At 36.4% G+C, this 72,089-nt stretch overlaps 1 protein-coding gene and 1 non-coding gene across 2 annotated transcripts; both read left to right on the top strand.

Annotated features, from left to right (window-relative positions):
- The first annotated feature begins 27,270 nt into the window (after positions 1 to 27,270).
- Positions 27,271 to 65,485, top strand: Fbxo33 (F-box protein 33). Its single transcript, XM_047538629.1, has 4 exons — positions 27,271 to 28,106; positions 59,488 to 59,598; positions 60,122 to 60,807; positions 62,270 to 65,485. Exons 1-4 carry the CDS (start codon positions 27,493 to 27,495, stop codon positions 62,539 to 62,541), a joined length of 1,683 nt encoding a protein of 560 aa, XP_047394585.1. The 5' UTR covers positions 27,271 to 27,492; the 3' UTR covers positions 62,542 to 65,485.
- A 2,453-nt stretch (positions 65,486 to 67,938) lies between these two features.
- Positions 67,939 to 68,013, top strand: Trnav-uac (transfer RNA valine (anticodon UAC)). The gene has a single exon. It is a non-coding gene; the product is annotated as a tRNA-Val (tRNA).
- The last annotated feature ends 4,076 nt before the right edge of the window (positions 68,014 to 72,089 follow it).

Below are 72,089 nucleotides of genomic sequence, written 5' to 3'. Positions count from 1 at the left end.
GCATGAGCCAGCTCCCAGCACAGATAAATAAGTAAGAGGAGAAATTAAAGCAGATGGAAAAACGATTAACCCAACAATAAACCTGCTTTCTTTGGTGTAACTGCAGATCATAGAAGAGAAATATTCAGCTCACAGTCCTAGATTCAGAACTGTAACTTAAAGTCAAGAAGCACAGACTTAGGAGATTTTTTCCTACAGGGAGATAATTGAAACTGAAAAAGGTGAGATTTCTAAGCAAAAGACTAATGGAGGAAACCATGAGAAATGGGTGAATTTACAAGTCAAGGGAAGGAAGAGAGGTGCAAATGAACGTGACAGAGAAAACAACGTAGGAGGAAAGAAAGAAAATCAGGACACTTCAAAATATATATATATGTAAAGCAATAAAAATTTTATCCAGTTTCTTAAAAATAAAAAGCTACCATCCACTTTCATGGGTACTTAAAGTCTCAGACAAAAATCAAAGCGATATTTTAGCTCAATCTTTATTTAAAATTATGAGGCTAGAGTAGTTATTTTCCTGGTAACCTCTGAAACAAAAATACAGCTTAAGTACTTTTACACATTTAATTGGAGTTTGGATGAAAGATAAAGAATATGACGTATCAGACTCTGTCACCCAGGAAACCAACCCATACCACGGGAAGTTGTGCAGCCTTCCTCATAAATGTAATTCAGCCCTGCTCAACCTCTGGGCCAGTCCCATACATGAGGAGTATGCACTGTATATATTCGCAACAAATAGGGTAAGAAAATGCAGAAACAGGTAAATTAAAAATAATTAATTCAGAAGAGGGGGGGAAGTTATTGTTTAATATGTACAAACTTTCAAAACAGATGAGAAGATTCTGGATAGGAAGTGGTAACAGCAGTACAACAATGGAAATCACAATGCACTGAACTGTGCATTTAAAATAGATAAAATGGTAAAATGTATGTATATTTTACCACAATAAAAATAATAATTAATTTCAACTCATATTGTGTGCTATAAGCTAAATGCTAATTCTCCAGGAACAATGGTTATATCAACTTTTTAAAATCCCAGGTCTCTAAATTCATGACTGAAATTCAGTAATGAGGAGGAAAACCTTTGACTCAAGAAGATATTGACAAAGGGAAACAAAACAAGATAAAAACAGGCTTTTTACCTTGAAACTCTACCCAGGGTAATTGGGCAAAAGAAAGAAATTAAAGGGATACAAATAGGAAAAGAAGAGTTCAAACTATCCCTATTTGTCAATGACATGAACCTGCATTTAGAAGACCCAAAAATAAACTCAATCAGAACCCTTCCAGAATGAATTTAGCAAAGTAGCAAATTAACCCCCTTAAATCACTTGTGTTTCTATGCACCGATGATGAATCAGCTGAAAGAAATTAGGAGAACCATCCCATTCACAATAGCCTAAAAAAAAAAAAAAAAAAAAAAAAAAAAAAACCAAAATACTTGGGAATCAATCTAACAAAAGAGGTAAAAGACCTCTACAATGAAAACTACACAACAATAAAGAAAGAAATTGAAGAAGACCTTAGAAGATGGAAAGATCTCCCATGTTCTTTGACAGGCAAAATTAACTCTGCCAAAATGGCCATACTACCAAAAGTGTTACACAGATTTAATGGTATTCCTATTAAAATTACAATAATGTTCTTCATAGACTAGAAAAAGCAGTCATGAAATTCATTTGGAAAAATAGAAGGCCCACAATAGCCAAAGCAATCCTTGGCAAGAAAAGTAAGAAGGAGACATCACAATACCAGACCTTAAATTATATACAGAGCTATAGTAACAAAAATGGTATGGTATTGGCACCAAAACAGACATAAGGACTAATGGTACACAATAGAAGACACAGAGACAAATCCACGTAAATGCAGTTATCTCATACTAGACAAACACACCATAAACATACATTGGAGAAAAAATAGCCTCTTCAACAAATGGTGCTGGGAAAACTGGAAATCTATACGTAGCAAAATGAAATTAAACCCCCATCTTTCACCCTGCACAAAACTCAATTCAAAGTGGATTAAGGACCTAGGCATTAAACCAGAGACCCTGCACCTACTAGAAGAAAAAGTAGACCCAACTCTCCATCATGTGAGCTTAGGAACCAAATTCCTCAAGACTCCTAAAGCACAAGAAGCAAAATCAAGAATGAAGAAATGGGCTGGTTTCAAACTAAAAAGCTTCTTCACAGCAAAGGAAATACTTAGAACATGAAGAGAGAACCTACAGACTGGGAGAAAATCTTTGCCACCTACTTCTCAGATAGAGCATTAATTTCCAGAGTATACAAGGAACTCAAAAAACTTAACACCGAAAAAGCAAATAACCCAATCAATAAACAGGCAAAGGAACTGAACAGGCACCTCACAGAAAAAAAAAAAAAACACAATCAATCAACAAATACATGAAAAAATGTTCAACATCACTAGCAATTAAAGAACTACAAATCAACTACACTGAAATTTCATCTCGCTCCATCAGAATGGCAATTACCAAGAATATAAATAAAATAAATGTTGGCAAGGATGTGGGGGAAATAGGTACAATCATACATTGCTGGTGGGACTGCAAGTTTGTACAACCACTATGGAAAGCAGTATGGAGATTCCTCAGAAAACTTGGAATGGAGCCACCATTTGACGCAGTTACCCTGTTCCTCACTATATACTCAAAGAACTTAAAATCAGCTTACTACAGCGATGCAGCCACATCAATGTTTATAGCACGTCAATTCACAATAGCTAAACTATGGAACCAACCTAGGTGCCCTTCAATGATGAATGGAAAAAGAAAATATGGTATAAATACACAATGGAATATTACTCAACCATAAAGAAAAATGACTGTATGACTTTTTTTTGCCTTACTTTAAATTTGTTCTTTTTAGATATACATGATAGTACAGTGTACTTTGATGTATTATAGGTAGATGTATTATGACTTATTCTAATTAGGATCCCATTCTTTTTTTAAATTTTTTTTTACAGACTGCATTTAGATTCATTAAACACAAATGGGGTACCTAATTTCATTTCTATGGTTGTACATGATGTAGATTTGTACCATTCATGTAATCATACGTGTACATAGGGTAATGATGTTTGTCTCATTCCACAATTTTTCATACCCCCCCTCCCTCTCATATGACTTTTGCCAGTAAATGGATGGATCTGGAGACTATCATGCTAAGTGAAATAAGCTAATCCCCAAAAACCAAAGGCCAAATGTTTTCTCTGATATGTGGATGCTAACACACAATAAGGGAGTGGGGAGAGAAGAACAGAAGTTCATTGTATTAGACAAAGGGGAATGAAGGGGAGGGAGTGGGAATAGGAATAGGAAAGACAGTAGAATGAATTGGACATAACTTTCCTATGTTCATATGAATACACCATCAGTGAATCTCCACACTGTGTACAAACACAAGAATGGGGTCCTAATTAAAATAAGTTAAACTCCATGTATGTTCAATATGTCAAAATGGGGGCGATCCAAGATGGCGGCCTAGAGGGAGACTGCACCTCCAGTCGCTCCACAACCCAGGAGATAAGAAGGGGAGGCATTGAGAGACTCGGACTGAAGTGGAGCCACGGGTGAGTCTGCCCACTGGGTAAAGCTCAGCCCGGGTGGCAGGCCCAGATAGAGGTGGCTTATCGGAGCCGGGCAGGGCAGCTAGAGTCATCCACAGGCAGTCCTGCGCACTCCGGCGGTGGGCCCCGCCCACACAGCCAGCTTCTCCAGGTTCTCGGAACGGAACTGGCCCGCTAGTGAGAGCCTGTCTGAACAGAGCAGGCTCCGAGTCCCGGAGCCGCTGCAGTGCAGTGTACTCCTGCAAAGAACCAGCGGAGAGCCTTGATCTGCAATCAGCCTCAGGGATAAGGGCAGGGCAGCCGGAGACCTCTTCAGGCGGCTCTGCCCACTCCGGCTGCGGGCTCTCTTCACGGGGCGATCCAAGATGGCGGCCTAGAGGGAGACTGCACCCCCAGTCGCTCCAGAACCCAGGAGTTAAGAAGGGGAGGCATTGAGAGACTCGGACTGAAGTGGAGCCACGGGTGAGTCTGCCCACTGGGTAAAGCTCGGCCCGGGTGGCAGGCCCAGATAGAGGTGGCTTATCGGAGCCGGGCAGGGCAGCTAGAGTCATCCACAGGCAGTCCTGCGCACTCCGGCGGTGGGCCCCGCCCACACAGCCAGCTTCTCCAGGTTCTCGGAACGGAACTGGCCCGCTAGTGAGAGCCTGTCTGAACAGAGCAGGCTCCGAGTCCCGGAGCCGCTGCAGTGCAGTGTACTCCTGCAAAGAACCAGCGGAGAGCCTCGATCTGCAATCAGCCTCAGGGATAAGGGCAGGGCAGCCGGAGACCTCTTCAGGCGGCTCTGCCCACTCCGGCTGCGGGCTCTCTTCACGGGGCGATCCAAGATGGCAGCCTAGAGGGAGACTGCACCCCCGGTCGCTCCACAACCCAGGAGTTAAGAAGGGGAGGCATTGAGAGACTCGGACTGAAGTGGAGCCACGGGTGAGTCTGCCCACTGGGTAAAGCTCAGCCCGGGTGGCAGGCCCAGATAGAGGTGGCTTAGCAGAGCCGGGCAGGGCAGCTTGAGTCTTCCCAAGGTAGTCTTCCACACTCTGGCAGTGGGCTCTTCCCACACGGCCAGCTGCACGGTGCAGGCCCACAGTGAGAGCATTTCCGCACAGAGCCAGTTCCAAAACGTGGAACCAGTAGGGGGCTAGGGGCAGTATTCTTCGAATGAGCTGCTTTATCAGATTCCTCCAAGACATCAGGCTACTGAAGGCTGGGAGGTGATACACTGGAAATCTACTGGGACACTATAAGCCAATAGTGGAAAACTGCAATATCTCAGGGTCCCACTGACAACTGACCATTATGAGAAAACAAAGGAAGAAAATGTCCCAAACAAACCTAGATACTACATCAATAAAACCCAATGACAGCACAGCAGAAGAAATGTCAGAAAGGGAGTTCAGAATGTACGTAATTAAAACGATCAGAGAAGCTAATGAGGAGATGAAAGAGCAAATGCAGGCATTGAAGGAGGAGATGAAAGAGCAAATGCAGGCATTAAATGATCGCACCAATCAACAGTTAAAAGACCAAATACGGGAAGCAAGAGATCATTTCAATAAAGAGTTAGAGATACTGAAAAAAAACCAAACTGAAATCCTTGAAATGAAGGAAACAATAAACCAAGTTAAAAACTCCATAGAAAGCATAACCAATAGGATAGAACACCTGGAAGACAGAACCTCAGACATTGAAGACAAAATATTTAACCTTGAAAACAAAGTTGAACAAACAGAGAAGATGGTAAGAAATCATGAACAGAATCTCCAAGAACTATGGGATATCATGAAAAGGCCAAATTTGAGAATTATTGGGATTGAGGAAGGCTTAGAGAAACAAACCAAAGGAATGAACAATCTATTCAATGAAATAATAACAGAAAATTTCCCAAATCTGAAGAACGAAATGGAAAACCAAGTACAAGAGGCTTATAGAACTCCAAACATACAAAATTACAACAGACCCACACCAAGGCACATTATTATGAAAATACCTAACATACAAAATAAAGACAGAATTTTAAAGGCCGCAAGAGAAAAGAATCAAATTACATTCAGAGGGAAACCAATAAGAATATCAGCAGATTTTTCAATCCAGACCCTAAAAGCTAGAAGGGCCTGGAACAACATATACCAAGCCCTGAAAGAAAATGGATGCCAACCAAGAATCTTATACCCAGCAAAACTTACCTTCAAATTTGACGATGAAATAAGATCCTTCCATGATAAACAAAAGCTAAAGGAATTTACAAAAAGAAAGCCAGCATTACAGAACATTCTCAGCAAAATATTCCATGAGGAAGAGATGAAAAACAACGATGCAAATCAGCAACAGGAGGCGCTAGCCTAAAGGAATAGCCAAATAAAGGAGAAACCAAATCATGTCAAAAACAAATATGAGTCAATTGACTGGGAATACAAATCATATCACAATAATAACCCTGAATGTTAATGGCCTGAATTCATCAATCAAAAGACACAGACTGGCAGATTGGATTAAAAAGAAAAATCCAACAATATGCTGCCTGCAAGAGACTCATCTCATAGAAAGAGACACCCATAGACTAAAGGTGAAAGGATGGGGACAAACATACCATGCACACGGACACAGCAAAAAAGCTGGAGTATCCATCCTCATCTCAGATAATGTGGACTTCAAACCAAAACTAGTCAGAAGGGATAAAGAAGGACATTACATGCTGCTTAAGGGAAGCATAAATCAGCAAGACATAACAATCATAAATATCTATGCCCCGAACATAGGCTCATCCACGTACGTCAAACAAATCCTTCTCAATTCCAGAAATCAAATAGACCACAACACAATAATACTAGGCGATTTTAACACACCTCTCTCACCACTGGATAGATCGTCCAAACAAAAATTGAATAAAGAAACTATAGATCTCAACAACACAATCAGCAATTTAGACTTAACGGACATATATAGAATATACCATCCAACAAAGAATGAATACACTTTCTTCTCAGCAGCACATGGATCCTTCTCTAAAATAGACCATATTTTATGCCACAAAGCTACTGTTAGTAAATACAAGACGATAGAGATACTACCTTGTACTCTATCAGATCATAATGGATTGAAATTAGAAATAAATGACAGAATAAAAAACAGAAACTTCTCCAATACCTGGAGACTAAATAATACACTATTATATGATGAATGGATAACAGAAGACATCAGGAGGGAAATAAAAAAATTCTTAGAAGTAAACGAGAACAAAGACACATCATATCAAAATCTCTGGGACACTATGAAAGCAGTACTTAGAGGAAGATTTATTTCATGGGGTGCATTCAAAAAAAGAAGTAGAAATCAACAAATAAACGAGTTAACACTACAGCTCAAAGCACTAGAAAAAGAAGAGCAGACCAATACCAAAAGTAGTAGAAGACAGGAAATAGTTAAAATCAGAGCCGAAATCAACGAAATCGAAACAAAAGAAACAATCGGAAAAATTAATAAAATAAATAGTTGGTTCTTTGAAAAAATAAATAAAATTGATAAACCCTTAGCCACACTAACAAAGAGAAAGAGGGAGAAAACTCAAATTACTAAAATTCGGAATGAACAAGGAAACATCACAACAGACACGAGTGAAATACAAAACATAATTAGAAGCTATTTCAAAAATCTATACTCCAACAAAACAGAAAACCTCGAAGACATCAACAAATTTCTAGAGACATATGAACTACCTAAACTGAACGAGGAGGACATACACAACTTAAATAAACCAATTTCAAGCAATGAAATAGAAGAGGTCATCAAAAGCCTACCAACAAAGAAAAGTCCAGGACCAGATGGGTTCTCAGCCGAGTTCTACAAAACCTTTAAAGAAGAGCTCATTCCAATACTCCTCAAACTATTCCATGAAATAGAAGAGGAGGGAACCCTCCCAAACTCGTTCTATGAAGCCAATATCACCCTGATACCTAAACCAGACAGAGACACATCAAGGAAAGAAAATTTCAGACCAATATCCTTAATGAACATCGATGCAAAAATTCTCAACAAAATTTTAGCAAATCGCATACAAATATATATTAAAAAGATAGTGCACCACGATCAAGTGGGTTTTATCCCAGGGATGCAAGGTTGGTTCAACATTCGGAAATCAATAAATGTCATTCACCATATCAACAGACTTAAAGTTAAGAATCACATGATTATTTCAATAGATGCAGAAAAAGCATTTGATAAAATACAGCATCCCTTCATGCTCAAAACACTAGAAAAAATTGGGGTAGTGGGAACATTCCTAAACATTATAAAGGCCATCTACGCTAAGCCCATGGCTAATATCATTCTAAATGGTGAAAAACTGAAAGCGTTCCCCCTAAAAACTGGAACAAGGCAGGGATGCCCTCTTTCACCGCTTCTATTCAACATCGTCCTTGAGACTCTAGCCAGAGCAATCAGACAAACCAAAGAAATTAAAGGGATACGAATAGGAAAAGAAGAACTCAAACTATCCCTGTTCGCTGATGACATGATTATATATTTAGAGGAACCTGGAAATTCCACCAGAAAACTTTTAGAACTCATAAGTGAATTCAGTAAAGTAGCAGGTTACAAGATCAATGCTCATAAATCCAATGCATTTTTATACATAAGTGATGAATCTTCAGAAAGAGAAATTAGGAAAACTACCCCATTCACAATAGCATCGAAAAAAATAAAATACTTGGGAATCAATCTCACAAAAGAGGTGAAAGACCTCTACAATGAGAACTACAGAACACTAAAGAAAGAAATTCAAGAAAACCTTAGAAGATGGAAAGATCTCCCATGTTCCTGGATAGGCAGAATTAATATCGTCAAAATGGCTATACTACCTAAAGTTCTATACAGATTCAATGCAATTCCAATTAAAATCCCAATGATGTACCTCGCAGAAATAGAGCAAGCAATTATGAAATTCATCTGGAAGAATAAAAAACCTAGAATAGCTAAAGCAATCCTCAGTAGCAAGAGCGAAGCAGGGGGTATTGCAATACCAGATCTTCAACTCTACTACAAAGCAATAGTAACAAAAACGGCATGGTATTGGTACCAAAATAGACAGGTAGATCAATGGTACAGAATAGAGGACATGGACACAAACCCAAATAAATACAATTTTCTCATACTAGACAAAGGTTCCAACAATATGCAATGGAGAAAAGATAGCCTCTTCAACAAATGGTGCTGGGAAAACTGGAAAACTATATGCAATAGAATGAAACTAAACCCCTATCTCTCACCCTACACAAAACTCAACTCAAAATGGATCAAGGACCTCGGAATCAGACCAGAGACCCTGCATCTTATAGAAGAAAAAGTAGGTCCAAATCTTCAACTTGTTGGCTCAGGATCAGATTTCCTTAACAGGACTCCCATAGCACAAGAAATAAAAGCAAGAATAAACAACTGGGATAGATTCAAACTAAAAAGCTTTCTCTCAGCAAAGGAAACTATCAGAAATGTGAAGAGAGAGCCTACAGAGTGGGAGAATATCTTTGCCAACCATACCTCAGATAGAGCGCTAATTTCCAGAATCTATAAAGAACTCAAAAAACTCTACACGAAGAATACAAATAATCCAATCAACAAATGGGCTAAGGAAATGAACAGACACTTCACAGAAGAAGATGTACAAGTAATCACCAGATATATGAAAAAATGTTCAACATCCCTAGTAATAAGGGAAATGCAAATCAAAACCACCCTAAGATTTCATCTCACCCCAATTAGAATGGCGATTATCAAGAATACAAGCAACAATAGGTGTTGGCGAGGATGTGGTGAAAAAGGAACACTCATACATTGCTGGTGGGGTTGCAAATTAGTGCAACCACTCTGGAAAGCAGTGTGGAGATTCCTCAGAAAGCTTGGAATGGAAACACCATTTGACCCAGCTATCCCACTCCTTGGCCTATACCCAAAGGACTTAAAATCAGCATACTACAGAAATACAGCCACATCAATGTTCATTGCTGCTCAATTCACCATAGCCAGATTGTGGAACCAACCTAGATGCCCTTCAGTTGATGAATGGATAAAGAAACTGTGGCATATTTATACAATGGAATATTACTCCGCAATGAAGAATGATAAAATTATGGCATTTGTAGGCAAATGGTCGAAATTGGAGAATATCATGCTAAGTGAGATAAGCCAATCTCAAAAAACTAAAGGACGAATGATCTCGCTGATAAGCGGATGAGGACATATAATGGGGGGTGGGACGGGCTAGCATTAGGTTTAGTGTTAGGTTTAGAGTTAGGCTAAGGAGAGCAGTAAGAATGAAGGAAAGAAGGACTGTGTAGAGGGAAAAGAGGGGTGGGAGGGGTGGGAGGGGTGGGAGGGGTGGGGGGGAGGGGAAAAATATAATAAACATCATTACCCTATGTAAACGTAAAAATAAATAAATAAATAAATAAATAAAAAATGTCAAAATGTACTCTACTGTCACATATATCTAAACAGAACACATTTTAAAGACTTTTTAATTTAAAATAATTTTTATCAGTTATTCTTTACTACATTTATAATATTTAGGTTCATATTAAAGTTGGAATAAATCCAGCAATGCCATACTAATTAACCAACCATCTAATTTTTTAAAGGCTATGTTAAAAAGAAATGTTTCAAACACAAGAAGTTTAAAATGTATTCACTACTACTAGTCCACCAAAAAGTCAGCCATAAACAAATGGAAAATGAAAAGTTTTCATCCTGCCGTAGCTCAAGCAGTAAGAAATAAGTAGGAAATGTTCAGGTTACCTGTCATCTGGCCAGCTCTCTGCTGACATGATTTGTAACTGCCAGGACTTTTTTCCTTCCCGATCACCACAGAACATAGTAGAGCTCTCTGTCATGAGATCATCTACTAGCTCTGAACAGACTGATCATCAATAAATTCTCATATCCCTCATAATCTCCACTAGTACTTCTCAAACTAACTGTGATGAGATGCCATTTTTTAAATTTTTCTAATTCATTGTGGACTCCCACTTATATAAAATGAAATTAAAATTATCAAAAACTTTATAATATGCTAAAAAGTAACCACGTATTTTTAAATTACACATTTCAATGGACATAAAATTACTTTTTTGAGTTGCTATAAAAGTTTCTAAATCTTATGTTCAGTTTCTGTACTTACATTACAGCAAAGCAGTTACAAATAGTTCATGGACCAGCATCAGTCTACAAACCATACTCTGAGTGGTACCAAACAATTCAGGGCTTGAGCCAGAAAACATTTATTTTGTACTCAGTACAAACTCTTCACTATATTAGACACTGTAGGGCAATCAAAACGGTATATATCATAGGCTTTTCCTTTAGGGAGTCCATAATTTGTGCGGAAAAAAATACTAACAAGTGAGAAATAACAATAAATATCAGATAATAAGCTTTGTTGCTGACCAGAGGTAAAAGATAAGTGAAGTCTAGAATAGTCACAATGGTCACTCAAGGGGGAGGGAAATCTGAATTCAGTATTTATGTTTAAGTAGGACTCAGATATGAAAAGAATGGTAACTCTGAAGAGTAAGGAAACAGGTGAGAAAGGACGTGTCCTGTTGATGTAATGAACCACATTGCTTCCAGCACATGGACAGGTATTGACAGGCAGAGTTGACAAAGGAAAGTATGAGCAAGGGGAAATCATCAGAAGTTTCTAAAGAAATGTGACACAATCAATATTATAGAAAGATTAAGACAGTAGTGGCAGCAATGTTGAAATAGAGTAGGGATTTATTTGTTGCAGGGATTATATGATATATCTTTTCATGTATCTTCCAGAACCCAGAGAAGACCTTTCCCTATGGGTAGGAAAAACATCTTGTTCAAGCAGCACATATTTTTAAAAATTATAATTCTGTTGGGGTACTAATCAAAGATGTTTTAGATTCACTTCACCTAACTCCTGACACTTAAAATAAAAAACAATGTAGAGATACTTAAGACAGCAATAGTGAAGAGAACTTAGCTAGGAAAAGAGATGGTCATTGGCTATCCAGAGATTTCAAAAAAATCTCTGAAGGGAAATAGTAGACAGGAGAGTATGGACACATAAACAAAACATAACATACCAGGAGACGCTGAAACTGGGATGAAAGTCAACCTGCCCTCTGGAATCCTAGAAAGATCTGGGCTCAGACACACCCAGGAACTGTCTCTAGTAGAAATGAGGGAAGAGGTGGGAAGGAAGGCTAAGAACAGAGATCAACTAAAGATCTGAATATAGAAAGACCACACTACTCACATATTCCACCTTCTTCCATCTTCACCCTGAGCCAATATACAGAGCCTAGTACGCGCCACTAGACAAAAATTATAACAAAAAGAGAAACTTCCTCTGTGGCAAAGATAGCCAACCATCACCCAAAATTCTGACACCCTCTCCCATAGTATAGAGTGACTCTAGGGTCAATGGACAGGTCACCTGCTCCCTATCAATCTACATCTCCTTCAAGTTGGTGTCCACCTTAAAAAATTACATGTGGTTGTGCACATTTATAATCCCAACAAACTCAGGAGGCTGAGGCAGGAGAATTACAAGTTCAAGGACAGCCTCAGGAACTTAGCAAGGACATAAGCAACTTAATGAGAACCTGTCTTTAAATAAAATATAAAAAAAAGGGTTGGGGATGTAGCTCAGTGATTGAATGCCCCTGGATTTAATCCTTGGTGCTAAAAAAAAATAAAAAATTACTTTAAAAGGTTTCTTTAATAATAAACAGAATCCAAAAGCTGCCTATATTTTTTCAATGACTGGAGATAATATGAAGATGTAAAACTATAAAAGCAGCCATTTCTTCAGATGGCTCAGAGGCAGAACCATGAAGTTTCTATGAGTTTAAGAATGCTATAGGAATCAACAAAAAAGGGCCATAAATGTAACATATACATATAAAATCATTATATTAATTATATAACATATAATCCATGCAACTAATATAATAATATATGTATTTTATATGTACAAAATATGCATTAATTTCCTCCCCCAAACTGCTTTATTATAAACATGAGACAAATAAAAGAAAAAGTGCAGGTACAAGTTAAGCAGTTAAAAATATTAGTTGAAAACCTTAAAGAAAGCTATTGTAAATGAATGTTAACAGTGATAAATTTTATAATACAGCCTACATATGAATAGGAAAAATATTGTCAGGTGCTTATAAAGTAATCTCAATACAAAGGAACATTATGACATTCTGCTGCATGAACTTTAAAGAGTTACTGTTTTAAGACACTGTTTAGTTAAAAACTAAAGTGTGTTCAACCTGATTATAGACCATGACATGGTACCTCATTAATATGTACAACTTTTTACTTAAAAACATCATTTCTTTTTTTTTTTTTTTCCTTCCAGTACTGGGGATTGAACCCCAGAACACTCAACAATTGAGCAACATCCCCAGCCCTTTTTTTTTATTTTGTTAATTTTGAGTCAGGGTCTCCCTAATTCACTTAGGACCTCACTAATAAAAACTTCATTTCTTAAACCCGCTTGCATCTAGACAGGACCACATGTCTTGTTTTAGTCAATGGAATGTAAGCATAAGTAACATGTCACTTCCTGGCCAAGGCAGTTAAGTGCCTATCTCCATTCTCTCCCGCTTCCACTGTAAGGAGACAAAGAATCACAAAGCAGTTTTCCTTAAGAACAACAGAACCATAAGACAGAAGGTATCAGGTCACTAAATCATCATGTAAGGGAAAGCTGCCTTCTGAGAAGAACAACTTTATTGAATTGTCACAGGAGTAAAAAAAATAAATAATTTGCTATTTTGTTAGGTCGTTGAAAATTTCAGGCTTACTTGTTACAGCAATTAGTATTCTTATTAGTGTCATTCTCTTGAAAGGAATAGAGGGAGGGGAAAAAAATCACCAATATTTCTGGGTTTTAGTGACCCAGAAATAAGCCTTCCTTTGTGCCGTTTGGGAGACCAACAGCCTGACAGTCAGCTTCCTGTCCATCACACTAAAGAAAAGCCTGACAGCTGGCATGTTCTTCCATAAATATTCATATTAAGATGAAGAACTAAGGCAGGAGAATCAAATGTTCAAAGCCAGCCTCAATAACTTAGCAAGGTCCTAAGAAACTTAGTGAGACCTGTCTCAAAATAATAAAAATAAAAAGGGCTGTGGATGTTGCTCAGTGGTTAAGCACTCCTGGGTCCAATCCCCAGTACCAAAAAGAAAGAATGAAGAAGAGGAAAAAGAGGAAGAGGAAGAAGGGGGGAGAAAGAAAAGGAAGGGGGAGGAGGAGGAAGAGGAGGAGGAGGAGCAGGAAAAGAACAACTAAGTAATGGAATAAAAGGGATGTGTATAATTATGACCAAGAGATCAGATGGGTTAGTCTGAGCTATTCATGTAGTACCTTATCATGAGCAGCTAGTAGTACTAAGCTTATGCTTCAACATTCTGCCTGGAAATGGTTTCCTTGCCTGGTATTAGTTTCATTACTTATACTTTCTGTCTTTCATGTTACCTCAGACAATAGTCTTATAAAATGACTGGTTATGAAACAACACAGCTCACCATTTTTTCCAGCCTCCAGGAAGTTTTCTTGGTGACCACCATCTAGTACTGAAGTCAATACCATGTTTTAGGTTTTCCTTTTATCAGCACCCCACTTGTTGGTACCCACTCAGATGGTGGGCAGCAGATGCCTGGACATGTTTTGTTCATACAGTGATTAGAATCTCCCAAAGGTACAAGTGGAAACATTTGAGACTTCTTAAGGCCCAAGCTCAAAATTGATGTACTATGACTTCTGTCCATGTTCTTTAGGTCAAAGCAACTCAGAAGTACAAGCCCAGCATCAATTATTAAGGGAGAAATCTACCCTTTCATGGAGGTGGAAAAGAAGGAAGAACTGAATATTTTCTGAACAGTTATCTAACCTCTCTAATCTACTTTCTTATAGACAAAAGATTATGATTACTATGTGGCATAAGCTGGTTAGTATAAGAACATACTAAAAATTAAAATTAATTATCAAATGTTGATAAAATGTGGGAAAGGGGAGAAAAGTAATTGAAATAAAATTTTTATCTTTTCAAAAATGGAGTAAACAGATGATGTCTAAAGTTAATTAATCAAAAAGTATGGATAAAATCATATAAAGTTACCAAAGAACCAAATACTCATATGATTTAAAATGTTTCTGGGAGTAGGCCTGATAATAGAAGTAAGGGAGGAGAAACAGATGATTTTAATCGGGGGTACTTTTGTACTATATCTTTTGGTTATCATATTCATGTATTACTCTGATTAAGAAAATGAAGTAGTACATGAAAAAATGTTCAACATCACTAATCATCAAGGAAATGCAAACCAAAACCACAAGGAGCTATTACCTGACCCCAATAAGAGTGGCTGTTACCAAAAAGACTTAAAATAACAAGTGCCACTTCAATAAAGAGATAGAGATTCTGAAATGAAATCAAGCAGAAATCCTCAGAATGAAAGAATCGATATAATGGAAAGCATCACCAACACACTAGACCACTTAGAAGACAGAGTTTCAGGCAATGAAGTCAAAATATGTAATCTTGAAAGTAAAGTTGACCATGGAGAAAAGATGTTAAGAGATCAGGAAGAGGACTTCCAAGAAATATGGGATAACCTGAAAATACCAAATTTAAGATTTATTGGGATAGAAGAAGACTTGGAAATACAAATCAAAGGAATGCCTTTTCAATGACAGAATATCAGAAAATTACCCAAACCTAAAGAATGAAATGGAAAATCAGACACAAGAGGCTTATAGGACCCAAATATACAAAATTACAACAGACTCATACCAAGTCATATTATTATGAAAATATTTAATATACAGAATAAGGATAGAGTTTTAAAGGCTGCCAGAGAAAATAAGAAGTTACATTTAGATGGAAACCTATCTAGATCACAGTTGATTTCTCAACCCAGACCCTCAAAGCTAGGAGGTCTTGGAATAATATATACCAGGCTCTGAAAGAAAATGGATACCAGTCAAGATACAAAACCCAACAAAATTGAATTTCAGCATTGATGATGAAATAGAAACCTTCCATGATAAACAAAAGTTAAAAGAATTCACAACTAGAAAGCCTGCACTACAACATTCTCAATAAAATATTTCACAAAGAAGAAACAAAAAATAAAAGTGAAAACCAGCAAAGGGAGGAACTACACTAGAAGAATAGTCAGGAGAAACTAATTCAAAGTAAAAACCAGAAACAAACAAAAGTGACAGGGAATAAAAATCATTTCTTAATAATAACATTGAATAAATGGCCTAAACTTTTATCAATCAAAAGACCCAGACTGGCAGATTGGATTAAAAAACAGGACCCAACAATATGCTTCTTCAAGAAACTCACTTCATAGGCAAAGACATCCACAGACAGAAGGTAAAAAAATGGGGGAAAACATGTATCATTCACACAGAGCTCATAAACAAGCAGGGGTTTCTGTCCTCATAACAGATAAAGTAGACTTTAAGCCAAAATTAAACACCAGGGTCAAAGGACATTTCACACTGCTTAAGGAACTATATGTCAACAAGACATAATAATTATAAATATTTATGCCCCAAACGATGAAGCATCAAACAAACCCTTCTCAATTTCAAGAATCAAATAGACCACAACACAGTAATACTGGGAGACTTTAACGTGCCTCTGTCACCACTGGATAAATACTCCAAAAACTAAATAAAGAAGTTATTAAACTAAAAAATATAACTGATGACTTAAACTTAACAGATGTAGAATATTTCATCCATCAATGACTGAATACACTTTCTTCTCAACAGTATAGATCCTTCTCTAAAATAGATCATGTTATATAAGCTATTACATATGTTAGCCCATGGTTGTAATATTACCTTAATATATTTTTAGCCTCTGTAGGGTTGTTTTGATACTGCCCTTTCTATTAATATTTATTTTTGTGTTCTTGTTTTTTCTTGATTAGACTTGTTAGATTTTTTTTTATCAACTTTTAGCTGTACTATTTCAGATATTTCTGCTCCTACTCTTATTTTTCCCTTCCTACTAATTTTTTATTAAATTTGCATTTTATTGGTTCTAATTAGCTATATATGAGAGTAGAATGCATTTTAACACATCATCCATATATGGGGTATAATTTTTCATTCTTCTGGTTGTACATGATGTAGAATCACACAGGTCATGTAGACATGTATGTACACAGGATAACAATGTCAGATTCATTCTACTATTCTCCCTACCCTCATATTCCTCACCTCCCTTCACTGCCCTCTACCTAATACAAAGTAACTCTATTCTTTCCTAGGCACCCCTGCATTGTGAATTAGAATTTCATATCAGAGAAAACTGTCAGTCCTTGGAATTTTGGGGATTGGTTTATTTCACTTAGCATGATATTCTCCAGCTCCATCCATTTACGGCAAATGCCATAATTTCATTCTTCTTTAAGGCTGAGTAATATTCCATTTATGTATGTATACCACATATTCTTTATCCATTCATCAGTTGACAGACACCTAGGTTGGTTCCACAGTTTAGCTATTGTGAGTTGAGCTGCTATAAACATTGATGTGGCTGCAATGCGATAGTTGATTTTAAGTCCTTTGGGTATATCGTAAGGAGTGGGATAGCTGGGTCAAATGGTGGTTCCATTCTAAGTTTTCTGAGGAATCTCCATATCACTTTCCAGAGTAGTTGCACCAATATGCAGTCCCACCAGATATGTATGAGTGTACCTTTTCCCCCCACATCCTCACCAACATTTATTTTACTTATATTCTTGATAACTGCCATTCTGACTGAAGTGAGATAAAATCTTAGAGTAGTTTTGATTTCCATTTCTCTGATTGCTAGTGATGTTGAACATTTTTTCATGTATTTGTTTATTGATTGTATTTCTTCCGTGAAGTGTCTGTTCAGTTCCTTAGCCTATTTATTGATTGGGTTTTTTGTTTGTTTGTTTGTTTGTTTGTTTGTTTGTTTTTGGTGCTAAGTTTTTTGAGTTATGTTTTAGTCAACTTTTTCACTGCTGTGACTGACAAGCACAACTGTAAAGGAGGAAGGGTTTATTTGAGGGTTCATGGTTTCAGAGTTCTTAATCCATAGAAGGCTGGCTCCATTCCTCAGGGCATGAGGTGAGGCTGAACGTCATTTCAGAAGAATGTGGCAGAGGGGAGCAGCTTACATCATCAGGAAGCAGAGAGAGACTCGACTCTCCAGATACAAAATTCCAATCTCCTCCAGCCACACTCTACCACTTCAACTAATCCCATCAGGAATTAATTCACTGATTGGGTTAAGATTCTTAAAACCCAATCATTTCTCCTCTGAACCTTCCTGCATTGTCTCATGTGAGCTTATGGGGGACACCTCACATTCAAGCCATAACAAGTTCTTTATATATCCTGGAGCTCAGCAATCTATCTGAGGTGCATGTGGTGAAGATTTTCTCCCATTCTGTAGGCTTTCTCTTCACATTATTGAAAAATTAAAATTAGAGCTGGAATTCATGAAATTTAAACAAAAGAAACAATTGAAAAATTGACAAAACAGTTGGTTCTTTGAAAAAATAAATAAGCTTGATAAATTCCTAGTCATGCTACCAAGAGTATTATACAGATTTAATGCAATTCCTATGAAAATCCCAATGACATTCTTCATAGAACTAGAAAAAGTAATCATGAAATTCATTTGGAGAAATGAAAAACAGAATAGCCAAAGCAATCCTAACAAGAAAAGTGAAGCAGGAGGCATCACAATACCAGACCTTAAACTATACTACCAAGCTATAGTAACAAAAATGGCATGGTATTGGCACCAACACAGACACATAGATCAATGGTACAGAACAGAAGACACAGAGACAAACCCACATAAATACAGTTATCTCATACTAGACAAACATGCCATAAACATACAATGGAGAAAAGATAGCCTCTTCAACAAATGGTGCTGAGAAAACTGAAAATCCACATGTAACAAAATGAAATTAAACCTCTATCTCTCGCCCTGCACAAAACTCAACTCAAAGTGGATCAAAGACTTAGGCACTAGACCAGAGAACAGGCACTAGAACACTTGCTCCTGATACAATAAAAAGTAGACTCAAATCTTCACCACATCATCCTAGGATCTGACTTCCTTAACAAGACTTATAAAGTATGAGAAGTAAAATAAAGAATCAATAAATGGGATGGATTCAAACTAAAAAACTTATTCTACTACTTAATTTGAAAATACTTTGTTAATCTAGCTTCTTTCCGATACACGTAGCTTAAGTTATAAGTGTTCATCCGAGTACCATTTCATCCCAGAGATTCTGATACTTTAAGCATTTATTATCACTTAGTTAAGAAAAAACTTTTTATATTTACTTTTCTTGTACTTCCTTCTTTGACCTGTGAGTTATTTATAAGTGTGTTATTTAATTTTAAGTAGTTGAGACATGGGGGTGGGGTTCAATTTATATGTTAGTCAGCTTTTTGTTGCTGTGACCAAAATACACTCCCCAAAAGAAAATAACTTAGCAGAGAAAAAGTTTATTTTTTGGCTCACAGTTACAGAGGTGGTCCAGCTTCTTTGCTCTGGGCCCAAAGAGAGGCAGACCATAATGATGGAAGCATGTGGTAGAGGAGTGCTACTCCATTCATGGAAGCCAGGAAGTAAAGAGAATGAGGGGAAGGAGTTGCATGGACATGAACCCAGTGATCCACCTCCTTCAACCAGGCCCCAACTACCTACACTTAACACCCAGTTAGTCCATTTGAACTAGGATGAACTAATTGGATTATAGTTCTCATCATCTAATCATTTACCTATGAATATTCCTGTATTGATATAGGTGTTGGGGGGGACACCTCATATCTAAAGCATAACACTCTCTTAACCCTAATCCATATATCCATCTGTCCAAAGCATTGAGCACATTACCCCAACCCTCTAAATTCATTTGAATGGTCCAGGTCAGGAACACTTGGCCTTAAAGCAACCGACCAACAGAAATGTCATCAACTCATAATTTGCAGCCTACTTTCCAAAGGTAATTCAATCATATTCCCTCCAGAATTTTAACTGAAGCAGAACAATATGAAATTGGAAATTGTAGCTAGAACATCCTTTAAACTGAGTTAGTATATCATGGACTTAGACTGCTTTTGCTAAAAATGGTGACTCTTCTTTTATGAATGCAAATGCTCAATGAGTAACTGAAAGTAGGACAAAGCTTGGCATCTCTACCTTAATTTTGTATAGGTCTGCTTTATTACCTTAAACTTTGGGTAAGGTCCCAATCAGCTCTGCACATATGCATGTTAATGACTTAAGAAGTCATTAATGTAGGAAGTTATTAGCTCTAAATATACCTAACCTAACTCATTCCTCTTGAGACTGAGGACACTGAGTTAAGAAAAGATATTTTCAATTGCTAGAACCTGGAGTGACACTGAGAAGTCTCCAGTCACTGCCCTAAACCTATAGTCACCTAGGATTCCAGGAACAGCAGAACCTTACAGAGAGATCACCCCACGATGTGACTACAACCCTAAGTGGTAGCAATGGGAGCAATTACTCCAAGACATGAACTGAGACTGCCCCCATATGCAGGAAAAATCAATTCATGGAAACCAGATTACCCCTTTAAGCAATAGGGACTTCTCCAGAGCCACTTCACAGAATCAGCCCCAAGATAATGATCGACAAGATCATGGCCTAACCCAGGATAACTTGCTCTATTAGTTATGCAAAGCCCCTAGCCATACAAGCCCCCAACTCTCGTCTTTGCTGCCTTTTACAATAAAACTCAAATTTCTGTCAGTCCACTAAAGACTGATTTTTAGTTACTGTACCCTATAGTTGTTCTTCCCAGCATGGCCACACTGATTAAAAGCTCCTTTCCTGTCCTTCACCACTGTTTCTTGCTTTAATTGGCATATTGGGATAGGTAGCTTAGCCAGGTCTGTTGAGATTGCCAGGGCCTTCATCCAAATTCTCCAATAATATTAGGACCAGCAGTTTAGGGTCCTATACCAAATGAATAAGCAAAGGAAGCCTGTTAACAGAGGAAAGACAGACTATGGTGCCCTGAGAAATAACGAGAACAACCTTAGATTTCACTCAGGTCCCTATGAGGTTCAAGTAAGCTTTGATGCTTAAATGTGAATGTCCTCAAAACTCCCAACTGTATCTGAAAAAAAGAAAGGAGGGAAGGAAGAAAAGAGAGAAACAAAGAAAATGTCCTTATTGCTTAAGCTAGCTAAGCAAAAGAACCCAAGTAAAATGATTAGACTGACTCTTAAGTAATAGTCCTTTGAGGTAGGATACCGTCTATAATACAAGCTGTACCCTTATACTGCTTTTTAACTAGAAGTCAAGAAACCCTATTGGTTGAATCAACTGCATTCAAGATAGCAACATTTGGTTTTACCATAATTTTTAAGCAACAAAAGATTCTTCTAAAAATATCTACTCTCTTGAATAAAAGGAAAAAATAAGTAATGCTATAAAAGAGTTATCCAAGTTAAACCTTATTTTTTTTAATTTTTCCTTAATTCTGAAAGAAAGGTATAAAAAATTGTTCTGGAGGTAGACTTAAAATGTAGGCAAAGCTAGCAGGAAAAAAAAGTGGCCCCTACTCACAGATTTAAGAGCTCTAGTAAGAATTTGTAATTCATTCCCGAAGACTAAATCGGGTTCTGTTTTGCTCATATAATACATTAAAAGTAAATAAGGTGGTAATAAGGGGGTTTTATCTTTTCCCTTGAAGAACAAGGAAATGTAAAAACACAGAGTTCACCTTCCCACTGGTGAGGAAGCATCCTCTGGTTAAGTCACAGCCTTCCCTACTATCATATTACAAACTTGCACGACCAACTTGAGTGTTAGGTATGGTAAGTTCTGATAATATATAAGCAACCTGTTGCACCTAGGCCAAAACAGCCAATGAAGGACATTACCTTTGTCTTGCATTCAGCTCACCAATGTAGACTCAGCAAATCCCTCATTTCTTTCTTTCTATTTTGTTTCATTGTGTTTTGTTTTCAGTACTGGGGATTGAACCCAGAGACTATTTACCACTGTGCTATAACCTCAGCCCCTTTTTATTTTGAGACAGGGTCTCAGTCACCCAAGTTGACCTTGAACTTGCAATCCTCCTGTCTCAGCATCCTGAGTCCCTGGGACAATCCCTTGTTTCTTTTTCCTGTAATATGATCCTATAAGGAACCACTCCAATCTATCAGATTGGAGTGAAAAATTCCCAAATCTATTCTCCCCTAAGAAAATTTATGTATACATATTAACAGATAATTCAAAGGAATTCATGTAATCTCTACCTGCCAACATTCAAATCATAGGACTTCCTTAGGGGGAAAAAAGCAAAACACCACTTTTTCCAGAAATATTTAAATTTGAACAATTTTCATGTTTACTGGTAGCCCTAAGCAACATTTCATAATGTAGCTAAAATAAAATGTCACTGATAATTTTTTTCTTATAAAATGACAAGTGATTCAGTATAATGAAAGTTATATTTAGCCCACAAGTAGTTGCCACATTTAATCATAACAGGGAGAGAGCTATGTAAGATATATTTAATATCCTAATTACCTAATTGGAAAAAGCACTAAACTTAGCATGTTTTAAAAGGAGGAATATGAGAATATTGAACACCTAATATCTCTACCAGAAATAATACATTTATAAGAGTATATCTCTATAAAAGTATTAATCATATATATAAAGAAAAAAACAGAACCACTGACTATTAACAGGTAGGCATAATCAATTCATGAGAACAAATATCTACCTTGATGTTTTAGTCCTATCCACCACTGGTTGCCTGGGTTTCAAATCCAAATATGCATGATGGTTGCTATAGTGACAATATGCCACTTTTGGAACCTGGAGCTTAGTAGTACTAGGTACTTATGAGCTTCATAAAACCGCCAGAACTTCTTCCCACACTCTGAATCACAGCTCAGACTTTATAACTTCATAAAATGTGTTTTTATGCTGTTCTTTGCAATTCAATTTTGTTACTTTATCAGCATAGAGTATGTATTGTGTGTATGTATATAAAGTCAAAAGAAATAATGTAACTTACTTAGCATGTTAAATATACACAATCAATGAACACTTAATTAGTATTAAAGATAGGTTGATAAGACATATTTTGCTCACCCTTTACATTTTTATTATTATAAATGGGCAAGAACTTATCTTAAAAATTCATCTCTTAGTTAATGGTTACTAATATGATAGTCCTATAATCCATCATTTAATAGGAAAACATAAAATTCAAAAATACACTAAGAAGCAGAATCTTATTTTAATATGGAAGGTTGATATATTTTTGTTTCTTTTATGAATAATTCCTAAAAATTAAAGGCTAATTATTAATGGTGCCCCAGAAAAAGGCAGCTCATTGCTAGCAAAATGCTAAGGAAAAATATATCATTGTACATATCAATATACCAGGGTAGATTTCTAGATGGTCAAAAAGTCAGGGAACTAGAACCCTTCATTTATTGTTAGTGGGAATGGAAAATGGTACAGCTACTTCTGAACAATTTGGCAATTTCTCATAAAGTTACACATACAACCTATCACTCACTCCTAGTTATCTCAAGAGAAATTGAAATATATGTACAGGGGCTGGAGACGTGGCTCAGTGGTAGAGCACTTGCCCAGCACACATGAAGTCTTGATACCCAGTTCTGCAAATAAATAAATAAACAAATACTCAACAGAAAGACTTACACATGAATGTTCATTGCAGCATTACTCTTAGTACAACCTCGAACTGAAAATAAATGTTCATTAACAGGGGAATGAGTAGACCACAAAACAAAAACAAAATCTCACGCAGTGGAATGCTATTCAGCAACATAAAGGGATGAATTACTGACATATGCTGTCATGCATGAAACCTGGAAACATTATGGTAAGTGTAAGAAGATAGAAGAGGACACTCCACGGTGGCCTCTCATAGGCCAGACTCTGCTTGATCACTCATCTTGCTCTGCTGACTCAGCAACCAGGTCCAACAAATCCCATATGGCTGAAGAGGAGCAATTCAGTAACTTAAAATCAAAGAGCAAAATGCAAGAAAAATCTTCAGACTCTCAAAGAAACATTTGAACAGGAGAAGCAAGCAGACAACTGTAAAGAAGCATCCATGGCCAATATGCACTATACACTCCAAGTAGTACCTTTTTATTTTACTTTCTTTAGCAGTTTACTTTGTAAGATACAAACAGGTTGAATCAAGTTTAAATGACCATGCTACCCTTTTTATGTTGAGAACTATTGGCAACGAAACCCAGCTCTTGCCTCTCCCATCTGCAGGTCCAGTAAGCAGGGAAGGAAAGAACTTGCACACTGACAAAGGAAGTGTTGGGTGGGAACATGGTGAAATCTAGAGTAGACTCTAAGCTAACCCAAGGTGTCCTGCAGACTATAAAGTGCAGTTTAATAGGAGTCATTTTCTTGTCATTGCCAAAGAATTTTAATTATTATAACCCATGATTTTTACTAAAAATAATAAACAATTATTTTTTAAAAGGGAAAGAGATCATATATTGCATGATTTCATTTATTTGAAATTCCAGAAAAGGCAAACATATAGAGACAGAATGTATATAAGTAGTTGCTGGGAGGCAGGAGATTAGCTATAGATGGGCATGAGGAATATTGAAGGATGAAAATGTTCTAAAACTGATTTACGGTGATGGTTGCACCACTTGATAAAATTACTAAAAATCATCATCTACTTGAGTGAATTTTATGACATGCAAAATTTATCTCAATTTAATAGTGGGACTTTGTTAAGAGCCAGAGGACAACAGAGCTGCAAGGATCGCTACCAAAACTCTACTTCTATAGATGAAGAAAGTAAAGACCAAGGAGGGTATAAGCAACTTGTTTAAAGATCACAGCAAAACCAAAACAGAAAAAAAAAAAAAAATCAAAATCTAGCCTCACTCTTCCACCCATTGTGTTACATCTACTAAAACTACTCAAGGAATTTTTTTAAAACTGTAATAATTATACACAAAGAATTGAGAGGTGTTATAGAAGCATCAAGATTTGAGAGTCAATAACTATGACTGCTTAAACCTACAAAACATTAATAAATATATTATTGTTCAGAAAGAGCAATAACTAAGAAAATTTACTTGTCACCCTCTGAAGCTATCAAAACTTGCTTTCAAAATGGTTGACAAAAACCCCTAATTATGCATTTTTTTTTCAGCTTTTCCAATGGGAACTATATTTTGGGGTAATTAAATGTTCCTAGTTCAGCAAAGAAAACGTCTACAGAACAAAAACTAATAAATGTAGATGGAAAAAAGAAGATATTGTCATTTTATAGCCCCTAATAAAAATGTTTGGGTAAGAATTATGAATTGCTATCAAACCTATTCAGTGAATGGTCAATGGGAGAGTTGAACATTTGCAGCAAAAATAACACTACACAGTTCAGTCCATTTTAAGGAAGACAATAATACAACAGAACTTTATATGGTTGATCAAGATATCATCAACTTAATCCAGAAGTCATTTTAAAGCTACTTAAGGTTGTTCAAATAAATATTGTAATATCATGTAAAGTTCTCAACATCACATAAAGGCTAAAGTCTTTTAACTTTAGCCTAATCAATCCTTTCCCATTAATTTGCACGTTTTAAGAAATCAGGAACTAGAGGTCAAAGATGAACACCAAGAGAAAGTAGTCAAGTACAGAAGGTGAGATACTCTATCTTTGGCAGTTTGCCTAGTCTCTTTCAAAACTCATTTTAAAAAACAAACTGTGGGAATGGAGACCATTTCCAGATTAAAGGACTAAGGCCAGCGTAGTGTTAAAGGCTTGTAATCCCAGCTGCTGGGGAGGCTGAGGCAGGAGCATCCAGAGTTCAAAGTAGCCTCAACAATTTAGGGAGTTTGCTAAGCAACTCAGAGAAGCCCTGTCTCCAAATAAAATACAAAAAAGGGCTGGAGATGTGCCTCAGTGGTTAAGTGCCCCTGAGTTCTGAATTTGCTAAGCAACTCAGTGAGGCCCTGTCTCCAAATAAAATACAAAAAAGGGCTGGAGATGTGCAGCAGTGGTTAAGGGCCCCCGAGTTCTGAGTTCAATCCCCGACATAAAAAAATTAAAAAAAAAAAAACCTAATCTTTTAATTTTTACATTAAAAGAAACGATATATACAACCAAAGACAAATGTGTTCCTTAATTGGATCCTGGTTGGGAGAAGCAGTTGTAACAGACTATTGGGAAGTAACTCTAAATCTGTATATGGAATATTAGATAACATTGAAAATTATTTTGCTAGGTGTGATGTTATTTTTGTCATACAGGAATACGTGTCATAGACATACAATGAAGTTACTAAAAGATCTAGATGTCTAGGGGTCACTTCTAAATTCTTCAAAGAATTTATTAAAAATTAAAATCCAAGTCTTAACTTCCTAATTCACTGCTGTTACCACTAAATGCTTGTTAAATATTCATAAAATATAATTACACAGAACTCTTTTGCACACAAAGGTTGAAAAGTGACCTAAAGAATTCCTTCAAAAAAAAAGTACAGTGCTGAAGAAAACTGAGGTAACAACATAATACTGTTGACAACCTAAGGAGTCACGAACAGAGAATCATGTACAGAGAGCTTTGCCCACAAAGGACTAAACACATCTAGCTTCCTCGGCTCATAGGTGAACAGAGGTTTTGAGGCGGATGCGGTTGTTCTAAAGTCTTAGGTAACGCTCTGAAGCGGCAGCCCCCAAGAGCAATCCTCAATTACTACATGAAATCACTTAATCCTTTCTGACTTCACTGCCCCTTACAACCAGTCATGTACTTGGCAAGTTGTGAAGTTAAGGGACAGTATTTCAAAAATTCCTCTCGTTAGGGGTGCCAGCTGAAGAAAGTCACTATCCCCCTAGCTTTTCAATGAGCAACTTCAAATCTTAGTAGCAGGTACTGGGGCCCTTCCTCAAGTCCTGGAGAACAGGCTGGTAATCAGCAGATCTAAGATTCATTTGTCACTTTTTCTCCCCCTCTAAATCCAAAGGGTGGCGCTATCCTCGCTACCTCCCCACACTGGGGGGCGCGCGGAAGTCCACCTGCGCAATCCGAGCGAGGGAGGTCCTACAAGCCTCGTGGCCGCCGAGCCCCGCCTGGCCCTGGCTGGCCCTGGCTGGCCCTGCCTTGCCCCGCCGCGTCCCGCGCCTTTCTACTCCGAATGGGTTAGCCGGAAAAGTCCGCCTGCTCAGCAATGCAATCTCAGAAATTCTTAATACTCTGAACAGTGGACCACTGAGAGAGACCATAAGAGTTCGCACCCAGCAAGAAAAAAAACGTGCAAAAAGAAGTGTCAAGAACTCCCGCACTCCTCCAGGACCAAGAACCTAAGTCTTCTGATTTCCAGAGCCCAGTGAGGGCCCGCCCCCTCACCCCGCACCCCGCCGCCCCGCCCCTGACTTGCGTGCGTCAGGGGTCACGTGCCGCGCCTCCCTTTCCCTACCGGCAACCAGGCGCTTCCTTGTTCCGGAAGTCGCGCTCATCCGCGCCGGACTCCTCCCACCACGGGTGACGTCAAACTCAGCTCCTACCACTGCCCAGCCTCCGCCTCCAAGCGCGGGGAGGGCTGTCGTTTCCTTGCAATAAGCCCTGCTACTTCCGGGCCCATAGACAGTATAAGCGAGGGTTTTGAAGTTACGGACTGGGCAGGCCTTGGACAAGCGTGAGTACGTTTGAAAGGCCTACAACTGGCTATTTGCAGGCCACCCACGCAGGGGCCTTTCCCCCTCTCCGCAACTTGTGCTCCACTTGGTTCCGCCGAGACCCACGACGGTTCCGCCCCCTTCTTCCTTGTCATTGATGTTGTTGTTCTTGTCAGTGCCGCAGCCCCGACCGCCGGGAGCTCGAACCCGAGCCGGGACCGCCCGAGTGGCGCGGTGGCGGCGGCGGCGGCAGCGGCTGCGGCTGCAGCAGCTGCGACGGCTGCGGGGGCTGCTCCGGGGATTGCGGGGGCGGCCGGGAACCGGCAGCCGACGGCGGGGCCGAATGGCTCTGTGCGGGCAGGCAGCGGGCGCCGCGTCGCTGCCCAGCGAGCTAATCGTGCATATCTTCTCCTTCTTACCCGCGCCCGACCGGCTGCGGGCCTCGGCCTCCTGCTCGCACTGGCGCGAGTGCCTCTTCTACCCGGCTCTGTGGCCTCAGCTCCGCATCTGCCTCCGCGTCTCGCCCGCGGAGCAGCCCCGGCTCGAATTCCTCATGCGCAAGTGCGGCTGGTTCGTGCGAGAGTTGCGCGTTGAGTTCGCCGCGGAGAATTACCTGAGCGGAGGCGGCGGCCCAGGCGACGGAGGTGGCGCGGACACCGGGAATGGAGGGGAAGAAGTCGAGGGCCTGCAGCTCTCCACCCGTTGGCTGGAAGTGCTGCGCACCTACTTGGAGCTGGTGTTGTGCGTGCTGGTCAGCATCCGGAACAACAGGTAGGTTTGTGGTGGGCCCTTCCCCTGCTCCCGCCTGGCGACGGCCCTCTTCCCCTTTCCCCGAAATAGATTCTGTGGGACGCACCGAGCCGGCTTCTGTCTTGTTTGCTTCAGTGAGGATGTCGGTTCAAACCGGGCGATTTCCTTAAGGCAAGAGGGCATAATAGGACATGTCTTGGTACTTTACAGCGATGGACTCTGTTTTTCAAACACCACTTCAGGCACTCTTCATTCATCCTCTCGGTGGAGGTGGGATGGAGCTGACAGGCGCTATCATTCTTCGTTTCATACACGGGAGAGGTCAGGCTTGGAGGGTGAGGCCTGTGGGAGAAACAAGATATAACCCGGTTTTCAAACGCTGAACTTGACCATTAGAAATAGGTAATTCGTGGTAGGGGAAGGAGTGCTACTAGTGTTCCATAGTTACAGAGTCCTCCTAAAAGAAATCCTTAACAGCCATTTTTTTTTTTTTTTTAACCTGGAATTGTTCTAATAGGCTGGACCAGATCCAAAGAGTAGGAGGAGTGTTCGTTAAAGGTATTGGGGGAGAGATCGATTGTCAGAGTTGGAAGTCTCTCCCCCCATGCATCTCTAGACTGAACTTGTCCCCAGTGATTAAACTAAAATTAACACAGTATAGCTTTTGATTGGGGGTGGATAAACATGAAACTGTGCTGGGTTTGCATCAGGACTTCACTGTAATTCTGGAACTAACTCCCCATTTCTAATTCAGTATCCTAATCATCATTTTCTTTCTCTTTCACCCCTTCCAAATTCCTATTAATTTATATTTTTTATACTTGAATATTTTGTTCTTAAAACTCTTAAGTTGGAAGAAAGTTCAAAAGTTCAGGGAAACAAAGAAAACCTTACATAGTAATAATGGTTTAGTACTTTCAAATACTTTCATATTCATTTCCTATTTGAATCTCTCAGTACTCCTGTGAGTCAGGGTTTGTTATCCCATTTTATAGAAAGGAAACTGGTGCTTTACAGAGTCAAGTCATATACATATTTTCATGCAGTGTTACTTTTTTTCCAAGAATTGTAACCTTCCTTTTGCAATGCACACACTACCAGCATTGTGCTAAACATGGTTGAGAGCAGGCCTTGGTTAATGTGAGGTCATGTATATGTATATATTATAGGTACATAGGTAGATATTTCCATAATTTTGTGTCCAGATCAGAAGTCAAAAGATAAGCATTATAACACCAAGTTGTATCTGGAGCATGGCTGTATTATTCCAGTGACCTGTGTATTTCCACAGCTTTTCACATCAAGACATTCCATTTTCTTACTTTGCTTTTATTTTGCAAAAGAGGCTATTAAGGCTAAAAATTGGTATTGATTTGGTTGGAGATTCTTTCTCTGAATCGAATGTGTAGCTAGAAGACCAACTGACCCAGAAGTTGGAAAGACTTAAACTCACTGATGAAACCAAAATTGGAGTTGAAGTCAGTGAGTACCAGATAGATGTTTCTTTTCTGAAATCAGGTAGCCCTTCTGTGCAACTATCCTAAAATGCATGCCTTTGGTCCAAGTAAGAACTTAGATTTTAAGTGCCTACTTTCTTTTTGGCATTGTAATAACTGTTTGGATGTGTAGATGGGTAAATAACATTATGTAGGCAAATAGTGGTATATCACATCTTCCCTTTGTTGTTTAATTTTCCTCTCCTCCTCCTCACCTCTACCACTTTGTTAGTATGCCAGTCTACCTGTCTATAAAGCCACCTATGCCTGCCCTTCTGTGTCAGCTATCACCTTTATACAAATACAGAAGACTGTCATCCTGATTTTAAAATTTTTCTTGTCATCTACTATAGGAATGGAGCTACATGTGATGCTGCTTTGGTAGCATATTATATTCATTGAATATGTTTGAAATTAAACTAGTATAATTGTGTGTATTATTTGTACTAAGGATATTTCAAAGAGTTTTTTATTGCATTATAATTATGTTTAATAGTGGGATTCATTGTGATATATTCATAACATGCAAATAACAATTTGGTCAAATTTTTGAAAAATAAGTTTATGTGTTTGGTATAAAGTAATCTCACCTTTATCTTTGAAAATGTCTTGAGTTGTTCTGGTAATACTGGAATTATTAATATAACTGTCAAAAATATAGACATAACTAGTTTCCTTTAAGTTTTAACGAATTTGAAGATGTTTAAATCAAATTGTTTATTTTGTAACTCTGGAAAAGCCCAATATTTCTTTCTGTAATCAAACTACAGACATCAGATCAGGTTCAGTTAGACCTGAAGCACAGTGTATAACAACATTATTTAGTGGCATTTTGTTTTCCAAACCATAAAATTTAATAACTAATGATAAGAATGAATATTTAATAATGTTCTTTTTAAATTTATAGTGGTTTTGCTTTATAATTTCTGAATTTCTACAAGTAGGAAAAGAGTGTCTGAATTATACCAGAGCATAAATATTGTGCTTCTAGCCTTTGTGCTAAATTGCTTTATACAGTTCATATAATCCAGACTGTTACTTTGTTTTATTCCAGATATTTTCATGTACTTCAAGAAAAGAACAAAAACTGTAACCTTAAATTGTGGGAAATTTCAAGGGTACTGATCTTCAGAGAGGATAATTGACATTTTGTTTTGCTTGATTTCTGGGTTACATGTTCATGTGCATTGTCAGAAGGATTGCCACAGTGATACCTTAGGTGTTAGGAACAAGAAGTGAGGTGAAATGTAGAACTGCCTTTTGAAGGTAAAACAGTCCTTCAGGTTTCATTAATCCCTTTACAAGGGGCTAGGATACCTGTCATCTTGATATGTAGAACAGAAATATAGTAACAACTCAATCAATTGTATTATAGGTTCAATTGGCTGAATTTTTTTCACAGTTCTCCAAGAAATTGGACTATAAAACAACAAATTCAGAAATTTATTTTATTAGCAGTTTTTAATTTGGTTGTCACATTGAATATCAACTTGAAATGCTGTATTTCAGACCAAGAAAAATGAGCGTTCATGATTCACAGGATTTACGTTAATAGACAATAGACTCACTCACTAAAAACACATTCTTATAAAGTAGGCATGGACACATTTTCATCTAGTTTATATTTTTCTGGACTGTATAAAATATTTTACATAAGCTTTTTTTTTTAAATGAAATGCTCAATTGGGGCATTTAAAAGAAAATATTATAAGGGGTCAGAAAGATATGAGTTGATTTCTCATTAAAATTATAGATTATACCTCTAATTACATGTATGTAAATTGACCATATCATGATTATATCTGCTTCTATACCTTCTGTGTTAGTCAGCTTTCCATTACTACAACAAATACCTAAGATAAATCAACCTATAAAGATAAATGGTTTATTTCAACTCACAGGTTTGGATGTTTCATTCCCTAGTCAGTTGAACCTCTTGCTTTTCAGCCTGTAGCAAGGCAGTAGATCATGACAAGGAGCATGCTATAGAGCAATAAAAACACTCATCTCATGTCTGGGATGTGGAGAAAGAAAGGAAGAAACTATAGAGTCCAACAGTCCCTTCAAGTGCATATACCCAGGACCTAAAATTTCCCATGAGGCCAAACCTCTTGAAGTTTCCACCATTTCAAAATAGTGCCACAGGTTAAGGACCAAGATTTTAACACATAGACCTTCGGAGAACATTTCAGATCCAAACTATTCCACCTTCTTACAGAAGAGTCTACTAACAATTCAATTTTTTTTTCTTATTGATTTGACATATACAGGAAGAAAAGTCTTAGCTTTGTATTATTTCCTCAATATCAGTCTATCAAAACATAGTAACAAGACCTCTTAATAATACATCTATAAATAGTTAAAAATTCTTTGGACATTTTAGTTTACTGTCTAAGATGGTAGGAAATACCTTGAAGGCTATCTACAACAGCCTTATTTTTCTTGAAATATTTTTTCCCATTAGAGGTAATGGGTAAGTTGTATATGGAAAATAGCATTTCACTTTTGGGAGTTGACTTTTTTATTATTATTCTTTGTTTTAAAAAGCCCATTTACAGAATAAATAAATCTGTTGTAATCTTTCCAGTCTGTATGACCCAAGTAGTAATTACGTGTAGAGAAGTGAAGTGAGACTATGCAAACCCACAGACTCCTTACCTTAAAACTGACATATTATGGCTAGGGATAGCCTCAAGGTCATTGAGAAGAGAGTCTAGAGAAACTAATTTCCTGGGAGGGCTACTAAGAAAGGAACTAGAGCGCTCTCTTGGTACTTTTGTTTTCTTTTGCTTTTTGTTTTGTTTTTGTTTTTGACATTACTAGGGATTGAACCCAGGGTTTTGGGTATACTAGAAAATTGCTCTACTGTTGAACTACATCCCTAGCTCCATAGGTGCTTTCTTACGATCACCGAGAAACTGATAGAGGATAAAATGTAAAGAAAAAAAAGTAAAAATATCATTTTTGTCTGTTAAATGAAGCTGTTGAGCAGCTTTCAAGTGAAGTAATAAAACTTTTTCTAATTTTTTTTTTTTTTTTTTTTTTTGTACTGGGGATTAACCCAGGGCACTCATCCACTGAGTTGCATCCCCAACCCTATTTTGCGTTTTTTTAGAGACAGGGTATCACTGAGTTGCTTAGCAGCTTGCTTTCGTTGAGACTGGCTTTGAACTCGAGATTCTCCTATCTCAGCGTCCCAAGCCTCTGCAATTTTTAATGTAGTATTATTCCTGAGAGAGCCTTGGAAGAACTGATTGAAAAATTGGTTTTTTTTTTTTTATCTGAAACATTGAGAGCCTACTGTGTCTTATAGTCAGTACAAGCTCCCTGTTCTCACTGAATCTACAATCCTAAAGGAGAAAGACAGAAACAAGTAACTTAATAAAAGATTATATCAGAAAATCTGATAATAAAAAAGAACTATGTAATAGTGATTAGATGGCAACATAAGATAGTGGTCTAGGAAAACCTGTTTTGAGAAGGATATATGAGCTGTAACATAAGAGTTACCCATTGGGAGATCTGACATTGGGAATGACAATAACATTCCAAGTACAAAAACCTTAAACCAGACCAATTTTTCACTAGCAGGAGTAGCAGGAATGTTCGACAAGACCATGGCAGATGAATGTGAGAGTAATGTCATGATGAGCTCCAGTGGGTAGAGAGGAGGAGGAATGGGTTATATGACATGTGGAATGAAGTTTGAACTATATTCTAAGCATAGAAGGCATTTAAAAATTTAAAGGACAAGAATAAAGAAATGTGGGCTGGGGTTGTGGCTCAGTGGAAGAGTGCTTGTCTGGCATGTGTGAGGTCATGGGTTTGATCCTCAGCAATATATATATAATTCTCAGCTCTCTCTCCCTCTCTCTCTCTCTCTCTCTCTCTATATATATATATATATACACACACACATATAAATTTAAAAAAATAAAATAAAGGTCCATTGATAACTAAAAATATTTTTAAAAAAGAATACAGAAATGTAATTTCTATTTTAAGGTCATCCACTCTGATGGTATATAATGAATAAGAACAAGAGAGGAAGCAGGGAGACTAGTTGGAAAGCAATGGCAGTAATATATGGAAGAGATGATAGTAGTTTGGACTAAGGTAGAGATAGTAGAGGTAGCTAGAAGTGGATGGATTTGGAATTATAGAGCCAAGAGGACTTGTTGATTAGATGTGAACAGTAAAAGAAAAAGAAGCAAGTATTTTTCATCATTTCTCTTTAAGACTCATTCAATTTTCTTGACCTCCTTATTGTTAAAACTATCTTTTGATAGCATGTTAAAAAGCAATTTTAAATGTTAGTTGTCTTTAAATGTACCTTTTACATTTAACTTTTGGGATTTGGGGACGATGGTGATTTTTACGTGGAACTTATAAATTCTGGGAAATACATTTTGTTAATGGATCCTAATAAAGCTAATAAGAATATTGTTACAGGCCAGTGACTTATTTCTGGGCTCCAGTGTTGCACTGTTCAGCATGGTAGCCACTAACCACATACAACTCTTTAGATTTTCAATTAATTAAATAAAATTAGAGATTGGTTCATCCCACAAGCCACATTTGAAGTGTTTTTTAGTCTTAAGTGGCTAGTGACTACTATATTGTTCAGTATAGAATAGACCATTTCTGTCTACAAAAGAAAGTTCTACTGGATAACATTTTTCTAAAGTGTTTGTTTTATTTGTTTGATTTGGCTGTAGCTATTCATTGGCATTTTGGAGAAGGGGAAGTATTATTATTAAAGAGTGTTATATCAGTGTAAAAACACTTACATTGAATGTGGGTTAAGAAAAGTAGAATTGACCCAAGGGAATTCCATGTGACTATTTTAGTGTTTATTATTTTAGAAAAGGAAAAAAAAATATTTTGTAATCTTTTTCACCTTTAGGAAAAGTTTTAATCTCTTTATGAGTATCTTTTTTAAAAACCAGGTTCATTTGTATTCCTTGTTTTGATAGCTAATTAGAATTAGCTATATTAAATCCACTTTAAGGTGGCTGCATTTTGCATTTTTCCACTACTCTTATTACATCACAGAAATAATTTTGTATCCTCTGGTATGAACAGAGATAAACCACAATTACTGCCACAGGTGAAGTCCCCCAATCTTGAACTACAGAAGGAAGAACAAGGTCTTAATGCTTGAGATCTCAGATACTTCGTGTCTTAGTTGTACTAAACAGTCCAACTAGAATCTGAGGAAAAACTTAAGGATTTTTAGTCCTCTGCTATTAAACCTTGAGGAATATTTCTTGGGCACATATTAATAGTTTTTGAATAATTTGCCCAGATTGGTTTTCCTGAGACTAAAAAGTTGTAATGGGGAAATTCTTATGTTATGAAGAAAATAAACACATTAGTCAGCTTTTAGTCACTGTCATCAAAATACCCAACAAGAACAACTTAGAGGAAAAAAAGTTTATTTTGGCTAATAATTTCAGAGGTTCGGTCCATGTTTATCTGACTCTATCTCTATGGGCCCAAAGTGAGAAAGAACATCATGGCAGAAGGGCATGGCTGAGGAGCACTACACAGTTAACGGCAACCAGAAAGCAGAGAGAGTAAGTGGAAGGAGCCACAAGAAAGATGAACCCTTCCAGGGCATGCCCCCAGTGACCCACCTCCTCCAGCCACACACCTGCCGCCTACAGTTACCACCCAATTAGTCCATTCAAACTGGGATGGAGTGACTATGTTACAGCTCTCATACTCTAATCATTTTACCTCTGAACGTTCCTGCATTAACACAGGAGCTTTTAGGGGACACCTCATATACAAACCATAACAACGAAATACTCTTTTCAGTGGAATTTTAATATACATATTTAAGTTGTATGTTTTTCAGTAACTGTGGTTGAAAAGACAAGTACAGTTTGGGTATGGTGATGCATGCCTATATTCCTAGGTATTTGACTACAGTCCTGACTGAGGTGGGATAATTACTTAAACCTAGGAGTTCCAGGCTAGCCTGGCAACACCCCCCCAAAAAAGTAAAAAATTACAGGTTATGAGAAAAGAATTTACAGTTCTCTGGGAAAATATATTGTTTTAGAAAGATTCCTATTGTATAATATAAATGCAAGTGACATCTGTGATACATGAGTTGTAGCTAGAATGACTTTTTAGTTTTTCTCATAAACTAAGGTAAATAAACTGAATGCCAGGCCCTGTTCTAGGATCTGGAGACAAAGCAGTAATCAAAAAGTTCTTTATCACAGAGTTTATTCTAGTGGAAAAAGTTGACAAGTAGATAGTATGTCAGCTGGTAATATATGCTATCAAGAAAAACAGTGAGGGGGGATGGGAGTGGTAGAGGTAAGAAGAAATATTTCTGTACAAAAATATATACTTTGTGGAAGATCTCAACTGCTGAAGTAGTATTTGTAGGAAGCGGGGGGACCAAGCCTTGTCTCTCTCTGAGGAAAGTAATATTAGACAGGACCAGCAGTAAGTGAGGTGACTGCAATGGGAGTATTACTGGCATGTTTGAGAGCACAGAAAGCAGTAAGATGTAGAAGAAGGGGGCTGGGTTTGTGGCTCAGTGGTAGAGCTCTCACCTAGCACACATAAGGCCCTGGTTTCATTCTCAGCACTGCATAAAAATAAAATAAAGGTATTGTATCCACCTATACACACTTTTTTTATTTTTTAAAGTAGAAGTTGGCCTCAAGGGAGAGAATGAGCCAGGCACAGTAGCAGACACCTGACTCTGAGCCATTTGGGAAGCTAGAAAGGAGGATTGGAAATTCAAAACTATCCTGGGCAACTTAGTAAAATCCTGTCTCAAAATAAAATAAAAATATCTGGGAATGTAGCTCAGTGCCTTGCATGTGCAAGGTCCTGGGTTAAAGCCCCGATACTGCAGTAAAGCAAGGGGACAGAAAAATTATGTGAAAAATCTGTAAGCTCCTGTAAGGACTTTGACTTTTACTTTGAAACGAAGAGCCCTCAGAGCATTTTGAATCAAGGAGTAGCATGATCTGATATTTTGAAAGGATCGCTCTGGGTGCTGTGTTGGGAACAGCTTGCAGCATAGGGTAGGAGTAATCCAAGCAAGAGATGATGGTGTGGCTTGGACACAAGTAGAAGCAGCAAAAATGATGAGTAGTCTGATTCTGTATTTATTTTTATCTAGATATTTTTCTGGAACTGGGCTATGAGTATAAAAAATTAGATATAATTGTATGAAGTCCTTTAAACTGCTGTTCCCTAAATATCTGAAAATACTTTTTCTTCATGGTTGTTCTTATTCATTTTGTTTTTATTTTTGTGTTAATCATTTGGATGTCATTAGTACATATCATTAGGGTTTAGACACAGTTTATTTTCTGAAAACATTTCCTATCTTTGGTGTTGAACTTGTTACTACCAGAGGACTTGTACAGCAGTGCCCTATTCATTTAGTCCTTACATAAATTTGGGTCAGTCTATTGAATTTCCCCAGAAACTTCCTGGGCTTCCTTACTGTAATCACTGGGAATTTTCCTTTACTTCTTTTCTCCTCACTTACTTTTCTGCTTACAAAAACTCATTATTCTTTGGCATTTGCCTGAGTCTGCTTCTCATATGAGCTGTGGATTCAGATGATGGAGTGGGTGGAAAGGAAGCAGGTGATACTCTGAAGGAGTATTCTTTCTACCCCTTGTGCCCAAACCACCGGTCTCATCACCTGCAGCACAAGCCCCTGTTAAATCCATTTTTCTACTCAGACATTCCTCATGTGTACTCTTCTGCTACATCCCTTACGTAGACAAGGTGGAGGGAAGAAATAGGTACCCCAGTCAAGCTACCTTTTAACCTGGTTTATTATTTCAGATGCTGCTTGTAACATCAAAAAAAAAAAAAAAAAAAAAGAATTCCACACTTCAAAAGCTTAGAAAGAATAATTTTGGTTAAAGACAAAGAAAAAACATAGCCACCTAAGTCAACTTTGATCATTTAGTAGCTTAGCCTCACCTTCTCAAGCCACACATCCTCCCTACCTAACAGAACAACCACCAGGGTCTCTAGGCTGGTAAGGCCCATTCATATTGCCAGCACTGCAGAGGGCTGTTTAGATGTGTTTTTGACATCCTTCAAACCCTAAGCTGACTTTTCTAGTCAAACAGCAAAAACCCTACAAATAGGTACTTTATTATTCCTATTTTATAAATGGTGAAACTGAAGCACAGAATACTTGGAAACTTGTCAGGGTTACACAGTTTGAGAAATAACTGCCTGTTTTCTAATTTACCTTATGAAATTTTATTGAACACACCAAAACTAGATAACGTTATCTGTCATCCAGAGTCAATCAATAACTTAAAAGATTTTGCAGCATTTGTTGTCTTTTCTCTTTGCTAAAGTATTTTAAAGCAAATTCCAGATTTAATTCTTAGTATCACCTGATTTTTAAAGAAACAGTATTTTTGAAACCCTATTTCCACTTCAAGAATCTAATAAGTTCATGGATGGTTGAAACTTAACTACTGTTAACTCCTTCACATCATTGGCACACAATACATATTTTAGTAATTGAATGAACAGAGAATAGAGTAGGCTGAGTTTCTAAGTGCTTGATGAAGTGAGTTAGCCCTACATTTGGAACTGATGAACTTTTAAAATATAGTTAAAGAAGAACACAATTAAAGAAATGTATTCTCTTTGGCGATAATAATGGCTTTTGTATGCTTTACAAAGAGTGTCAAGCTCTGTTTATGATTTTGTGTTATTTCACAACACATCTTAGGATTTGCGAAAGGACTAGTTAATAGGTTATTGCTATCAGTGTTACCACAGGAGCCAGCCCAAATTAATTTGAAGACTTCAGATGAAATAAAAATATTTTATAAAATTTTCCTGGTATATTCTTGTTACATACCTTTTGAGCAAGTTGTGTGTTGTGGATATTCTGCAGGAAAGAACACTTTTATTTGAGTTCCACTTGTTTTTCAACAATAAATAAATCAATGAAAACTCAGGTCACAGATTTCACGATTAATTAAAAGGAGCATGTGGCTGGGCACAGTGGGACATGCCTGTGATCCTCTAATTCAAGTGGCTGAGGCAGGAAGATTTTAAGTTTGCTCAAAATAAAAAGTACTAGGACTTTAGCTCAGGGGCTGAGCACCACTGGGTTCCAACCCCAGTACAACAAATGAATGAATGAATGAATAAATGAATAAATAGAAATAAAAGTTGTATGTGGCACAATTGGATTAGTAAAGTCTCATTATGGTAGAGTCTCCTGGCATCAAAATGAGGCATCTATTTATTGCCACAGTTCAGTGGGTTCTCTTCTAGTGTTCTTGTCTAAATGCTCTTTTTAATTCCTTTTTTTTACCATCTAAAACAATAATGAGCAATGTGATGCAGTTTCCACCACATGGTATGTAATCTAATTTCAACATGTTGTGTTTGAAAGCTGTCCCTGAGTTGCCAATTATTTTGTTTTTCTAACTTTTAAAGTTAATTGTTGTTTTTCATATTATTTCATACATTTTCATTTTGAATGGAAAAATAAGTACCTAAAATCTTTCTTTCCACAATTGCCCCTCATATACTATTCTAAGATAAATCACTTATAGTTTTTCCTATCACTTCCAATAAGACCATTATGTTTAAGCACACAGTTTTAATAATAACAAATAATATAAACAAAGTGGGTGTCAATACCACAGTTCTCTACTTGGCTGTGCCTCAACTAGTGTTGGAGACTTAGACAAGTCACTTTAATTTCCTTGTCTGTAGAGAGAGATGATTAGATTCCATAAATCTTAAAAGTCTGTATCCTTACATCTGTGAAGAAAGTTTGTGCATGTTACAAGAATATTAGTATTTTATTGCTGCAGTTAGAAAGAATTTTTGTTAAAGTGCCCTGGAGTGGTATGTTTTCAACACTGTGAGGACATTGAAAAATATCGCGTAGCTAGATCTAAAACCAAAAATCTTCAGTCTCCTTATAGTAACTCATTAAAGTTTACTATGATTCAGGTTTTTTTTTCAGTGATTTTAAAGTTAAGTTTTTATAAAGGCGAAAGTTATTTAAAGCTTTTGTTTTCTGAATTCTCAAATAATGTTTATAATAGAAAATGGGAAAAAATGTAGAAAAAAATAAAGTAAAACTCACCGGAGACGATCACTGGTAAATGTGATGCATCTTTCTGAAAAATTATAATAATACTTTATTATTTTGTACTTTTTTATTAATATTATGGTATGTGCATGTTATTTACATAATCAAAAACCCTGTCATGAGAGCAAGATGGTGGATTAGCAAGTCCAAGCCTTTGTTTTCCCACAGAAACCATTGAGCTAATAATATTCAAGACAAGAATAAGTTTTTAAGAGCAAAATCCAGTTAAGAAGTTAAAGCACCCCCAGACAAGTACAAAGCTGAGGAAATTCACACCATTATAGGTAAGAGAAGCAAATTTCACTTTGCTCACTTCAGCCCCTTCCCCAAACCAGCTCGGCTCAAAACCAAGAGAATCTCCTGTGACTTTGTTTTTGGTGGGAAAAGAGAGTGGAGCTTGCACCTGGCTTCAGGTCTCCTAACCGTACGTGTTCCCCAAGGAGCCAATTTCTTTCTTGCTGCTTACTGAGCACTAAAAGACCAGTAGAACATAGAACCCTGGGACAACAGAGAAGAAGAAGAGTAAAGGAATGAGCATACTCCTGTAGCTGACACTATTCTATAGAGACTGAGAAAAAGCTAAGAATGGGGGCTTTTCCTCCAGGAGGGGAGAAGAGAAATGAGGTAAACCTTGTACCCAGTCATATCCCCAAGGAACTGGTTTCCACCTTGCTTCATACCAAGTACTAAAGGATCAGCAGAGCCCAGTTACCTGGAACAGCTTGGAAAAAAGGAATAGGAGTGAGCACCTCCTGTACCTGATACTATTTTGTGAGATCTGGGGGAAAGTGCAGTTTCTTCAAATGCACAGACATCAGCACAGCCATACAGTAGTCCCTCCTTAGCCATAGCTTCACTTTCTGAAGTTTCAGTTATCCATCTAGAACATATAAAAATATCAAAAGAGAATTCCAGAAATAAAAGTTTTAAATCGCATACCATTCTGAGTAGCATGGTTAAATCTTATGCTGGCCCATCTGGGATGTGAATCATCCCTTTCTCCAGCATATATATGGTATATATGCTACTTACTAGTTTGTTACTTAATAGACATCTCATTTATCAGACTGACTGCCAAGGCATCACAGTACTTAACATTCAAGTAACCAGTATTTTACTTAATAATGACCCTAAAGCACAGAGTAGTGATTCTCCCAATTCACATAAGCCAAAGGAAACCCTTGAAGTGTTTCCTTGAAGTGAAAAGGTGAAAGTTCTTAAGGAGAGAAAATAATCATACACTGAGTTTGGTGGAATCTACAAAGAGAACATTCTATCTGAAATGGTAAAGAAGGAAAAATAAATTTAATATTGTTGTGGCCCCTCAAACTGAAAAAATTATGGCCACAATGTATGATAAGTGCTTAATTAAGGTGAAAAGGACGCTAAATTTTTCAGTGTAAAAGATGAACATAAAACACATTTCAATTAACAGAAACATTCTGCCACAGAAAGCATTAAGTCTGTACAAAGACTTCGGTAAGGGATGTCCTGAAACAAATGACATTAAGCCATTGACAGCAAATACAATTCAGGAATAGGTTTGGACTAAAAAATATCAAAATTACTGAAGAGACTATGTCTGCCAATGAATAAACTGTTGCCACATTTCTGGCAGAGTTGAAGGTATTGATGAAGGATAAAGAATACCATCAAAAGCAACTCTTAAATTGCAGTGAAACAAGGCTTTTCTGGAACAAGATGATGGCTACATTCTTAAAAGTGCAAAAGAGGCACCAGGGCATAAAACACGGAAAGGCTGATAAACTCTGGTACCATGTAATTAGACAAAGGCAGTAGGGTACAGAATGAAGAACATATAAGCTCACAAAAGCAAAATAGAAATTATATTTTGAAAGACCATATTAATAATTTTATTACTATATATTCTATTGATTGTTAATTTCCTCCTGTGCTTAATTTATAAATTAAACTTTATTTAAATATGTACATATGGGAAAAATTAGTATATATAGGATTTGGTATTATCTGTTGTACCACTGGGGATGTTGGAACATATTTCCCTGCAGATGAGGCAGACCTAAGGAACATGAGAAATCAAGAAGTCATGATATAATCAAAGAAATAAGATAAATGTATAGTAACCAACCCAAAGGAAATGGAGATTTATGTTCGGTGTAGTGGCACATGCCTGTAATCCAAGCAACTCGGGAGACTAAGAGTGGAGGATCACAAGTTCAAGACCAGGCACAGCAACTTAGTGAGACCCTGTTTCAATTTTTTTTTTTTTTAAAGGCTGGGGATGCAGATCTGGATGCCTCTGGGGTTTTTCCCCCAGTACTGAAAAAAGAAAAAGAATTGGAGATTTATGATTTACCTTCATAGAGTTCAGATTAGTCATCTTGGAGAAGCTCAGTGAGCTACAAGAAAATATTGACAGACAACTAAAAAAGTCACTAAATGAACAAATTAAGAATATTTACAAAAAGCAGGAAATTATTTTTTAAAGAAGAAGAAACAAATACTGCAAAAGAAAACAATACAATAATTGAACTGAAATAATCAAGTCAGAGGAACAAAAGAAAAAAGTAAAAAAGAATAAAGAAAATCCATGGGAATTAATGTGACTCCATCAAGTGAACAAATATAAGCAGTTAAGTCCCAGAAGAAGAGAGAGAGAGGAAGGAGCATAAAGGTTGTTTCAAGAAATAATGGCACCAGGCACCATGGCACACATCTGTAATCCTGGCAATGTAGGAAACTAAGACAGGAAAGATCTCAAGTTCACAGCCAAGCTGAGCTACATAATAAGGCCCTAAGGAATTTAGTGAGACCCTGTCTCAACATAAAAATTAAAAAGAGCTGGGGATGTGGCTCAGTGGTTAAGCATCCCTGGGTTCACTCCTAATGCCAAAAAAAAGAAAGAGAAAAAATGACTAAACATTTCCTAAATCTGTGGAGGGAAACAGGAATCCAGAGTCTTTCTTCCAGATTCAAGAAGCTTCCTATTTGGTACAAATAAAGAACCCAAAGTGGTAACAACAACACCATTATAATCAAATTGTCCAAAGACAGAATATTTTGCAAACAACAAAAGTGACTTATCACATGTAAAAGAATGTCCATAGACTATGAGCAGTTTTCTCAGGAGAAACCTTGCAGGCCAGGAGAATGGAATGATACACCCAAAGTACTGAAAAAAGAAAAAGAAAAAAAAAAAAAAAAACTCTGCCTACCAAGAATAATACAGCAAAGCAGAACTTCAGAAATGAAGAAGAAATAAAAACCAGATAAACAAAAGCTGAAGGGGGTTAATCACCACATCCTAGCCTTATAAGAAATACTAACTGGAATAGAGTACTTCACATTGAAACAAAAATGCTAAGTAGCAACACACACCACATGAAAGTATAAAACTCACTAATAAAGGAAAATGTATAGATATAGAATATTATTATAATACTTATACATAAACCACTGTTAAAAATATCAATAATAACTAGATAAAATAATGAATTTGAAATATAAAAATATATGAATTGGAACATCAGTAACAAAGTGTGTGGGAATGTATAGAAGTCCTGTACATGAACAAAGTTATCTAAAAATGCACTCTTAGATCTTTAAGATGATTTATGAAGGCCTCTGATAATCATAAAGATACAGTAGATACACAAAAGATAAAGCATACCATTGTAACATTAACTCAGAGAGATAGCAAGAAAAGAATAAAAGACTGACAAAACAGAAATGGCAATAGAAGTTTTACTCTTCCATAATTACATTAAGTGCAAATGGACTAAACTTCCCCATCAAAATACATAGTGAAGCTAAATAGATTTTTTTAAATACCCATGTGCTATCTGTAAGACTTAACTTAAGCTTTAAGGATACATGTAGACTGAAAGTGAAGGAATGGAAAAAAACTATTGCATACAAATGGTAATCAAAAGAGAGAAAGGTGGCTATGCCACCTATGTCAGTCAAAATAGACTTTTTAAGTCAAAAACTGAAATAAGGATACAAAGATGATGTTATGGTTTAAATGTGAGGTGTCCCCCGGAAACTCATATGTGAGACAGTGCAAGAAAGTTTAGAGGTGAAATGATTGGGTTACAAGAGCATTAACCTGATCAGTGAATTAACCCACTGATATGGATTAATTAGGTGGTAACTGTAGGCAGGTAGAGAAAGACTGAGATGGGTCATCAGGACATGCCTTTGTGGTATGTATATTATCCATGATGAAGCTGGAGGAGGTGGGTCATCAGAGTGTGCCTTTGGGATGTGTATTTTGTCCATGGTGAGGAGAGAGTCTCTGCTTCCTGGTACCATGTTCCAAGCTGCTTTCCTCTGCTATGTATGTACTTCTACCATGATGTTCTGCCTCATTTCAGGCCCTGAGGAATGCAGCTTGCTGTCTGTACAGTGAGACCTCTGAAACTGTGAGCCCCCAAATAAACTTTGCCTCCTCTAAAATTGTTCTTTTAGGATCTTTTGATCATAGCAGTGGGAAAGCTAACTAAAACAAGATGGTCATTATAGAATGATTAAAAAGTCAATTCATTAGGAAGATACAACAGTATATATATGCATCCAACATCAGAGCACCTAAATATAAACCCAGTATTTACAGAACTAAAGAGAGAGATACATAGCAATACAATAGTAGTAGGATATTTCAATACCCCACTGTCAACAATGGATATATCATCTAGACCAAAAGTCAGTAAACAAACAATGGAATTTAAACACACTATTTACCAAATGAACCTAAATATGCGTGTACATACATACAAATACACACATATTTAGGTCCATTTGGTGTATTACATCCCATCCAACAGCAGCAAATACACATATTTGTCAAGTACACTCAGAAAATTCTCCAGAATAGGTCATGTATATAGGTTATTAAGTACTGTTAACAAATTCAGGAAAAAGTCATCATGTATCTTGTTTTTGGTTTTGTTTTTTTACCACAATGACATGAAAGTAGAATTAGCAGTAGGAGAAAAACTAGAAAATTTACAAGTACATTATTCTAAACAAACACTCAAATAAATCAGATCAAATCTTAAGGCTAATAAATGTAAGTATAACCTACCCAAAGGACTTACATACCCAAAGAACTTAAAATCAATATACTTCAGTGATGCAGCCACATCAGTGTTTATAGCAGCTCAGTTCACAATAGCTAAGCTGTGGAGCCAAACCAGGTGCCCTTCAGCAGATGAGTGGAAAAGGAAAATGTGGTATATTTTCACAATGGAATATTACTCAGCCATAAAAAAGAGTGACTGTGATTTTTCTGGTAAATGGATGGATCTAGAGACTATCATGCTAAGTGAAACAAGCCAGTCCCCCAAACCAAAGGCCAAATGTTCTCTCTGATATGTGGATGCTAACACAATGGGTGGGGGACAGAATCAAAGTTCATTGGATTAGACAAAGGGGAATGAAGGGAAGGGAGAGAAATGGGAATAGGAAAGAGTAGAATGAATCAGACATAACTATCCTATGTTCACATATGAATACACAACCAGTGAAATTCTACATAGTGTACAACCACAAGAATGGGATCCTAATTAGAATAAATTATATTCCATGTATGTATAATATGTCAAAATACACTCTACTGTCATGTATATCTAAAAAGAACAAATTTTTAAGAATACAACATTCTACAAAAGTGCAGAAAAAGTACTACTAAGAGGAAACTTTATAGCAATAAACACCTATAGTAAGAAATAAGTAGTATTTCCAAAAACTTAAACTTTAAACCCCAAGTAATTAGAAAAAGAAGAAACTGGACCTTAGCAGAAGGAAAGAAATAAGAGCAGGGGAAAAAAAAAAAAAGAAAGAAAAGAAAAGGAAAGGAAAGAAAGAAAGGAAGGAAATATCACAAGGCCAAGAGTTGCTTTTTGAAAAGATAATTCTAAAGACTCAAAAATGGACACAAAGGAAGGGACATTATAACTGACATGGCAGAAACCCAAGAGATCATAAGAGCCTACAATGAACATTCATATGACCGTGAATTGGACAACTTTAAGAGAAATAAATTCTTAGAAACATAGAACTTACCAAAACTGAATCATGAAGAAATAGAAAATATAGATAGATCAACTTGAGTAAAGCGAGTGAAAATCATAAACCTCCCAACAAAGAAAACCCCAGGAGCAGCTCACTTCATTACTGAATTTCAGCAAATGTTTAAAGAACTAATGTTGATCTTTCTCAGGCCTTTCTAAAACAATCGAAGATGAAGGAAACCTTTCAGATTCATTTTATGAGACCAACATTACCCTGATGTCAAAGCCAGACAAGGATACTCACTACAAGAACATTATAGTTCAGTGTCCCTGAGGAACATGGATGTAAAAATCTTCAACAAAATTGCAACAAACCAAATTCAACAGCACATTAAAAGAATCATTCATCATGATGAAGTGGAATTTATTCCTGAGTCTAAAGATGGTTCATTGTATAAAAACTGGTAAATACAGTACACCACATTAACAGAATGAAAGTAAAACCCATGTGCTTACCTCAGTAGATGTAGAAAAGACATTTGACAAAATTCAACATCCTTTAATGATAAAAAGACACAAAAAATAAAAGACACAAAAAATTAGATATTGCAGAAATACAAGACCATTAACAATAGTAGGGTGCAGTGGTGCATACCTGTACTCCCAACCACTTGGGAGGCTGAGGCAGGAAGATCCCAAGTGTGAGACCAGATTAAACAACGTAGACCCTGTCTCAAATTAAAACAAGAACAAAAAAAAAAAAAAAAAGGAAAAAGAAAGCCATATATGACAATCCCACAGTTAATATTGTACTCAGTTTTGAAAACTACCAAGCTTTTCCTTTAAGTTCAGAAATAAGACATGTACACCCACACTTGGTGTTTCTTAATGTAGTTAGTCCTAGCCAGAATAATTAGGAAGGAGAAGAAGGAAAAGATATTCAGATCCAAGAGGAAGAAATAAAATTGTTCATTTACAGATGACTTGATGTTATATATAGAAAACTCAAGACTACACACCAAAAACATAATGTTGCAAGTAATAATTTAGCAAAGTCGGTAGATACAAAATAAACATACAAAACTCAGCTGCATTGCTGCACACTAACAACAAGCTATCTGAAAAAGAAAACAGTCCCATTTGTGATATCATCAAACAGAATAAAATAGGAATGACCTTAACCAAAGAGGTAAAAGGTTACTATTATACACTAATAGAAAGCAAAGCATAAACAAATGGAAAGACATCCCATGTTTATGGCTGGAAGAACTAATATTGTTAAAAAGTGCATACTGCCTTAAATGGTCTGTAGATTCACTGTGAATCTCAATGACATTTTTATAGTAATAGAAAAGTCATCCTAAAATTCATATAGAACCACAAAGACCCTGAATAGCCAAAGCAATCTTGAGAAAGAAAAATAGCTGGAGGTATCTCACTTCCTGATTTCAAAATATATTACAACAATAAAAGATTAAAACACTGTGGTACTGGCCTAAAGACATATATAGGCCAATTTAAAAATAAGCAGAAGACATGAATAGACATCCTTCAAAGGAGCTATTCAGATGGCCACCAGGTATATGAAAGGTGCTTGACATCACTGATGGACAAGGAAATACGGATCAAAACCACAGTGACCTATCACCTCATTCCTATTAGTGTAGTCATTATCAAATAAAGAAATATTAAGTATTTATGAGGATGTGAAGAAATTAGAACCCATGTACACTGTTTGAGAGAATGTAGAATGGTGCAGTATAGTAGCTTCTCAAAAAATAAAAATTGAACTCTATGGTCTAGCAATCCCACTTCTTACATGTATGCAGAGAACTAGAGTTGGGCTTGGGGTGTTGCTCAGTGGTAAAGCATGTATCTAGCATACACGAGGTCCTAGGTAACATTCTCAACACACACACACACATACACACACACACACACACACACACACACACATACAAATTGGAATGAGGATTACCAAGGTGTATCTGCACCCTCAAGTTTATTACAGTGGTAGACAATAGCCAAGATACAGATGCAGCCCAAATATCAATCAAAAGATGAATAAATAGTTTACTTACAATGGAATATTATTCAGCATTAAGAAGTGAAAGAAACCCTACCACTTGTGACAACATGGATGAAGTTATGCTAATTGAAATAAAACCAGTCACAGACAAAAACTGCATGATTCCACTTATATGAAGTACCTAAATTAGTAAAACTCACAGATATGGAGAATTAGAATGGTGGTTATCAAGGGCAGGGAGGAGGGGAAACTGATTTGCTCAAAGGGTATAAAGTTTCTGTTCTACAAAATGAAAATGTTCTATATATCTGCTGTACAACATACTACCTATGGAATATGGTATTTTGCACTTTTATTTATGGGGTACATCTTGTGTTAACTATTCTTACCACAGAACACATATATAAAGAACATAGAAGTTTTTAGACCTAATATGTATGTTTAGTATTGTAATGTGGTACTACAGGTACATGCATGTGTCCCAATTCATTGAGATGTGTGCAATATTTTGTATATGTATACCTCAATAAAGTTTTTTAAAAGGCAGAGAACTCTTACAAGAAAGATTCAAATGGTAAGTGTCCCTCAAAGAACAGGGAGGTGGTACTCCAGCAAGTGAATATAGAATCCCAACTTGTCTGTTCAAAGACATATACATTAGTCTCTCAGAAACTCCTATCATTAAATGTCTGAATCAAGCCAGTAGCTTCTCTTGCACTTTATCCTGTGTTGATCTTGCAACCTTGAGACAATTTGTCTTGCCTTATAATTTTTCAAAACAAAAGGAATGGGCTAATTAGATCATTCAGTACAAATCTCTGTTGCACAGAATGATTTTTTTTTCCTCCATTAGTGAGTTAACAGAGTAAGTCTTCATGATTCTAAATATTTCTGTGGTGCTTCTAAACATATTTGCCATAAAACCTAACCGCATGAATGTAACTTTTTAATAGATTTATAATTAATTTCCTAAATATCCTCTGGAGGTTTTTAATAAAGAATCATTTATATACAAGAATGAACACATTTTGCCAAGATTTTCAGGTTTTTTTTTTTTTTTTTCTTGGGTGCTGGGGATCGAACCCAGGGCCTTGTGCTTACAAGGCAAGCACTCTACCGACTGAGCTATCTCCTCAGCCCCAAGATTTTCAGTTTTTATAATGAAGTTTTGATGACTGTTTTTTATTCTATCATGATGTATACAATGAATATACAGTATCTGACCAGAATGTTTATTTTTTATGCTATTATTTTAATTATTCAGTTATATAGAATATTTTTAAGCCCCATGCAAACTCCATCAGATAATAAATCATTTTTGTAAATATTCTACCCATAAAGTCTAATACACAGAATTGGCATAGTCTTTCAGTTTTCCTCCAACTAATGCATTTAATATTTTGTGTTTATGGTCCATATAAAGCAGAAGATCTCAGTTGGGAAGCACGTGATTGCCCCATGCCAACCCAAAAAAACCTCTGTCCAAAACCACTTATAAAGAGAAATGTTACTGACAGAAATGGAATATGCACGAAAACAGTGTAAAGGAAAAAAATATTCTTTAAGATTTGTGTGTTTAACATGAATGGGTGCTGAATTTTGTCAAAGACTTTTTCTGTATCTGTTGATGATCATGTTGAATTTTGCCCTTGATTCTGTTTTGTAATAAATTACACTTGAGTTGCTTATATTGAACCAAACTTGCATCCTGGGATGAATACAATTTGATCATGGTGTACAATGTTCTTAATGTGTTTTTGAATGCAGTTTTATATTTGAGGATTTTTGCATATGTTTTCAACAGGGATATTGTTCTATTTTCTTTCCTTAATAGGTCTTTATCTGGTTTTGATATAAAGGTGATACTGGCTTCATAGGATTCCTTTTTTTCATGGAATCATTTAGGGAAAATTGGTGTTTATTCTTTGGGGGTTTGGTAGAACTCAGCTGAGAACCCATCTTTGGTTGTGGGTTTTGTGTAGGAAGGCTTTTTATTATTGCTTCAGTCTCATTGCTTGATATTGTTCTATTTAGGTTTTCTGTATTCTCTTGGTTCAATTTGGGTGGAGCATATGTGCCTAGAGATTTGTCAGTATCTTCTAGATTTTACAATTTTTTGGAGTATAAATTTTCAAAATAGTAATGGTCCTCTGGAATTCAGAAATGTCTGTGTTGATATCTTCTTTTTAATCTCTTAATTTCATTGATTTGGGTCTGCTCTTACTTTTTTGGTTGGTTTGACTAAGAGTTTATCGATTTTGTTTGTTTTTACAAAAAAAAAACAATTCTTTGTTGCATTGATCCTTTGTAGTATTTTTTTATTCTCTATTTCATTAATTTCAGCTCTGATCTTAGAATTAGTTTGTTCCCACTTTTCTTGGGCTTCAAGATATAACATTAGATTGTTTATTTGGGATCTTTCTATTTTGTTCCAAGAGCTACTGGTGTATTCTGTGATTGTTGGATGAACTATTCTATAAATATCTGTTAGGTTGTTTTGATATATAGTGTTATTTAGGTCAGAAGTGTCTTTATTGGTTTTATATCTGGATGACCCGTCTCTTGTTGAGAGGGGTATGTTCAAATCACCAAGTATTACTGAATTGGAGTCTTTATCTGAAACTTAAAATCAAGAAGTGTTTGTTTTATGCAATTAGGTGCATGAACATTTGGGTCATAAATATTTACTATTGTATGTTATTGTTGGATTGTTCCCTTCAACAGTATATAACGGCCTTCCTTCCTAGTTAATTTTTGCTTGAAATCTGTTTTGTCAGACATGAGAATAGCTACTTCTGCTGATCTCCGTGCTCCATTTGAATGTAATGTCTTTTTCCATCCTTTTACTTTTAGTCTGTGGAGATCTTTGCCTATGAGTCTCTGGAAAATAGTATATGATTGGACCTTGTTTTTCAAGACATTCTGTCAGTCTTTGTATTTTGTTTCTGATTTCTATGTAATTAGTCTGTAGGTGATGCTTTCAAGTGAATTTTTATTTGATTTATTGTGTCTCACATTTCTAGGAGTTCTGACTGGTTTTTTTTTGTAATCTCTATCTCTTTATTGAAATGGTCCTAAGCCTTGTGTAACTGATCTCTTAATTTGTTCCTTAATTTGTTTCTTAGGTTTTCTTTTAACTCACTAATTACTTTAACATTCTACTGGGTTTTTTTGTTTTGTTTTATTTTGTTTTTTTGCAGGTGGAAAGAATTATTTTATTTATTTATTTTTACGTGGTGCTGCTGAGGATTGAACCCAGTGCTTCACATGTGTTAGGCAAGCACTCTGCCACTGAGCTACAGCCCCAACCCCGTAATATTCCATTTTTTAAAGTATTTCTCTGATATTTCATCCCCTTCCATGTATGCCTATACCTTTGTTGGGGGATTGAAACTTTTGCGGGGAGACTTGTTTGCCTGTTTCCTCATGTTTTCTGCAGTTTCTGACTTCTGTCTATTGAGATGAATTCCTCTTACTCTTGTGAGGAAGTTCTTTGGTGTGCACTTAATTTTTTTGTAGGAAGTCCTGTGTTGTTGATATTATCTTCAAAACACATACTCAGTGTAACTACAAGTTTCAACCACCAGTGCCTCTCAGTTTGCTGCTTCAGAACTGCTGACTTAATTCACATACAGAAACTATAATACTGGGTTTTTTTCCTCAAACATTGTTTTGGAATCTTTCTCTGATTTAATTGTAGGAGTTGATGTCCAAGAGTGAGACCTGATGTCCTCCTCTTGTTATTCCTGTTTGGGGCCTAATCATTGGTTTGTGGGTTTTGTTTCCCTATCCTATGTGTTAAAAGTATTGTTGAAGCTGGGCACGGTGGTGCACACCTGTAATCCCAGAGACATGGGAGGCTGAGGGAGGAGAATCATGAATTCAAAGCAGGCCTTAGCAACTTAGCAAGGCCCTAGCAACTAGCAACATACCAAGACTCTGAAAAAAAGCGGGGGAGGGAGCCAGGGATGTGACTTACTGGTTACTCACCCCTGGGTTCAATCCCTGATACCAAAACAAACAAACAAATAAAAAACATTGTTGAAACTTGAATAGGATTAGTTTTTGTGCAGAGGAAGGTAAGCTGTCACTTTGCAGAGTTTGGGTGTAGTTCAACCTGGAATCTCTGTGAACTCACAGTGTACCTATTGCTTCTTCACACCTCTCAGAAAAGTGGGAAGCAATCAACAGCAATAATAATAATGATCAATGTCGAGCATTAGAATAAATGTCCCAGAGCCTACTAAACTTGTACACTATTAATTACCACAAAAAGGGGAATGACAAGGCCAGCATTTAACAAAAGCAACCACAGTAAACAGCTATAAACTACATTTAGCATTAAAGTACACAGCATGTGTCGACTATACCTTCTAAGTACCCAAACAATATAAATGACAGAGGCAGGAAGTATATAAACTAAATCGGTCTTAAAGATAGTAAAATTATATTTCATTAAGGAAAAAATGGTGTAGGAAGGAAAAAGAAAGTTAAAATATTCAAAGCAGGAGAGAGGTAGCAAGTGATGGCTATAAAGAAGAAATGAAAAAAAAGAGATAAAAAATAATTTAAAAAGAAATAAAATAAGGAGAGAGAAAGAACAAGTGAATTTGGCTATTGAAGGGAGAGGCGTAATAAGAGAAATAAAAACAAAAGACAAAACAGAAAAAGTAAAACTGAAGCAAATAAACAAAAACTCCTACCCCTCTAAAGTCAAGGTGGAATAACACAGATGAGGAAATTTTTTAAAAAGGAAAAATTATAAAAATTAAAAGAAAATATATATGTATGTGAAAAGGAAAAATATTTGTCTTTATATGTGTATAAATATAATATAAATGTAGATATTCATGAGCAAGTCTGTACAGCTAAAACACATACACACAGTCACACATCCACATACTTAATGGAAAAAGGAGAAAAGAAAAAAATCTTAAAAGTAAAGAAAAACTGAAAGCATTTTCTCTAAAATCAGGACCAAGACACAGTGTCCACTCTTACCACTCCATTTCAATGTAATTTTTGAAACTCTAGCCAGAACAATCAGGAAATTGAAAGGATACAAATAGGAAAAGTAGTCAAAATTATGTTTTCTAATGGTAAGATTCTGTACCTAAAAGACCCAAGAAAACTCTACCAGAAGACTTCCAGATGTGATCATAAAATTCAGCAAAGTAGCGAGTTACAAGATCAACATACAAAGTCAATAGCTTTCTTTTCTTTTTAACTTTTTGTTAGTTGTCAACGGACCTTTATTTTATTTATTTATTTGTCGTGCTGAGAGTCGAAAAGTGCCTCAAACATGCTAGGCAAGTACTGTACTGCTGAGCTACAACCACAGCCTGAGATGTCAGTAGCTTTCTTTTTTTTTTTTTTTTATTGTAAACAAATGGGATACATGTTGTTTCTCTGTTTGTACATGGAGTAAAGGCATACTATTTGTGTAATCATAAATTTACATAGGGTAATGTTGTTTGATTCATTCTGTTATTTTTACCCTTCCCCCCACCCCTCCCACCCCTTTTCCTTCTATACAGTCCTTCCTCCCTTCTTGCCCCCCTCCCTAACCCTAACCCTAACCCTAACCCTAACACTAATCCCTCCCACCCCCCATTATGTGTCATCATCCGCTTATCAGCGAGATCATTCGTCCTTTGATTTTTTGAGATTGGCTTATCTCACTTAGCATGATATTCTCCAGTTTTATCCATTTGCCTGCAAATGCCATAATTTTATCATTCTTTAGGCGGAGTAATGTTCCATTGTATGTATATATACCACAGTTTCTTTATCCATTAGTAGCTTTCTTATACTTCAAAAATGAATTTGCTGACAAAGAAATCAAGAAAACTACCGATCACAATAGCTTCAAAAAATAAAATACTTAGGAATAACTCTAACTCAGGAGGTGAGAGACCTCTATAATGAAAATTATAAAACACTAAAGAAAAAAATTGAAGAAGACATTAGAAAATGGAAAGACAGACCAGGTTCATGAGTAGATTAAATTAACATCTTCAAAATGGCCAATGTTATCAAAAGAAATTTATAGATTAAATGCAATCAAATGGAATGAGTCATAGAAGATATCAGAGGAAAAATAAAATCTTAGAAACAAATGAGAATAGAGATAAAACATATCAAAATCTTTGGGACAGTATGAAAACAGTTCTAAGAGGAAAGTTTATAGCATTGAGTTACTACATTAAAAATATTTAAAAACCTAACTTTACATCTCAAATCCCTAGAAAAAGAACAAACCAATTCCAAAATCAGTAGAAAAGAGGAAATAAGATCAGAGCTAAAATTTAAAAATTTGAAAATAATAAAGTATACAAAGGATCATGCAACAAATGGTTCTTTGAAAAGATAAGCAAGATTTAGCCAAATTAACCAAAAAGATAAGACCAAATCAACAAAATTAGATTTGGAAAAGGAAATATCAAGACAAACACTTTTGAAATGTAAAGGATCATTAGTATTTTGAAATTTTATATTAAAAAATGAAAAATCTAGAGGATAAATTTCTAAACATGTAAGACCTACACAGATTGAACCATTGGGATATAGAAAACCTAAACAAGCTATCAGGCAATGAGATTAAAGCAACAATTAAAATCTTTCCAAAGAAAAGCCCAGGACCAAATGAATTCTCAGCTGAGTTCTGCTAGACCTTTAAGAAGAACTAATGAAAACCCTCCTTAAATTATTTTGTGAAATAGAAAGGGAACACTGCCAAATTCATTCTATGAGGCCAGTATTGCCCTGATACCAAAACCAAAACACATCAAGGAAATAAAACTTTGGACCAATATTGCTGATTAAGATAGATGCAAAAATCCTTAATAAAATATTGGCAAACCACATTCCAAAACCCATTAAGAAGATAGTACACCATGATCAAGTGGGAATCATCCCCGGGATGTAAGGTAGGTTCTACATATGCAAATCAATAAATGTAATTCACCACATACATAGAGTTAAGGACAAGAATCACATGATCATCTCAATAGATGGAGAAAAAGCATTCCACAAAATCCAACACCTCTTTATATTTAAACCACTGGAGAAACTAAGGACAAAAGGAACTTACCTCAACATTTTGAAGGCTACGTAATGACAAATCCAAGGCCAAGATCAAATTGAATAGAGAAAAATTGAAATCATTTCCTCTAAAATCAGAACAACACAAGGATGTCCATTCTCACCACCCCTATCCAACATTGTTCTTAAAACTCTAGCCAAAGCAATCAGGCAAATGAAGGAAATTAAAGGGATACAAATAGGAAAAGAAGCCAGATAATCTCTGTTTGCTGGTGACATGATTCTATATTTAGAACACCCTAAGAATTCTATCAAAGACTGGTAGAACTGATAAACAAGTTCAGCAAAGTCGCAGGATACAAGATGAACATACATAAATCACTCACTTTTCTATACTCCAGTAATCAATCTGCTGAGAAAAAAAATCAGGAAAACTATACCATTCACAGTAGCCTAAAAAAAGGGAATAAATCTAACCAAAGAGGCAAAAGATGTCTATAATGAAAACCAAAATTGAGAAAGACCTTAGAAAATGGAAAGGGCTCCCATGTTCTTGGATAGACAGAATTAATATAGACCTCTACAATGAAAATTATACACCACTGAAGAAAGAAACTGAAGTAGATCTTAGAAGATGGAAAGACCTCCCATGTTCTTGGATAGGCAGAATTGATATTACCAAAATGACCATACTACCAAAACTGTTACACAGATTCAGTGTAATCCCCATCAAAATACCAATGACATTCTTCACAGAATTGGGGGCAGGGAATCCTCAAATTCATATAGAATAAAAGAGAATAAAGCAATTCTGAGCAGCAAGAGCAAGGCCCAGAGGCATCATAATACCCAGTCTCAAATATACTACACAGGTATAGTAACAAAAATAGCATGATATTGCCATAAAAGCAGTTTGAAGGCCAGTGGAATACACTAGAAAACATAGAAATAAACTCACATAATATAGTCACCTGATCCTTGACAAAGGTACCAAAAACATTCTGGAGAAATGGTGCTGGGAAAACCGTATATCCATATATAGAAGAATGAAACTAGATCCCTACCTCTCACCTGCATAAAAATCAACTCAATGTGAATCAGAGACCTAGAAATTAGACCATAAACAATGAAACTGCTAGGAGAAAACATGAGGACAACGCTCCCAACACATTGGCACAGGTACCAACTTCCTTAATACAACTCCCACAGCTCAAGAAATAAAACCAAGAATAAGTAAGTGGGATGCCATCGAATTAAAAAGCTTCTGCACAACAAAGGAAACATTTAAGAATATAAATTGGGTTTCCATGCCCTGTATTGTCACCTTCAAATTCTTTCCAGTCCATGATCTGAATCAGCAAGCATAGCATTCACCTCACTTTTTCCATCTTTCAGGGATCACAGTCCTATAATGCTTACTGTCCAGTGTCTGAAAACAATTGAATCATATATCTTATGCAATATTTTAGTTATAGTGGGTGGGCAGTTCTTTAATCCTTTGGAGAAGAAATAAGTCTCTCCATAATGTGTTTTAATAACACAGAACAGTGTTGCAGACATACAATAGTGGAAATCGAGTTTGAAGGGAGAAAATATAGAGATTGTATGACTTTCCTAGCTATATATTATTAGAAATTGAATTTTCCAAAACCAGACATTCATTTTTTAAATTTTTCTTTTTAGAAAGGATTATGAGAAACAATGTAACTTCCTTATAATTTATGAATGGTAGAGAATTTAGAATAAAGGATAAAAGGGGAAATCATTCAAAAGCACACATAGATATATTGTACTTACGTATCCTTTGGAGTCTGATATGGTAGCCATTCTATCAGAAGCAGCTTCATATCCTTTTCAATGGAAAACTAGAGCTTTTTTAAAATTTTAGTTGTAGATGAACACAGTACCTTTTTTTTTTTTTTTTTTTTTTTTTTATGTATGTGGTGCTGAGTATCCAACCCAGTGCCCCACACATGCAAGGCAAGTGCTCTACCACTGAGCCATAACCCCAACCCTGGAAAACTAGGATTTTTACACTTGTTTTACATCTTTCTTTGAAATTTTTTTAAGAATAGTTTCTGTAGTCAACACATGGAAAGCTTATTTGAGTTACTAAGGTGACTAATTTTGAAATTTTTTTAAAGGTCAAGAAAAAAATTACATTATTTCTATTAGTAATCCTTTGAATGTTTTCCTTGACATACTCTACATTGGCTGTTTTATAACCTTTTCTCGTTTACTGTTGGATTTTTATTTTTTTCTTGATTCCTATTGTATTCTATTATATCTAAAAATAGCATTTATTTCACTTTTTCTCACTATGTTGGAATGCCCTTTTTAGTGAAGTATGTCATTGAATATCACATTTTTCATTTTTATATAGTCAAAATTTTCCTTTTTGATTTTTATTTCTAAGCTTAGAAAATCTTATTTCAAAGGCACCTCTAGCTCAGTGTGTACTAAAGAGAGCTCATAATCTAGCTACTCCACCACCTCAGCACACAAACACACACAATTGCCTGATTAATTTTTGATTCATTCCTAGTAGTCTCTATCCAAGTGAAAAGCTCTGCCATCTGTGTAGTCGCACAACTCAGAAAATTTAGTACTCTTGATTATTTTCCTACTTCCCATAGTTAATCCTGCACCCACTCCTGTCCATTTTACCTCTTAAATAAAGCTCATGCCATCTATTCTCTCCACCACCAGAAACAATTCAGGCTGCCATTACCTCACATCTCTAATCACTAACATACTCTCTTAACTAGTCCCTCTGCTGTGGCTCTGCCCTCCTTAACAGGCTGTTCCCTTAAGGTTATAGTAATATTTTCCATATACAAATTTAATTATGTTATTCTCTGCTTGAAACCATTTGGGGGCAGCTTATTGTAGTGAAGGCAGAAATATTTTTTTTTGTTTCTTTGACATAGAATCCTACCTATATCTACAGCCTTGTTTCATTTTATTTGTAATCACTCTATACCAATCACTCTGGATTCTTTCAGCTCACTTTGCTCCAACTTCAGGGGCTCTGCATATACTTTTTCATTTTTCTGTAACTCTTCTCCTGGTTAACTCCTACTTACCCTTAAGATTCATTTTATTTCAGGAGACCTTCTCTCACTTAACACAGTGTCAGATATTCTCATGATGTATGGCCACATGGTCTTGTCCTTCATAGCACTAGATCACTATCGTATCCCTAATATATAGCACAGCACTTGGCACTTAGTTGGCCCTCAAGCGATATTTGAGTTAATGAGTAAATGAATTAGTCATTATTCCTTAAACTGAATTTTAGGATCAGGCTTTTCAGTGAAATCAGGGTTGTTAATTTGGGAAAATGAGACATATTATAAAATGATATTTTCATTTATATTTAAACATTTCATATTAAAGTTATCCCTTTGTTTTCTGTTATAAAATGGGATCTCTAGTTGGTGATGATTGCCATTTAGGAGTTTTTAATATTAGTTTTATCTAACTTAGAATTTTACTATTAGAAAAGTATGTCTTATAGCTGAAATTATTTAAAGCTAAAATATTTTTTCATAGTTTTTTTGTTGTTGTTGTTTGTTTTGTTTTGTTTTGTTTTGGCAGTGCAAGGGATTGAACCCAGGGCATTGTGCTTGCAAGGCATACCAACTGAGCTCTATCCCCAGCCCTTTTTCATATTTTTTTTAACCTCCACTAATCAAAAGCTATATATTTAACCATAAAACTAGAGAAGGGGGCTGGGGAGATAGCTCAGTCATTAGAGTGCTTGCCTTGCAAGCGCAAGGCCCTGGGTTTGATCCCCAGCACCACAAAAAAAAAAAAAAAAAAAAAAAAAAACTAGAGAAGGGTCTCTTTAGATTTAGTCAAAGAAAATTTCTTACTGAGATCAGGGCAGAGCCCCACCTTTGACCACTTAACATGTTGACTAAGTTACCTAGTTTGAGAATTTTTATGTTATGATTAGCATCTGTATAAAGCTTAGAGCTTGTACAGTTCTTCATATGTCATTTTGTTGCTCATTCCAACTCTATAAGGTAGGTATAGTTATTAATGAGGAAGAATTGAGTCTTAGGCACATTAAGAGATTTTCCATATTAATTAAATATTGAGTCAAGGGTTGAATGTTTTCTGTCATAGACAAAGCTAGAGTGGAAAAAAGGGGTTTCAGGAAAACAGAAGGAGAACAGTAGAGTAGAGGAAAGGGATGGGCAGTGAGGGAAGAGGGGAAGGTGAGGTACGGGGGAATGAAACTGATCAAATTATGGTGTGTGCATATATGAATATATCACAGTGGATCTCACATTTATGTATAATTATAATGTACTAATTGAAAAACTATTTGGGAGAACAGTTGAATAGAGGAGAGGGGAGGTGCTAGAGAATGAAATGGAGCACATTATGTGCATGTGTGACTGTGTCACATTGAACCCCAATGTTATATGTAATTGTAACACACTAATAAAAATAAAAATTGAACTCACGAACCAACCTTTACACCCAAGTCCTCATTCAAGTTTATGCTGTTTTTCCCATATCATGTTGCCTTGTATTTTATGTATATAGAATACTGAAAGTATTTAGTTGAATTCTAAATAATTATAGGGTGTAAACTTTTCTAGGTTATCCCTTTTGCAAATTATTATTTGTAATATTTATGATTCTATGTATTAATCATTTAGAAAATCACTTTAAATACTTTTTCTTATAGGAACCTCCAGAAATTTAGTCTTTTTGGAGACATAAGTGTTCTGCAACAGCAAGGAAGTTTGTCAAACACATACCTCAGCAAGGCAGACCCTGATGGCAAAAAAATTAAACAGTAAGTTATGTAGTGGACAGGGGTTTATACTAATATATTACTTTTTATATATTTTATTCTAGTTTTTACTATAAAATTATAAAAATAATCAGAAAAGTAACTTTTTTATTTTCTATAAGACACATATGTGTTAAATACAATGATCATGTGTCATTCCATGCCATAAATCTTTTAAGATATCAAATATCTTGCTGGATAATTATTGCTACTTAAAACTATTAATTCCCTGCTTGTCTTGTATGTCATCAGTCTTTTCTACTATGCTTATGTAAAATTCTGTTTTCCTCAGATAAGGAACATATTTTTACATGTTTATACATCTATATGTTTGATATATCTTATTCATTAGAGGTTAATGTGAATTTTAGTGGGATTTATTGTGGGTTGAGTAGAAGTTAACTAATTGATGAAGGAAAATATATCTCAACATTGCATGCCATTTATTTCCTATTTTTAAAAGTCAATATTAAAAGATTGTAGCTAAATGTTAGTGAGATCATTGTGGCATGTGTTTTCCTTATAGAATTCAGCAGCTGTTTGAAGAAATACTGAGTAATAGTAGGCAACTGAAATGGCTGTCCTGTGGGTTTATGCTGGAAATAGTAACTCCAACATCACTGTCATCTCTCTCTAACTCTATTGCCAACACCATGGAGCACCTGAGTTTACTGGACAACAATATTCCTGGTAACAGCACTCTTATCACTGCAGTTGAACTAGAACGATTTGTGAATCTGCGCTCACTTGCCCTGGATTTCTGTGACTTTACAGCTGAGATGGCAAGAGTCTTAACTGATAGCAACCATGTGCCTTTGCAGCGACTATCTCTCCTGGTCCACAATGTTTCTGTGATGCACAAGTCTCTGGACAACATGCCGAATGATGACCATTGGAAAGCCCTGTCACGAAAGAGCACCAGCCTTCGGGTCTATATAATGGCTTTTGATATCAAGAGTGAAGATATGTTAAAGATTCTGAAACCCAGTATACCACTAGAGAGGATTCATTTTGACAGCTATATCACTTGTGTTTCAGGGGCCATTGTTGATCTTATATCCAGGCAGTATGACAAGTTCCTCACTCATTTTATATTGATGAATGATGTGATAGACACGTCTGGTTTTCCAGATCTTAGTGACAACCGAAATGAAGATCCATTGGTTTTATTAGCATGGAGGTGCACAAAGCTCTCTCTTCTGGCCATTCATGGTATGTGATTTTTTTTCCCCCCTATTAATCTGATATTGTCATTGTACTTAAAATATTTTTTTACACTTAAAACATTTATGCCAGTAAAAAGATGGCACTGGCCTTTATAGTATCAGGAAATCTTGCAACAAATTGACATGCAGTCTTAAGCTTTTTAAAGTTTATAAACTATATCACTTATAAGTGAAAGTCATACCTCCATCCCAAACATTCTGCTTCAGCTTCCCTCTTAATTTTTTCTTCTACCACATAGTATTTCACATGACATCTGAAATTAAATTTAGCTTAAGAAAATATATACATCCCCCAACAATAGATATATTTCCTCTAATCACAAGACAACTTAAAAGCATAATACAAGTATGGTTTCTTTTATGTTCACTGCCTCATCTCTTAGAGTCTAGGTATCTGTGTACTAGTTTGAATAATGTTTTTTCAAATGATGACCCCCATTGGTTAGTTACATTTTAATTACTTCATGGAGCCATTCATCTTAATGTGAACTATTCTCATTTGAGTAAAATTGCTGTTCTGAAAAACTAAAAGTTTTACTTTTTTTCTGATATAATCCAATTACAAAATAGCCTATAATAATATTTTAAATGTTTTGTTAGCTCTATTTTATTAGTTTTTAAACTGTTTATAGCATACTCTTAATATGTGGGAATGGGTATATATCTTGTTTTTCAAGTTTTCTTTTATAATTTGACCAGTCATTAGAGGTAGCAAAGAATAGACCAGTATTGAAAGTGGCAGGTAAAATGGGAATACAGAATGCCAAGTTATTTAAAAGTTCATTTAAGCCTCAGTCTTCTTAAACTTCGTTCTTTTTAAAGACATAAAGTGTTAGAAGAAAAGCTCCTCCACCATCCATTCCCTTTTATTCCTTCTCAGAGGTAGCCATTATTCTAAAGTTGATACATATCATATCATGACTGTTTTATGCTCTTGGTATTTGCTACTGATGATTAACAGTTTATCTTCAAACTCGAAAAGTGTCACTTCATTTCTTTGGATTGTGAAGTACCACACAACATGATTTTTCACAAATGGAAAATACCAGTTTACTATGTATTGTTAATCGATACATATATGTGAAATAAAACCTTGTACATGTGGTACATCATTATGCAAACCTCCAAAATTTATTTATATATACTTTAAACTTTAAATGTCATCTCTTTTACAGAAGGAAATGTCAGAATAGGATTATTACCTATTATCACCCCACACTGTGGTCTTCTTTAAGACAGTATCAAATTTCTGGCCTTCCCCTCCCCCCCCAGGACTAAACAGTCATGCTTCCTTTTCCAGTTTCAGTATATTTTTAATGAAAAGAACCAATTGGGAGAGATACAAATTTGAAACTTCTCAAGAAGCATCAAATGAGAAAAAGACTAACATTTAAAAAATTACATAAAATGCAAGAAAATGACAGAATTGTCTTTTGTTTATTTTTAAGGTTACACAGTGTGGGCACACAACCTCATTGCCATTGCTCGTCTTCGTGGCTCTGATCTAAAAGTGCTTGAAGTCACCGAAGAAAGCATTGATTTTGACCAAGGTGAACTAGCCGACCAGGATGTGGATCCAGTGCATAACCTTATTGAGCAGGTATCCCTGGGTCTGGGTCAACCTTGGCATGCTGTCATGGACATTGAATCACTCAGCGTCTTCACTGAACCAAATCGTCATTTTTATAGAGAGATGCAGCGCTTCAGTGAAGACATTTAGCTTTTTTTAAATGTACAATTCCTGTGGTTACATATGCAAGTAGGGTCCTATTATGTTTTTTTTTTTCAGTAGTGTGAATTAATCCCTTTGTGCTGTGTTTAATCAGTATTAGCTTTATAGAATTATATATGTATATTCTACTTCTTGATCAAAGAACGTAGTCGGGTATTGGTTTAGAAGTTCAAAGTGACAATGTATAGGGCTTTCACGGTTAATGGAATTGTTACCAAACCTTAAGGATATACAATTGAAGATTGTCTGAGGTTGCTGGCTAACTTTGTTTTTCACTGAGTTACTCTGCCTTTTGGACATTTTTATTCTTTGTGTGTCAGAGTTCAGAACTCAGGAGCCAAAATATTTTTATACGTATATATATATATATATCCTTAGCCTGGTGGATTTATATGCAATGCACTGCATCTCTGTATTCCAATAGCATTTCATTAATTCTGATTTGAAATGGAATAAAGGAAGATAATATAATCCCAAATGAGTATCTTTAACAGAAAGCCAAGTTTAACTTCCATTACCTACATTAGAGTTGATATCACCAATTACCATTCTGAATTTCATATAGTACTAGGTTAGAACATTGCTTAATCCTTTTTTTAAAAAAATGCATTTACATAAACATGAATATTTAAATGGTCAGATTTTTTCAGACTGTATCTGATATAATTTTATTCAATTATTGCATTATACATTCAAGTTAGCTTTTTAGCCCAGATTTCAAATAGTGGAGGAAGAAACAAACTGTATTTCAGTGTAAAACCTCCTAAATAAGATCAAAATAGAGTTGTAAACAAACATGTTTGCAAACAGACATTAGTCGTGAAATCCCTAGCAACAAGTCACTGGATTTTTCTCTGTCAGCACGCGTGTCAGCTGCCAAAGAATAGATTTAAATGAAGAAGTGCCCACATGCTGGCAGGGGCCGGCCCACTGTGGTCAGCCAGATACTGCTAGATTGTAATATTTAAGGTCGAATTTCGACCTGTGGTACACAGCTGTGCTGTGGCTCAGTCAGCAACCTCAGAACTCTGAAAAAAAAAAAAAAAAACAAAAAAGCAAAAAAAAAAAAAAGAAAAAAAAAACCATGCACCTGTTTCACTGTGAATAGTGAATGTAAAGGAAAGAAAGGAAAAACTGAAAGCTTGTTCTATCACAGGTATGAGCTGCTATGATACATGAAGAACATTCCATGAAGTATGTTTTAAAACCTTGTTATATCTGAGAGGCTTTAAAAGCCAATTTAACTGTTCAGGGCAACCGCGGTACAGACGTGGTCTCTGTGAGACTTCCACCTGACCCCAGTTTTAAGTGGTACGAATGTTGTGCATTTAATGTTAAAGGACAGTCTGCAATAATAAAGTAAGTAGCCAACGTGGGTGCCCAGCAGTGCTGAGACCTGGCTGCTCTATTGTAAGCTTTGGAAACACAATTTATGCAACAGATGTCCAGATATGATTCTATTTATGGAAAAAGTTTATATGTTTTACAAATGGTTTTACCATCTTATATTAAATGACCTTTTGACAGGTGTGCACTGTTTTGTCTCCAGTGAGCACATACCATGCGGATTTTATATGTACATCAGTAGTGTGAATCCACTGGCACAGTGTGTGTAAATGCCAGATGTGGTGAGATTTTATCTTGTATATGTGATCAGATAAAATAACTCCTGACAGAAACTGTAAGGAAACCAGCTGAATGTTTGACCTGATGACTGATGTTGTATGGTTTATGTTAAATGTATATTCTTTTAATCAATGAATAAAGCATTAAAAAGTGATCATTGTAATTTATTGTATATAAAGCATGAAAACTTTGTGTTAAATAAACTGCAGTAATCCTCATAGTATATAATCATGTTAGCAACTGTTGTATACTGGTGCAACAAAGCTTAAATTTGGGAATATATCATAAAAAAATCTTAATCTGAGTAGAGGGTTTTAATTTTTAAAGAAATAGACAAAAAAAACTTAAAAGCAAACAGTAGACTGGTTAGCAGAAAATAGTGAATTATGTACTCACATTGTTGATATGGTAGAACTTTATAGAGACTATAGGAGCTTATTTTTTAAAACTCTTACACTATATGCAAAAATACTTAGAATTGCCAGTATTAAATACTTCATAAAGCCCTTTATTGCTTTGATGTCGTGATCTCTATTCTTGGTTATTGAGAAAAATAGCTCTCATTTATGGGAAAAAAATGGTTTCTTTTCCTTCTTCCATCTTTCCTTAATCATTCCAGATTTTTGACTCTTTTAGGCATTGCCTCATCTTTGAATTCGTTATTCAAAAAGAATTGTTCTCAAGAGGCTATAATATAAAGCAAAGCGTCTGCATTCCAGGTGTGCCTCCAAGGGTGGTTTGGCAATTTGGACATAGTCCCCACAAAAACAATGTTAAATACACTGAACGGAATTCTCAAACTAACCATAGGTGCCTATCCAACCACAATCTGAGAACTTCCAGCACCTCTACCAAAAGCAACTTCTCCTTGCCTCACATAAACACTGGAGACCACACACAATGCCAGACCATACCTCCGTGCCTTTGCAAGGGCTACCTGCTTACGCATCCATTTCTGACATTCCCTGGCCCTGTCCTGCATTTTCAGAGCACTTCATTTCTAACTCTTCCTCCCTGGGTAGAACCTTCAGATGACAAGTGGTTGGCACATTTCACTGTCATTGTCTGATGTACAATGAAAGGGGAAAAAAGGAATTGTCCTTAGACCTATCAATTCCTTATTTCTTGGATACACCAAACTCCTTTGAATTAGTCTGTTTAAGTATATTTTTTAAATATACCCACAATGTATTAAAAAAGAAAGTCTTACTATGTATGAATAGCAATCAAGTGAAGGTTGATGTGGTAAAGCTCTAACTGGGAAACTCGGTATCTGTTTTCTGGCTCTAATGCTGCTTGAGCTGAGACCCCTCTTGGAGATTGTTTCCTTATCTCTGAAATAAAAATTGGACTTGGGTTATCTAAAACGGATTCTTCACTGAAATTCTCAACTGTTGGTAGTCTGATAGCTCATAGACATACAAGATTGTCATTGAACAAAGGTACCAAATAGTTTCAACATAGTTTACTAAACTATATGAAATATATGTAAATTACTGTCCTGTTTCCCCACCATCCTAGACATAAAAGAAGCTAGGGAGCTGCTGGAGTGAGGCTTAAGGAAGTGTGCTTTCTGTTGAACACAAGGATGCAGAAACTAGCCTCCTGGGGGCTTATAACATGAATCCAAATGGATCTTTATGAATCCAGTAACATAATGCAGTGCTCATCGAGTAACATACAAGCTGGTGTGAATAATGACAAGGACTACACAGCGTTGTCTAAACCAGTGCTTCCCAACCATTTCCATGTCCTGGCATCAGAGAATTTTCTATTGGTGCATTATCATTATACATAATAGATTCATTAGGCCATTTTTGTACATGCACATAACAGTTTGATCAATCTCATTCCCAGGTACCTTCTCTTATCCTCGCCTCCTTCCCAACCCACTTGCTCTATATTACTGATCTCCCATCTCATTATTTTGATTAGTGCATTATAATTATGTATGTGTGAGAGTGAGTGATTGTGGTATATTGAAACATGAACAGACCATCAATTGGTAGATTTCATTCCCCAGTATTTCCCCATGCCCTCCTCTCCTCCCTCTCCATCTCCTTCCTCTACTCTATTGAGCTCCTATAATCATGAGATTCCCATTCCAAAATATATACAGCTGAATTTAAGACATTTTTATTGGTACATTACAATACATTATAGTGAGATTCATTATGCCACATGGGAATTTAAGAAATTTAGCAGTTATTCTTTCTTTAGTAGAGATAGCATTCATTTCTTATAAATTAGTTTCAAATTTAAATGAATTTTTTCATTACAAGTATTTCAAAACAATGATGAAGCTGTAATTTGTGATTCCCAAACATAACCCTACTACTAGTTGAGACACCACTGAGAGTACACCTTAGTTACCAACAGACAAGTATCTGATACATGAACACAAGCAGACGTCTGCATAGCTCCCAACACCCTCAACCCAAACCAGCTATGCCTGGGGCATATCACACACACAGGCTTCCTGCATGACCTTTGGACACCTGGTACATACACTCCCAGCTTCTTAAGGGGAGACCCTTGTCCATGAAGCACAGTACAGCACTCATCCAGCCAAGGAGTCATGAGTGTGTGAGTTTGCTTTCTACCCAAGGCACACTAAGAGACCCCGCTTCCCTCTTGCTACTCAACAGAGACTGAAAGCATCAGCAGGCTCCCAGCCACCCCAGGACTCATTAGGTAGCCTTGAGGGCCATCACTTTGGTATTTGGTACAGTCTACTAATTAGGGTTGTCGGTTGTGGAAAGATAATGGAAGGTGTATCATGAATGAGTTTTCAAGACAAAATAAATCATTCTTTCTGAAAGATTTTTAAAAACAGGGCAAGGACACCTTGTATTAGCAAGGAAGAAGAAAATATTTGGAACTTGAATTGGAATATCCATCTATTAAAAAGGAATTAGCTCTTGATCACTTGGAAATTTTACATCATTCATTTTATTCCTTGACCTCATATAATGTCAGTTATCAGTTTATTGCCTTTTAACCCTGAGTGCATCCTTCAGTAAATACTAATAACAATTCCTTTTAGTGTTCTAAAGTGAGCACAAAGTTAATTTCTTGGTAAGGACACTCAGGGGACATAGCAGAAGGAAGAGGCTCTCTCTCGGCTCTGGAGCAGGTCAGGGTAGGTGCACCTTGACTTCTGGTGAAACCTGCCCAGTCAGGGTTCAGGTGCAGTTCCTCTATGAAACTTACAGCTTGACCTTCCTTCAGCCTTTCCACGCAGAAACTAGAGGCACTTCATGTTCCACAGTTAAGTGTCTCCCCCATAGGCCCTGGGTCTCCTAGTGCAGGTCCCTGCCACTTTTTACTGTTGGTGCGCTACCCCACCTGAGCTCTGGACCTTGCCTGTTGCTTACCAAGCAACTCCAGACCAGCTCAGGCCCTGCAGAACTATCCCTGGGCCTGAACCCCTGGAGTTTGTCTTTCTTTGGGTGCCCTTCCTCATCCCTAGGGTACCAAATATTGACCTTATAATTTACCTCCTAGTTAAGAATTATTTGTATTAAATTTCCCATTTAAACTGTGTGGTTTCTCATTCAAACAGGACTGCTACATGTAACCTTTCCAACTATCCCACAGCATTTTATCCTAATACACTTTTACTTTTGGGCATGGTGGTGCACATCTCTAATCCCAGCTACTCAGAAGGTTCAGGCAAGAGGGTCACAAATTCAAGGCTGGTTTGGGCACTTCAGCAGACCCATCTTAAATTTTTTTATAAAGTAATATACTTTTGGGGCTGGGAATACAGCTCAGTTGGTAGAGTGCTTGCCTTACAAGCACAAGGTCCTGGGTTCGATCCCCAGCCCTGCAAAAAAAAAAAAAAAGTAATATACTTTTGTTAAAGAGTCTTTCATTGACTGCCTATATATTTTCTGCAACTTTTTGCATATAAACTTAAAATATTTATGTCAGTCAGCTTTTCATCACTGTGACCCAAAAACTGACAAAACAACCTAGATGAGAAAAAGTTTATGTGGGGCTCATAGTTTCAGAAGTTCAGTCCATGGCCCACTGACTCCATCACTCTGGCCTAGAGATGAGGCAAAGCATCAGGGCAGAAGGGCTTTGTGGAGGGAAGCTGCTTCACTCATGGTGGCCAGGAAGCAGAGAGCAGGAGGAGCCAGGGAAGATAAGTATAATCCCCAAGGTACACCCCCCAGTGACCCACTTCCTCCAACCATGACCCACCTGCTAGAGTTGCCACCCAGTAATCCATTCAAATTATTAATCCATCAAATGGGTTAAATCCATTTGTTGGAGCAGGTCCAAAATGGCTTCCTTGCTGAGGTTTCCAGCAGGCTGTTTTTAGTTTATGACCAAGGTCATGCTGTTAGTGTGTAGTCAAGGTCAGAAACACTGATTCAATGTATGTACTAAAGGTCATAAACATTTGCTTGTGAGCATATGCCCACTTATGTAACCTGCTGGCAGTGTGCCTTGTTTGGCCTGCAAATAAAAAGGGCCTATGGAAATGGCTCGTGAGGAGCTAAATAGAACTGACTGGGGCAAAATGGAACTGGCTGGGAGCTAAACCTGAAGCTAGAAGCTGTTGCCACCTTTGAATAAAGCATGTCTGCTGTCTTGCTTCTTCTTCCACCTGCTGAGCTTCCTGGGTCTGAGCCCCAGCACGACAGCACTGATTAGGTCATGGCTTTTGTAATCTAATCATTTTACCTCCTGCATTAACACAGAAGCTTGTGGGGGGACACCTCATACCGAAACCATAGCGATGTATAATTTTAAAATTTACATCCACAAAACTGTTAAAATTTGTCCTAGATTTAGTTTTCATATATATTAAATACAAAATTTATCAAAAATATAAATTTGGGTTGGCTATAAACTTGTTAGAACCAATGTTTTCTTCAGTACTAAGGATTGAACCCAGGGGCCTTTGCCACTGAGCTACTCCCAGCCCTTTTTATTTTCGAGATAGGGTCTCATTAAGTTGCCCAGGCCGGCCTTAAACTTGCTATCTTCCTTCCTCAGTCTCCCAAGTAGCTGGGAGTTGAATATAAGTGTTAAGAAATATTTTTTCACATACATAAGTAAATAAAAGAGAAAATGTTTTGTGATAGCAATGGCACACCTTTGAACTTCTGACCATATGGCAGGGGGAGGATAAAACTGATCTACCATTAAAATTATTTTAGATAAGTCGACTGGTTAAAAGCAATCAGAGGGCTAAGGTTGTGGCTCAGTAGTAGAGTGCTTGCCTAGCACGTGGTGAGGCACTGGGTTCAATCCTCAGCACCACCATGAAAATAAATGTCATAAAAAAATGTCTTTTAAAAAAGCAGTGAGTTATTCACTTTCTCAGCACTGACCCCAATATTTTAAATTGTCCCTCAGGGGCTCCAGAGATTTATACACCTTAGTATCATGCACTGCAACTGGTCTGGAACTGGGTGAGAGGTAGAGTTCCTTTTGTAATGTAGGAGTTGGGTGATTAGGAAAAGACGCCTACTACACCTTCTTCAAAAATTCATCCCTAGGCAGAACAGCTATGGAAAGAATACAGGAGGTGAAATTCTATGAATAAGTATATTTGCATACTGCTCGTAAAGTCTGTTCTGAGGCAACGTTCACCAATTTGAAGGCTACAGCTCATATTTCCCATATGACAAAGAACTAGCATGCTTATTTCTCCATTGTTTGTAATGAAAAATCAGCAACCTCAGTGTCCATTAATAACAATGAATCTGTTGTAGCATATTAATATGTGAAACGCTACCCAGTAGTCAAAATGAACTAATCAGACACATTTACTAACGTGAATAGGCTCCAAGTGTTAAAAACCATCCTTTAAAAGGACCTATTCAAAGATGCTATTTATGTGTATTTTTTAAAGGTAGGAACAATAAACCTACAGATTGTATACCAACACATTTAACTGAAAAATAACAAATATTCACACTCCACAAGCATGCTTACCTATGGAACTTGAGGGCAAGATTGGTATGAGCGGACTTGAGGGTTTATTTAACTTTTTTCTTTAAAAAATACAGCAAAATGTTAAATTTTGCTCTAAAGTAATAACTAAAAGGATATTCATTACATTGTTTTTTTCTATATTTTTTTAAAAAATTGTAATTTAAAATGTCAATACAAGTTATCTATCAATAAAGGCATCTTTATGAATCCACTTGGTTCATCATCCTGGCTGAGTCTAAAGTGTAACTGTCTTAGTCCATTCTGTGCTACTGTAATACAATACCTGAGACTGGATAATTTATAAAGAACAGAAATTGATTTCTCACAGTTAGTGCTGGTAGGTTTAGTGTCTATTGAGAGCCCAGCCTCCCATTCCAGGATGGCACCTTAAATGCTATATCCTCCAGAGAGGAGCAACAGAAGAAACAGGAGAGGGTTGGGGAGATAGCTCAGCTGGTAGAGTGCTTGCCTTGCAAGCACGAGGCCCTGAGTTCAATCCCCAATACCACAAAAAAAAAAAGAAAAAAAGAAGAAACAGGAGAGTTTAGCCTGCTCCCACAATTCTGAGAAGAATTTAAACCCAGAAGGCAGCACCCCTACATTATGCCATCTTTGTGCTGCCCCTCTCAAACACAATGACTATCCAGTGTAATTCAGCAGATAATACTGTTCTTCCACTTAGTTTTAGAATGCATAGTGTTAAAATTTTATCCACATTCATATACCAGTATTCTTGTTGTATTTCTTGAAGTACATTAATTGCCCATGGTGTATTGGTGCGTGTGTATCACTAATTCTATTGGATCACAAAGCAACAGAATGATCATGTTGGTATGTGAATTTATGTCTAATAACATATACAGTATATGTATATGTAAAAGCATGTTGGAAACAGAAACATCTATTTTTATTTTGCCTAGTTTTAGTAAGAAAAAATACATACTTGGTATGTGGTTAGCCTACCTACTGTTAGACAAGATAACAAGATATAAAACTAGAATAGGTACTACCTTATAGTTGCATTATTACTGAAACTAAGAACTCTACTTACCTGAGATAATATATTGTTGGAGATTTTCAAGTGCTTATGATATATATAATTTTTGTCCTTTATAAATATTATCAGCTATATTTGTGAATCCAAAAAATGGAGGACATTTTTCAAAGGCTAGTTGATCAAATCACTTTTGTTAACACATTATTAGCTAACTGACTTCCTCTAATATTAATAAAACCAACAGGTTATTTTAACACCCTTCCTCAAAAACAAGGAAATTAAGTCCCTTTTTACATAGCGGATTCCTTGAAAATATACCAATAAGCATAATTTTATTAAAATATCAACTGGGTGAGATCTTAAGATTTCTTTGCAGTTTTAAATACTAAAATAAAACAGACACCCTAAGGACAAGCTATTTCAAAATGTAAGGTGAGTACAAATATTTAGCAATTTGAAAAACAGAACATAAGTTTAACTTCAATTGACTATTAATTTGCCCTTCTAGAACATGAGGCTAAACATGCTTAAGTTTTTCATAATCCAAGCTATTAAGGAATTCAGAAGTGTTATTAAAGACGCCTAAAGTGCAATTAATCACGTCCTAAGAGAAAGCTTTCCTAAAATGAAATAATAAACACAACTTCAGAATTAATAACAAAGAAATATTTAAGGAAAATACAAATAAGGTTTCCGGAGCTAATAACTAATTTACAACCAAACAAGGGGCAGAGGAAAGATTGAATGATGCCATGAAGTTGTAGCATAGCAGCATTTGTTACAGAACAAATGACCTGGTTTCTTCATTAAGAAATGAAGAGAGGGCTGGGACTGAGCTCAGTGGTAGAACGCTTGCCCAGCATGTGAGGCACTGGGTTTGATCCTCAGCACCACATAAAAATAAAATAAATAAACAAAATAAATGTATTGTGTCCATCTGCAACTAAATGTGTGT

The sequence above is a fragment of the Sciurus carolinensis genome, chromosome 2, assembly GCF_902686445.1.
Source record: "Sciurus carolinensis chromosome 2, mSciCar1.2, whole genome shotgun sequence".
NCBI lineage: Eukaryota > Metazoa > Chordata > Mammalia > Rodentia > Sciuridae > Sciurus > Sciurus carolinensis.
The sequence above is the reverse complement of the archived record's forward strand: the minus strand, read 5'-3'. Positions and strand labels throughout refer to the sequence as shown.

Coding starts and splice junctions, on each gene's coding strand:
- Fbxo33 (XM_047538629.1), top strand. CDS start 27,493: ATGTTGTTGTTCTTGTCAGTGCCGCAGCCCCGACCGCCGGGAGCTCGA. Junction 28,107..59,487: donor GTCAGCATCCGGAACAACAG/GTAGGTTTGTGG, acceptor TTTTTCTTATAG/GAACCTCCAGAAATTTAGTC. Junction 59,599..60,121: donor GATGGCAAAAAAATTAAACA/GTAAGTTATGTA, acceptor TTTTCCTTATAG/AATTCAGCAGCTGTTTGAAG.